General features: G+C 40.0%; 2 protein-coding genes across 13 annotated transcripts; one reads left to right on the forward strand and one right to left on the reverse strand.

Moving 5' to 3' along the window:
- Positions 1-19,859: 19,859 nt before the first annotated feature.
- Positions 19,860-46,803, reverse strand: RMI1 (RecQ mediated genome instability 1). 2 transcript variants are annotated; one of them, XM_033236942.1, is made up of 3 exons: positions 46,483-46,658; positions 24,455-24,543; positions 19,860-22,972 (listed from the first exon to the last, which is right to left on the reverse strand). In XM_033236942.1, the coding sequence occupies exon 3, from the start codon at positions 22,934-22,936 to the stop codon at positions 21,059-21,061; it is 1,878 nt and encodes a 625-aa protein (XP_033092833.1). In that variant the 5' UTR covers positions 22,937-22,972; positions 24,455-24,543; positions 46,483-46,658; the 3' UTR covers positions 19,860-21,058. The 2 variants fall into 2 exon arrangements, with proteins under 2 accessions (XP_033092833.1, XP_033092834.1); XM_033236943.1 differs by having other exon boundaries at positions 19,864-20,003; positions 46,483-46,803.
- HNRNPK (heterogeneous nuclear ribonucleoprotein K) lies at positions 46,592-59,224 on the forward strand. Of its 11 annotated transcripts, none has more exons than XM_033236944.1 (17): positions 46,592-46,871; positions 48,904-48,983; positions 49,086-49,170; positions 49,567-49,664; positions 50,315-50,371; positions 51,878-51,921; positions 52,794-52,866; positions 53,396-53,467; positions 53,970-54,083; positions 54,380-54,508; positions 55,130-55,437; positions 55,572-55,626; positions 55,946-56,029; positions 56,394-56,409; positions 56,487-56,569; positions 56,977-57,146; positions 57,867-59,224. In XM_033236944.1, the coding sequence occupies exons 3-17, from the start codon at positions 49,113-49,115 to the stop codon at positions 57,898-57,900; spliced, it is 1,395 nt and encodes a 464-aa protein (XP_033092835.1). In that variant the 5' UTR covers positions 46,592-46,871; positions 48,904-48,983; positions 49,086-49,112; the 3' UTR covers positions 57,901-59,224. The 11 variants fall into 11 exon arrangements, with proteins under 11 accessions (XP_033092835.1, XP_033092839.1, XP_033092841.1 ...); XM_033236948.1 differs by having other exon boundaries at positions 57,927-59,127; XM_033236945.1 differs by lacking the exon at positions 46,592-46,871 and adding an exon at positions 47,093-47,221 and having other exon boundaries at positions 57,867-59,127.
- Positions 59,225-61,877: the final 2,653 nt, after the last annotated feature.

The raw sequence follows: 61,877 nt of genomic DNA on the forward strand, positions 1-61,877 counted from the left end.
TCACAAAAGATGACATGTTGTAAGATTTCATTCCTACAAAAGGGCTAGAATACTGTGGTGAGCCATGCTGTCACCACTGCACTCTAGCCTGGGTAACCGAGCGAGACCTAGACTCAAAGGAAAAAAAAAAAAAAAACAAGGGCCAAAATAGACAAACATAAAATATATGGAAAGAGCAAGTAGACCAGTGGTTCCCAAGAACTGGCAGGGTAAAGGGAAAGGGAGGACAGGAGCGACTGCTAATGGGCACCAGGTTTCTTTTAGGGTGATAAAAATTTTCTAACATTAGACTATGGTGATGGGTATAAAAATCTGTAAATATAGGCCATATGCGGTGGCTCATGCCTGTAATCCCAGCACTTTAGGAGGCCAAGGTGGGCGGATCACCTGAGGTCAGGAGTTAGAAACCAGCCTGACCAACATGGAGAAACCCTGTCTCTACTAAAAATACAAAATTAGCAGGGTGTGGTGGCGCATGCCTGTAATCCCAGTTACTCACTCAGGAGCCTGAGGCAGGAGAATTGCTTTAACCCGGGAGGCAGAGCTTGCGGTGAGCCGAGATTGCGCCATTGCACTCCAGCGTGGGCAATAACAGCAAAACTCTGTCTCAAAAAAAAAAAAAAAAAAAAATCTGTAAATATACTAAAAACCATTGAATTGTACACATTAAACAGGTGAATTTTGTGACATGTTAATTATATCCCAATAAAGCTACTTTTATTAAGCCATTGAGCAATACATTTAAAACTTGTATATTTAAACCTATGTAAATTACACTTTAAGGTATTGATCAAAAGACATATTATGAACCACTAAAAATAAAGTAAGAAGGTCTAAGTAATATAATCATGGAATTTTATGGAAGGATGAGGTCTTAGAGGTCATCTGGTCCAGTATTTTGACTGAATAAGAAAACTGAAGGTCTGAGAAACATGACTCGTCTGTTCTCGATGGCACAATTGAATAGAAAGTCAAAGACAGGTTATACTAATAAATTTAGAGAAAAAACAAGACGATGAATCACTAGAGTGGATTTCCTGGGATTTATTCCCTGCTCCATCACTGAATAACTTATTTGGTTTAGAGATATCTATTAATATTTAGTTTCCTTGGGCCAATGTTCCCAACTCTGTAAAATAACATGATATAGGATTGTTCTAAAAATTTATTTTATTTTATTTTATTTTGAGACAGAGTCTCGCTCTGTGCCCAGGCTGGAGTACAATGGGCGTGATCTCTGCTCACTGCAAGCTCCGCCACCGGGGTTCACGCCATTCTCCTGCCTCCGCCTCCCGAGTAGCTGGGACTACAGGCGCCCACCACCCCGGCCGGCTAATTTTTTGTATTTTTAGTAGAGACGGGGTTTCACCGTGTTAGCCAGGATGGTCTTGATCTCCTGACCTTGTGATCCGCCCGTCTCGGCCTCCCAAAGTGCTAGGATTACAGGTGTGAGCCACTGTGCCCGGCGGATTGTTCTAAAAATTAAATGAGATTTGTTCGTTTAAGATGATGGAAGAGCTACAAGCTTTTTGTTAGTCCCTCCTGAAACTTTATTAAAATGACAGTAAAAGTTATTTTCAGGGTATAAAAGTGCAATATTGAAGAGAAAGAAAGGAAAGCCATCAGCAAACAAGTGATTTTTATCAAGCTTTTGGAAAACACTGAGTTTGGAGAACTGATCACTGATAAAGCACTGATAAAGAAGGAACCACTACTTAGAAAATGAGTGCATAGCCAGGAGCAGTGCCTATAATTCCAGCTATTTGGAAGGCTAAAGAGGGAGGATCACTTAAGGCCAGAATTCGAGACCAGCCTGGCCAACATGGCAAAAGCCCGTCTCTACTAAAAATACCAAAAAAAAAAAAAAAAAAAAAAATAGCTGGCCGTGGTGTTGCATGCCTGTAAACTCAACTAGTCAGGTGGCTGAGACGGGAGAATTGCTTGAACCCTTGAGATGGAGGTTGCAGTGAGCTGAGATGGCGCCACTGCACTCCAGCCTGAGCAACAGAGCAAGACTTTGTATCAAAAAGAAAAAAATAATAATAATAAAAAGTAGCCAGGCATGGTACCCAGGAGACTGAGGCAGGAGGACCACTTGAGCCCAGGAGTTAGAGGCTGCAATGAGCTACGATCAAACCACTGTACTCCAGCCTGTGTGACTGTGTGTGTAAGTGGAAAAGACTCCCCAGTGGAAGAGCACACCAATCTTACCTGGAGAAACTTCAAATGCTTAGATTCAGAAAATTCAGTTAGGATGGTCAAGAGGAATGAGACCCGGGAACGAAAGCAGGGTTATTATTTAAAGCATGTGCTAAGGTTTGAATGTCCCCGCAAAACGCATGTTGAAATTTAATTGCCCAGCTGGGTGCGGTGGCTCACGCCTGTAATTCTAGCACTTTGAGAGGCTGAGGTAGGTAGATCACTTGAGGTTAGGAGTTCAAGAGCAGCCTGGTCAACACTGGTGAAACCCTGTCTTTACTAAAAATACAAACATTAGCCGGGCATGGTGGTGCATGCCCGTAATCTCAACTTCTCGGGAGGCTGAGGCAGGAGAATTGTTTGAACTCAGAAGGCAGAGGTTGCAGTGAGCCAAGATCATGCCACCGCACTCCAGCTCCAGCCTGGGTGACACAGCAAGACTCTGTCTAAAAAAAAGAGAGAGAGAGAGAGAGAAAGAAATTTAATTGTCCATGTAACAGTATTAAGAGGTGAGATGATTAGGTCATGAGGGCTCCACCTTCATGAATGGACTACTACTATTATCATGGGAGCGAATTTGTTGTCTCAGGAGTAGATTCTTAATTAGAAGGAGGGGGTTTGGCCAGATTTCCTTTCTCTGTCTTGTGTGCTCACTTCTGCCTTCCACCCTTCTGCCGTGGGATGGCCCTCACCAGATGCCAGAGCCAAGTTCTTGGACTCCCTAGCCTCCAGAATTGTGAGATGAATAAACTTCTTTTCTTTACAAATTACCCAGTCTGTGGTATTCTGTTGTATCAATAGAAAATGGACTAAAACAGCCTGAATAATATAGAGTGTATAAAAAGCACCCACTCCACTCCCACAAACCAGTAAGCAAAACATCCATCAAGGTGATTGTTCTCCAGGCAGAAAATAATAGTAATAGGCCGGGCACTGTGGTTCACGCCTATAATCCCAACACTTTGGGAGGCCGAGGCGGGTGGATCACGAGGTCAGGAGATGGAGATCATCCTGGCTAACATGGTGAAACCCCATCTCTACTAAAAATACAAAAAATTAGCCGGGCGTGGTGGCGGGTGCCTTTAGTCCCAGCTACTCTGGAGGCTGAGGCAAGAGAATGGCGTGAATCCAGGAGGCGGAGCTTGCAGTGAGCCGAGACTGCACCACTGCACTCCAGCCGGGGTGACAGAGTGAGACTCCATCTCAAAAAAACAAACAAACAAAAAACCCTGAAAGCGGTTTTCTATAAAGAAGTTTATTGAACCATCTAGGAAGAGAATTAGGGCAGCTAAACGGGGCACTGTTGGCCAAGAAGCCTATTTGAGTATGAAAAGTTCAAAGTCAATCCTTCTATTGTCTCATTCTTTTTTTTTTCTGAGACAGAGTCTCACTCTGTCACCAGGCTGGAGTGCAGTGGTGTGATCTCAACTCACTGCAGCCTCCACCTCCTGGGTTCAAGAGATTCTCCTGCCTCAGCCTCCCGAGTCGATGGGACTACAGACGCGTGCCACAATGCCCAGCTAATTTTTGTATTTTTAGTAGAGACAGGGTTTCATTATGTTGGCCAGGATGGTCTCGATTTCTTGACCTCATGATCCGCTGCCTCGGCCTTCCAAAGTGCTGGGATTACAGGCATGAGCCACTGCACCTAGACTATTGCCTCATTCTTAAAAGTGGATAGATTATTAAAGATTGCCAGACTTTTAAGGAAAATCTGTAATGTGAATGAGAAACACAAAAGAAAAGAGAGGAATGAATTAAGAGAACTAAGATAATTTCATAAGACAATTCATAAAACATAAAAAACTCTTTTAAAAAAAGATTAGGCCAGGCACGGTGGCTCACGTCTGTAATCCCAGCACTTTCGGGGGCCGAGTTGGGCGGATCACCTAAGGTAATCAAGAGTTCAAGACCAGCCTGGTCAACATGGCGAAACCCCATCTCTACTAAAAAAAATACAAAAATTAGCCGGGTGTGGTGGTGTGCACCTGTAATCCCAGCTACTTGGGAGCTGAGGCAGGAGAATTGATTGAATCCGGGAGGCGGAGGTTGCAGTGAGCTGAGATCTCGCCACTAAACTCCAGCCTGGCCACAGTGCATGACTCCACCTCAGAAAAAAAAAAAAAAAAAATTATGTATCCTCAAAAATATACAGAAGATACTACATTTATAAAACAAGAACCAGCTGCTATTAAACTTTTAAATATAATAATTCAATTAAATAACAGAAAGAGTTCTGGGAGATTAACAATTTGATGGCTCAAAAAAAATTACAAGCATAGAGGTTAGAAGGTAAAGTCAAGACAGTCTTTCAGAAAGAAGAAACAAGACAAAAAGGTAGACCAAGAAGAAAGTTAAGGCCAAGCACAGTGGCTCACACCTGTAATACCAGCACTTTGGGAGGCCAAAGTGGGAGATCACTTGAGTCTAGGAGTTAGACCAGCCTGAACAACATAGGGAGACCCCCATCTCTACAAATAATTTAAAAATTAGCCAAGCTTGGTGGCACATGCCTGTAGTCCCAGCTACTTGGGAGGCTGAGGTGGGAGGGTCACTTGAGCCCTGGATGTTGAAGCTGCAGCGAGCTGTGACTGTGCCTCTGCATTCTATCCTGGGCAACAGAGCGAGACCCAGTCTCAAAAAAATAAAAAAGAAGAAAGTTAATACACATGAAGACCAATCCAGAAGCCCAATATTTAACTAAAATGATAATTCAAGAAAAAGAAAATGAAAGGATTTTAAAATTAATAGTACCAGAAAAACTCCCAGAATGATAGACTGGACTTGGGAAGCTGAGGCAGGAGAACTGCTTGAACCTGGGAGGCAGTGGTTGCAGCGAGCTGAGATCGTGCCACCGGACTCCAGCCTGGGCAACAGAGCGAGATTCTATCTCAACTAAATAAATAAAGACACACAAAAAAATGGAAAGATATTCCATTTTCATGGATTGGAAGATTTAATATTGTTAAAATGATAATACTACCCAAAGTAATTTACAGGTTCAATACAATCCCTATCAAAATTATAGTAACTATTCTTCAAAGAAACAAAAAAAAGCAATCCTAAAATTTATGTAGAACCATGAAAGACCCCAAATAGCCAGAGCAATCCTGAGCAACAAGAACAAAGCTGGAGGCATCACACTACCTGGCTTCAAAATATACTACTACAAAGCTACAGTAACCAAATCAGCATTGTACTGGCATACAAACAGACACACAAACAAAAGAAACAAAATCGAGAAACCAGCTATAAATTCACATATTTACTCATTTTCAACAAAGGTGCTAAGAACATATATTGGGGAAAGGATATGTTCTTCAACAAATTGTGCTGGGAAAACTGGATATTCATAAGCAGAAGAATGAAAACAGACCCCTATTTCTCACCATATACAAAAATCAAACCAAAATGGATTAAAGACTTACATCTAGACCGGGCACAGTGGCTTACGCCTGTAATCCCAGCACTTTGGGAGGCCGAGGTGAGCAGATCATGAGGTCAGGAGCTCGAGACCATCCTGGCTAACACGGTGAAACCCCGTCTCTACTAAAAAAAATTACAAAAAATTAGCTGGGAGTGGTGGCAGGCGCCTGTAGTCCCAGCTACCCTGGAGCCTGAAGCAGGCGAATGGCGTGAACCTGGGAGGCGGAGCTTGTAGTGAACCGGGATCACACCACTGCACTCCAGCCTGGGCGACAGAGCAAGACTGTCTCAAAAAAAAAAAAAAAAAAAGACTTAAATCTAAAATTTGAAACTATGAAACTACTAGAAAACACTGGGGAAATACTTCAGGATATTGATCCAGGCAACGATTTTTTGTGTAAACAGGCCTCAGAAGCACAAGTAACAAAAGCAAAAATAGACAAATGGGATTGCATAAAGCTAAAAAGCTTCTGCACAGTAAAAGAAACAGTCAACAAAAAGAAGAAACAACCCACAGAATGAAAGAAAATATTTGCAAACCAGCCATCTGGCAAGGGATTAATAACTAGAATTAATAACAAGAAGCTGAAACAACTCAACAGCAAAAAAAAAAAAAAAAAAAAAATCCATTTTAAAAACAGGCAAAATATCTGAATAAACATTTCACAAAAGATGACACATAAATGGAAAACAAGTGTAAGAAATATGCTCAACATCTAATCATCAGAGAAATGCAAATCAAAACCACAATGAGATACCATCTCACCCCAGCTAAATGGCTTTTATGAAAAAGAAAAAACAGGGAATAACAGATGCTGGCAAGGATGTGGAGAAAGGGGAACCCTCATACACTGTTGGTGGAAATGAAAATTAGTATAGTCACTATGGAAAACACTATGGATGTTCCTCAAAAAACTAAAAATTGAACTGCCATATGATCCAGCAATTTCACTACTGGGTATATATCCTAAAGAAAGAAAAATCAATATATCAAAAAGATATCTACCGTCTCATGTTTATCGCAGCACTATTCACAACAGCCATAATATGGAATCAACTTAACTGTCCATCAGCAGATGAATGGATAAAGAAAATGTGATATATATACACAATGGAATATTAGCCACAAAAAGAATGAAATCACGTCATTTGCACCAACATGGATAGAACTGAAGGTCATTATGTTAAGTGAAACAAGCCAAACACAGAAAGTCAAATATCGCATGTTCTCACTCATATGTGAGAGCTTAAAAAGTGAATCTCATGAAGATAGACAACTAGCTTGGTGGTTACCAGGAATTGGTGGGGCAGGGGGTAACAAAAGACTGATTAATGGGTAAAAATATACTTTTTTTTCCTTCCTTCCTTCCTTCCTTCCTTCCTTCCTTCCTCCCTCCCTCCCTTCCTTCCTCCCTTCCTCCCTTCCTTCCTTTTTTCCTTCCCTCTCTCCCTCCCTCGTTCCTTCCTTCCTTTCTTTCTTTCCTTTCTTTCTGATGGAGTCTCCCTCTTTAGCTCAGGCTGGAATGCAGTGGCGCTGCAATCTTGGCTCACTGCAACCTTCACCTCCCTGGTTCAAGCCATTCTCCTGCCTCAGCCCCCTCAGGTAGCTGGGATTATAGGCATGCATCACCACCAAGGCTACTTCTGTGTTGATGTTTGTTGTTGTTATTTGTTTGCTTGTTTGTTGAGACAGAGTCTCACACTGTCACCCAGTAGAGAAGGTTTTCCCCATGTTGGTCAGGCTGGTCTCAAACTTCTGACCTCATGATTTGCCCGCCTCAGCCTCCCAAAGTGCTGGGATTACAGGTGTGAGCCACAACGCCAGGTCAACTTTGTATTTTTAGTAGCGATAGGGTTTCACCATGTTGGCCAGGCTGGTCTCGAACTCCTGACCTCAGGTGTTCCACCCACCTCCACCTCCCAAAGTTCTGGGATTACAGGTGTGAACCACCATGCCCAGCTGAAATATACAGTTTCATAGAAGAAATAAGACCTAGCGTTTGATAGATTAGTAGAGTGACTGTAGTTTACGATAATTTATTATATATTTCAAACAGGTAGAAGAGAATAATTAGAATGTTTCTAGCAGAAAGAAAAGACAAATATTTAAGGTGATGGATATCTTAATTACACTGATTTGATCTTTACAAATTATCTCAATATACAAAATTGCCACATAAATTCCCAGAATATGTATATTATATATCAAATTTTAAAAAGAAGTTTTCAAACATGCCTTTAGATTTAGATTTGTAAATCTAAAGACTTAGAAAATTTATCTCAAACACCCCATTTTCAGAAAGTTACTTGAGTATGTGCTTCCACAAAATGAAAGCATATGGCCCGGCAGATCACCTGAGGTCATGAGTTGGAGATCAGCTTGGCCAACATGGCGAAACCCTGTCTCTACTAAAAAATGCAAAAATTAGCTGCGCCTATAGTTTTAATAAGAAATCAAAGTGTAAGTTCATCATTTCATGGTTTTGTTTGTTTGTTTGTTTGTTTTTGAGACAGTCTCACTCTGCTGGCCAGGCTGCAGTGACACAATCTCGGCTCACTGCAACCTCTGTCTCCTGGGCTGAAGCAATTCTGCCTTAGCCTCCCATGTACCTGGGATTACGGGTGTGTGCCACCACGCCTAGCTAATTTTTGCATTTTTAGTAGAGACGGGGTTTCACCATGTTGGCCAAGCTGTTCTCAAACTCCTGACCTCAGGTAATCCGCCCACCTTGGCCTCCCAAAGTGTTGGGATTACAGGCATGAGCCACCACGCCCAGCCCATCATTTCATATTTTAATAATAACCAATAAAGAAAACAAAAAAGTTTTGTAATGGATGGAAAGAAGAGATGCAGGAATCGAGTGAGTTAAAACTTTATCAGAGCTAACTTGACAGGTAGAAGTCTAAATAATGGACATTCCATATTATTTAAAGAATGAGGACAATCAGTAGATACACTAAAAACTGACCTTAATAGGCAACAGCGGTCTCCCTTGGGAGCAGAATGGGAGTGGGACATGGGAAACAGTGAAAAAGTCATGATTGCTACTTTTTATCATGGGTCTTTCTATACTATATAATTTCACAATTATGTTTATGTATTGCTTTGATAAAAAGATTTTAACTTTCTAAAGAAACATTCTTTGTAAAGCGTTTAGCACAGTGCCTGACACTCAGCAAGGAGCGCACAGCCTTGGCAAAGATTCTTGGATCCACGTATGGCACAAAAGCTTCAAATTCTACTTTGGTAAAAACAGTAAACAAAGAACACCATTTCTCTACTCACGTCCCACTTCTAGCACCAATTCTAGAATGTTTTTACAACACCAGCAACCAATTCTCTGATTCTCTGGACACAAACTGGGGGTCCAATAATTCAACTCAATACTGAATTCAATTCAATTCAATACTAACTACCCGGAGTTAATGCAGACCCCAGAGGTTAAGAGCTGAGTCTCACAAGACTGCTCCCCACACCCAAGTCCAGGCCACCTGTACTTATGAGCAAATGGGTATAAATCAGGGGTTCCCACAAGCCACTCCTTGGGTTCAATAATTTATTAGAACCTCTTATAAAACTCAGAAAAACAATACTTACATTTACAAGTTTATTATAAAGCAAACAATTCAGTGTAGGAGGTGTCAGAGCTTCCATGCCCTCTCCAGCTGTGCCACCCTCCCAACACTTTGATGTATTCACCTGGAAGCTCATCAGATCTCATTATTCAAGTTTGTACACAGAGGTGAATAGGTGGGGCAGAAAGTTTCCACCTTCTAATTACTTGGACTTTCTGGTGACCAACTTGATCCTGAGGTCTTTTTGGAGCCCCACCCTAAGACACTTCATTAGCATAAACTCAGATGTATTCAAAAGAGGCTCCTTACGAATAAAAAAGGACATTTATGTGAGTTATTTTACAACTCTATTAATTGTAGATAACTGATAGCAATGCAAAACAACTCTTGCCTTGTTCATAGTTTTTTAAAAATTTCGTAGAGACGGGGTCTCACTATGTTGCCCAGGCTGCTCTCGAACTCCTGGCGTCAAGCAATTCTCCTGCCTTAGGCATTTCAAAGTGCTGGGATTATCAATGTGAGCCACTGCACCCGGCCTTCTCTTTGGCTAATGTCTGTAATCTCAATACTTTGGGAGGCCAAGGTGAGAGGATCGCTTTATGACCAGCCTGGCATAGGGAGACCCCATCTCTACAAAAAATAAAAATAAATTAGCCAGGTGTGGTGGTGTGTGCCTGTAGTCCCAGCTACTCAGGAAGCTGAAGTGGGAGGATTGCTTGAGCCCAGGAATTGGAGGCTGCAGTGAGTTATGATTATGAGTTATGATTATGAGTTATGATTATATCACTGCACTCCAGCCTGGGCAACAGAGTGAAATCCCATCTCTAAAAAGTATATTAAATACATAAATTTAATTAATTAAAAAAAGAAGAGAAATAACCCCATATTAGGCTTTTTATCAGCCAGTGTGATGGTATGAAGTAGGATGGAAGTAGTAGCAGGAGAGACAGACACAGAATTTCTAAATGGTTTGTTGGCTCCACTTCATCAGTTAATTCAGAATTGTTGGTATAGACTTGTCTTTACATAACAGATAAAAGTATTTGCCTTTGGTGCTGAGTAGTGCTTTTGATTAGCTAGTGACTATGAATTATAATATTAATTATGTGGAAGAGTTTATGTAGAGTAATGTTATTCTTAATATTTTGAAAGAATTCAGTGGGGATGTCATGAAGGGTGGGAATTCTTGGAAAGTCTTTAAACCACAGATTCTATTAGTTTTTAAATTTTAGAAATATATTAAATCACACACCATAAAAATAACCTTTTAAAGTATACAACTGAGTAGTTTTTTTATACACTCACAAAGTTGTGCAACCATCACCACTATCTAACTCTAGAACACTTAAATCATCCCAAAAAGGAACTCCATATCCATATCCATATCCATTTGCACAGGGGTCCTCAACCCCCAGGTCACAGACCAGTAGCAGTCTGTGGCCTGTTAGGAACCCAGCAGCACAGCAGGAGGTGAAAGGTGGGAGAGCAAGCATTACCACCTGAGCTCCACCTCCTGTCAGATTCGCAGGGGCATTAAATTCTCGTGGGAGCTCAAACCCTATTGTGAACTGTGCATGCAAGGGATCTAGGTTGCATGCTCCTTAGGATAATCTAATTAAAGCCTGATGATCTGGGTGAAACAATTTCATCCCAAAACCATCTGCCCCTCTCCCCAGTCGGCGGAAAAATTGTCTTCCACAAAACTGGTTCCTGGTGGCAAAAGGGTTGAGGACCACTCACCATTCATCCCCATGCCTTCTGCTCCCCTGTCCCTGGCAACCACCAATCTGCTTTCTGTCTCTATGAATGTAACTATTGTGGATATTTCGAGTTAATCTTATACTAGTGATTAACACAGTGATTAACTATTCTGGATATTTCTAGTTGAATTATACACTATGTGGTATTTTCTGTTGCTTCTTTCACTTAGAATGTTTTCAAGATCCATCTGTGTTGTAGCATGTATCAGTATTTCATTTTCTTATGGCTGAATAATATTCCATTGTATGTATATACCTAAATTTATCCATTCATCAGCTAGACATTTAGATCGTTTCCTTTCCATGTTTTGGCAATTATGAATAAAACTGCTATGAACATTCACATACAAGTTATTGTGTGAGCATACCCTTTCGATTCTTTTAGGTAAGAATGAAATTGCTGGATCACGTGATAACTCTGTTTAACTTTTTGAGGAACTGCCACACTATTTTCCAAAGTGGCTGTACCATTTCACATTCCCATCAGCATTATATGAGGGTCCCAATTTTTCCACATCCTCATCATAATTGTCATCGTCTTCTTTTCAATGATAGCCATCCTAGTGAATATGAAGTAGTATCCCATTACGGCTTTTCCCTAACGACATTTCCCTAACGACCAATAATCCTCAGCGTCTATTCATGTGCTTACCAGCCATTTGTGTATCTTTGAAGATATAGCTATTCAAATACTTTGCCCACTTTTTAATTGAGCTATTTGTCCTCTTTTTTTTTTTCAAATGGAGTCTCGTTCTATCCCCCAGGCTGGAGTGCAGTGGCGCGATCTCCGCTCACTGCAAGCTCCGCCTCCCGGGTTCACGCCCTTCTCCTTCTCCTGCCTCAGCCTCCCAAGTAGCTGGGACTACAGGTGCCGGCCACCACGACCGGCTAATTTTTCGTATTTTTAGTAGAGACGGGGTTTCACCGTGTTAGCCAGGATGGTCTCCATCTCCTGACCTCATGATCCACCCGCCTCGGCCTCCCACAGTGCTGGGATTACAGGCGTGAGCACCGCACTCGGCCTATTTGTCTTTTTATTCCTGAGGTGTAGAATTTTTTTCTATTCTGGATACAAATCCCTTATCATATACATGATTTGCAAATATATTCTTCCATTCTGAGAGCATTGTCATTTCATTTTCTTGATACTGCCCTTTGATCACAATTTTAAAAAATTTTGATGATCTCCAATTTGTTTTTCTTTGATTGCTTGTGCTATACATGTTATACCTAAGAAACCATTGCGTCATCCATAGTCACAGATTCACATCTATTTTCTTGTAAAGAGTTTTACAGTTATAGTTCTTACATTTAGGTCTTTATTCCATTTTTAGCTTATTTTTGTATATAGTATGAGATATAAATTCAACTTCATTCCTCTGCATGTGGTTACCCAGTTGTCTCAAATAACTTCAGCTCTTTATGTTTTCCTTCCTTCTTTGTGCTTAATTTGCAGTTTTTATAACTTACTGGGATAAATGCTCAGCTTATTGATGTTTACCCTTTATTGTTTTCTAATACATTAAGATACAAAGTTCCCTCTAAGGACAACTTCAGTGATACTCCATAAATTTTGATGTTTTATTATTATAATTAAAATATTTTCTAATTTTCATTGTGTTTTTTTCCTTAACCCAAAGTTCCTTTGGAGTATGTTTTATAGTTTCTAATTATGTGGTGCAAAAATAATTGTGGTTTCTGCATTGTTGGAATTTGCCATTTGATACTGGAATAGATCTTAAATAAATGTGGCTATGTTATATATCATTTTACTGGACATTTTTTGCTTTTTTTTGGCTAATGACTTATTAATTGCTGTTTATGTTGACTTTAAACTATGGAAATGATGTCAGACAAAAAGCAAATTCGAGTGATTTTCTTATCTGAGTTCAAAATGGGTTGTAAAGCACCAGAGACAACTTGCAACATTAACAACACATTTGGCCCTGGAACCGCTAATGAATGTACAGTGCAGTGGTGGTTCAAGACGTTTCGCAAAGGAGATGAGAGCCTTAAAGATGAGAAGCATAGTGGCCGGCTATCAGAAGTTGACAACGACCAACTGAGAGCAATCATGGAAGCCGATCCTCTTATAACTACATGAGAAGCTGCCAAATAACTCAACGTCAACCATTCTACAGTCATTTGGCATTTGAGGCAAATTGGAAAGGTGAAAAACTTGATAAGTAGGTACCTCATGAACTGAGCAAAAATTTTTTAAAAATCATAATTTTGAAGTGTCTTCTCTTATTCTACACAACAAACCATTTCTCCATTGGGTTGTGATGTACCACAAGAAGTGGATTTTATACAGGAACCAGCGATGACCAGCTCAGTGGTTGGACAGAGAAGAAGTTCCAAAGTACTTCCCAAAGCCAAAGTAGCAACAAAAACTGGTCATGGACACTGTTAGGTGGCCTGCTGCCAGTCTGATTCACTAGTTTCTGAACCCCAGCAAAACCCTTCCATCTGAGAAGTATGCTCAGCAAATCAATGAGATGCACCGAAAACTGCAATGCCTGTAGCCAGCAATGGTCAACAGGAAGTGCCCAATTCTTCTCCACAACAATGCCCAACCATACATTGCACAACCAATGCTACAAAAATTGAACAAATTAGGCTACAAAGTTTTGCTTCTTCCTTCATATTCACCTGATCTCTCACCAACCGACTACCACCTCTTCAAGCATCTCGACAACTTTTTGCAGGGAAAACTCTTCCACTCTCCCAGTAGGATGCAGAAAATGCTTTCCAAGAGTTTGTTGAATCCTGAAGTACAGATTTTTATGCTACCGGGATAAACAAACTTATTTCTCGTTGGCAAAAATGTGTTGATTGTAGTGGTTCCTATTTTGATCAATAAAGATGTGTTTGAGCCTAGTTATGATAATTTAAATTTGTCTTAAACCACAATTACTTTTGTACCAACCTATTAAATATATGAAATGTCTAACCATTTCTTCTGGCTTACTTTAATTATGATCAGAGAATATACTCTGTATTGTTATAATCTTTTGAATCTTACTTAGACTTGTATTATGGTATAGCAGATGGTCAGTTTTTGTAAATGTTCCACACGTATATTAAAAATGTGTACTATAGGGCTGGGTGCGGTGGCTAACGCCTGTAATACCAGCACTTTGGAAGGCCGAGGTGGGTGGATCACCTGGGGTCAGGAATTTGAGACTAGCCTGACCAACATGGTGAAACCCCATCTCCACTAAAAACACAAAAATTAGCTGGATGTGGTGGCAGGCACCTGTAATCCCAGCTACTCAGGAGGCTGAGGCAGGACAATCGCTTGAACCTGGGAAGCAGAGGTTGCAGTGAGCCAAGATTGTGCCATTGCACTCTAGCCTGGGCAACAGAGACTCTTGTCTCAGAAAAAAAAAAAGAACTATGCATTTGTTTTCTATGAATGTTGACTAGGTCAACTTTAATTGTATTTTCTGTATCTCTGCCAACATTTTTGATTGAGTGTGTAATCTTCCTTTATGGTTGTGGATTTTTTATTTCTCTTTATAATTCTCTGGTAAATTTAGAAGATATTGTTGAATTATGTAAGTCTAGAATTGTTAAACCTTCCTTGTGAATTAGCCCTTTTATCATTAGCAACTGTTTCTCTTTACTAAGTCTTTTGACTGAAATTCTAGTTTGATATTACGATAGCCACAGCAGCTTTCTTTTGGTTGTTTAGACATCTTTTTATAACATTTCCCTTTCTTCTTTCTCTATCTTTGCATTTTATGCATCTTATAATTTGGCTGTATTATTATCGTTTCTCTTTTACTAGAGGATTTAGCCTATTTACATGTAATGCAATTTCTAATAGATTTGGATTTAAACTTACCACCTCACCAATTGCTTTTCTCCATATGCCACTCTTTCTTTGTTATTTCCTTTCCTGCATTCCTTTGGGTTGAGTGCAATTTTTTCTACATTATCATGTTTTTGTCCCATTAGCTTGGTAGCAATATTTTAAGATCTTAAAAATCTTTTAGAGTGGTTACCCTGAGTATTATAAAACCAACTTTGAATATTTGAGCTTAATGTATCTGTAGGCCAGGGTGGAAAATGAAAAATAAAAATTTTAAAAAAGAAAAAAGTTTAATATAAAACTATAGCTTAATATTTTCTCAGAAAACAAGGCCATTAAAACATTTTAACTTGATTTATCCCTCTCCCAAGTTACATGCTTTTTTTTTCTTTTTTAAATTCAGATTCTCACTCTGTCACCCAGGCTGGGCTGCAGTGGTGTGTGGCTCACTGCAACCTCCACCTCCTGAGTTCAAGCAATCCTCATGCCTCAAGCCTCCCAAGTAGCTGGGATTACTGGCATGCACCACCATACCCAGTTGATTTTTGTATTTTAGTAGAGACAGGGTTTCACCATGTTGGCCAGGCTGGTCTGGAACTCCTGGCCTCAAGCAATCTGCCCACCTTGGTTTCCCAAAGTGCTAGGATTACAGGTGTGAGCCCCTGAGCCCGGCCTGTTTTAAAATCACTATTCATTTATACTGGGTGCAGTGACTCATGCCTGTAATCCCAGTAACTTGGGAGGCTGAGGCAGGAGGATCACTCCAGGTCAGTTCATTATCAGCCTGGGCAATATAGTGAGACCTTGTCTCTATAATTTTTTTTTTTTTTAACTTAGCTAGGTATGGTGTTTCGCACCTGTAGTCCCACCTACTGAGGAGGCTGAAGCAGGATTTTTTGAACCCAAGAGTTCAAAGCTGCAGTGAGACATGATCATATCACTGTACTCCAGCCTGAGTGACAGAGTAAAACCCTGACTCCAAAAATAAGAAAAGCAAAATCACTATGCATTTAATTCATATATTTACCCTCTTAATTCATATTCCTTCTTGCATCTCCAAGCTTCTATCTGATAATGTTCTCCCTCTGCTTAAGGACAATTTTTGTGTGTGTGCAGGATTTGTTAGGGGGAAATTCTCATTTTTCATGTGAAATGTTTTGGGGTTTTTTTTGCTTTTTGTTTTTTGAGACAGAGTCTCACTCTGTTGCCCAGGCTGAGTGCAGTGACACGATCTCAGCCAACTGCAACTTCTGCCTCCCAGGTTCAAGCATTTCTCCTGCCTCAGCTTCCCGAGTATCCCAAGTAGCTGGGATGACATGTGCACACCACCACATCCAACTAATTTTTGTATCTTTAGTAGAGACACGGTTTCACCATGTTGGCCAGGCGGGTCACAAACTCCTGACCTCAAGTGATCCATGGGCCTCAGTCTCCCAAAGTGTTGGGATTACAGGCGTGAGTCAGCACACCTGGCGGAAGCGTTCTTAATTTTTCCTATTGCACCCTATTTTTAAGGACAGTTTTGCTTATTATAGACTCCAGGTTGGCAGTTATGTCATCACTTTGAAAATGTCATTCCATTATCTTCTGATTCCCATTGTTTGTATAGAGAAGTCAGTTGTCATGTTGGTCCTTAGAAGGTAATATACCTTATTTTTGTCACTGCTGTACATTTTTTCTTTACTTTTCAACTGTATTAGTAATTATTTGTATGTGTATTTTTTAAATTTATTTTGCCTGAGGTTTGCAGAACTTTTAAAATCTATAGCTTGAAGATCTTCATGAGTTTTATGAAATTCTTAAGCATTAACTCCAAATATTCTCTACTTTGCTCTTTCTAGAACTCCAGTTGCTTAATGTTAGCCCTTCTGTTACACTGCTTTCTGGTTCTTTTCCATCCTTTTGTCTCTGCATGTATCATTCAGAATTTTTTTCTTCTGACCCAACTTATTTCACTATTTATCCTCAGCTTTGTTTCATCTGGTTTGAAATTCATTCATCAAAAAAAATTTTTTTTAGCTGGGGGGACAGAGTTTTGCTCTTGTTGCCCAGGCTGGAGTGCAATGCCATGATCTCAGCTCACCACAAACTCCACCTCCTGGGTTCAAGTGATTCTCCTGCCTCAGCCTTCCAAGTAGCTGGGATTATAGGCATGCACCACCACCCCTGGCTAATTCTGTATTTTTAGTAGAAACGGGATTTCTCCATGTTGGTCAGGCTGGTCTTGAACTCCCGACTTCAGGTGATCCGCCTGCCTTGGCCTCCCAAAGTGCTGGGATTACAGGCATGAGCCACCACACCCAGCCTCATCAAATTCTTAATTCTAGCTCTTGCTTTGTTGTTGTTGTTGTTAGAATTTCCATTTAGGCTAGGCACAGTGGCTCACACTGTAGTCCCAGCACTTTGGGAGGCCAAGGTAGGTGGATTGCTTCAGCTCAGGAGTTTGAGACCAGCCTAGGTAGAAATGGCAAAATCCCATCTCTACTAAAAACACGAAAAAATTATCTGGGCCTGGTGGCGCATGCCTATAGTCCCAGCTGCCCAGAGACCATGGTAGGAGGATCGTTTGAGCCCAGGAGGTCGAGGTTGCAGTGAGCCACGATTGCACCACTGCACTCCAGCCTGGGTGAAAAAGTGAGACCCTGTTTCAAAAAAAAAAAAAATTTAGTTTTTCAGTTCCCAGTTAACTAAAACTTTCAATCTTATCTTTTTTCAAGCATATTACATTGTTATTTTTAAGTCTAAAAATAGCTGAATGTCTGAGAGCTTCATGTGGTGCCTACTAACTCCAGAATTGGGTAGACTAATCCACCAAGTCACAAGCAGTACTGGACCCAGGGCAGGAGCCAACCAGTAAGACTTAAGAATGAACAAGCAAAAAACATATATGGTCAACCCTCACACCCATGGATTCAACCAGCCATGGATCAGAAATATTCAAAATAAAAATGCATCTGTACTGAAAGTGTACAGACTTTTTTTCCTTGTCATTATTCTCTAAACAATACAACAACTATTTACCTAGCAGTTACATTGTATTAAGCACTTTAGGAGGCAGAGGTAGGACAATTGCTTGAGGACAGGAGTTGGAGACCAGCCTGGCCAACATGGCGAGACACTATCTCTACAAAAAAAGTGTAATTAGCTGGGCATGGTGGCATACACCTGTGGCCCCAGCTACTCGGCAGGTTGACGCAAGAGGATCACTTGAGCCCAGGAGGTCAAGGCTGAAGTAAGCAGTAATTGTGTCACTGCACTCCAGCCAGGGCGACAGAACAAGACCCTGTCTCAAAAAAAAAAAAAAAAAAAAAATTATAAGTAACCTAGAAATTAAATTATTTAAAGTATATGGGAGTATGTGAATAAGTTATATGCAAATAAGGTACCATTTTATATCAGAACCTTGAGCATCTGGATGTTGGTATCCGTGGAAGGTTCTGAAACCAATCCCCCATGGATACCAAAGGATAACTGTACTCTGAAAGCAGAGTCACTCCCAAGAGAAAGAGAGAACTCATCTGATTATGCTTGGTTTTTTCTTCCCATTTGCTACTGCCAGGAACTCTTAGGATCATTCTTGTTTGTGTTCAGTTGTTAGTCTGGAGATTATCGTGCAGGTAACTTTTAAGTGTCTGGTTAGCCCCACATAAGCACAGACCTACGGCTACAAATTCCCAGGGAAAAGAACATCTTTTCCCCCACCCAACCAGAATTTAAACCAAGTCATCCAAGTTTTTTCAGTCACTCTTTACTACAGGCCAGATTTTTCTAATCTATTCTTTCACTAAAGAGGGCAGCTCTTTGAGATGCTGTGTATGCATAGGCGTCAGGGCTTTAAGTACCATGCTATTGGAATGGATGACAGGAAATCACAAAATATATTAGGCAACAGAAGATGATCAGACTTGATGAAATACTTACTGGAGCAACAAGGTAAACCCCTCAACCACACTGTTAAGCAGCTTATATTCCAACAGAACAATGGTTCTCAATTGGGAGCATCTCCAGCTCCAGGGAATATCTGGCAATGTCTGGAAAGATTTTTGGTTATCACAACTGGAAGGATGCTGCTCACATCCAGTGGGCAGAGGCCAAAGGTGTTGCTAAATATCCTACAACGCACACAGGACAGCCCCGTAAGACTTATCCTACCAAAAAGGTAGCAGTAGAATAACAGAGAAACAAGCACAGTAAAAACATACATATTAGTCTGTACAATGTACAGGAGAGCATGTAAGTGGGCAGGGGAATTCATGAAACACTGTAACAGGCAGCTAAAGCTTAAACTGAATTGGAAATGATTTAGGAAGACAGGGGGATGAGGCACTATAAGCATGAGTATGAAAGTAAGAGGTATATTCTTCCACATGTTTAGTGTACTACAAATAACTTGGAACCCCTAAAACTCAGGGGCAAAGAGTAATGGGGCAAGATAAGGCTAAAAAAGAAGTCAGGGGCCAGATCATGAAAGGCCTTACATACTCAGTGAGGAGTTTGGACTTCACCCTGTAAGCAATGGGGTGGAAGGAGGTTGGTATTAAAGGTTAATGAAGAGAAAACAAGAAGAAATTTATTTTCGAAAGATCACTCTGGTAACATTATGGAGCATGGTTTGAGGGCAAAATAAGATAAAAGACCAATTAGCAAACCACTGCAATAATCCAGGCCAGAGGAGACTAGAAACAGAATCAACGCACCAAGAACTAATATAGTAGCATAGACTGATAAAAAGTACGATAGCCAGTCTTTAATGACAATATGAAAAGAAGTTCTAATCCCAATTTTCAAGGCCCATTCACAGAGATAAAGAGTCTAAGAGCAGAGCATTTAATGAAAAGATAATGAAAGAAAAGGCTATCCCATTCAGATCACTTATTAAAAAGCTATGCAAGTATACAGACAAGATTATTACTAGGGCACATGTCAGCAATATCTGTGTCCTGATGCTTTGAACCCTGATACAACAATGGCAATATTTTAAAAATCTTTCTCTTCTATTCTATTATCATATTTTCATACATGTATTTATCTTATTTCCTGATATTTCCTGTTACATTGTTTTCAATAAAATAAAACACCACTGTATTTTGTTACTTAAGGATTTGTTTAATGTTTTAAAACTCAAAGAACTTTAAATTATTTTAAGACAAAAGATTACTAAAAACAACATTACCTTTCAAATACAACTTTATAACAGCACAGTGGAAGAATGGTAAACAGCCCCTCTTTAAAAAATAAAAAAAAAATCAGCACTTAAAACCAAAGGAAGGCTTATATGTACAGCTAATTTAGAAAGGTAACAATGACACCTAAAGACAAGGATAAATGCCTTATTTTAATCCAATAAATGTCCTACCTACTGGATCTTGATAATGATGTTTTCAATATGCCATTTAAAATAAACTATCCTTGAAAATAAAGTTTTAAATCATTCAATATAATCTATGAAATGGCATCTAATTAACTAGATTACCTTAAATATACCAAATATTATAATCAGCAAAATAAAAACCAGTAAATCAATTTGCATCTGAAAGTCTGATGTTCTGATCTACTGGATTTAATTTTTTTTCCCCTAAGATTAACAATATAAACAAATCTTTTGGGTACTCAACATACTATTGACAAGCTCAGGCATGTTCAGGGTGGTATGGCCATAGACAACATATTAGAAGGAAAATTATCTCTTTATAATTATTAACTTTCAACAATATGACTCACCACTGAACACCAGTACGATACTTCAGCAATCATCTTATGTGACAAGTGGAAAACAAATTTCTCAACAATAGTGGGTCACCATATTCCTCCATCTAACAGTTACTTTTTAAAAAATTAACCTTTGGAGGCCAAGACAGGAGGACTGAGAGGCCAGGAGTTCGAGACCAACCTGGGCAACACAGCAAAACTCTGTCCCTACAAAGTAATAATAATAATAAATTATCTGGGCGTGGTGGTACATGCCTACAGTTCCAGCAACTCAAGAAGCTAAGGCAGGAGGATTGCTTGCACTCAGGAGGTCAATGCAATAACTATGATCATGCCACTGCACTCTAGCCTGGGCAACAGAGCAAGACCCTGTCTTTAAAAAAAAAAAAAAAAAAGATTAACTTATTTTAAAAAGCTACACATATAACAAACATGATTAAACACTTTAAAATTAAACTGAAATAAGTTATGAAATTTCATTTTTCCTTTTTACACAAAGTTGCACAAGTAAAATTGTGAACAAATTCTAAATATTTCCTTGTTGTTTTTAATTGTTCCTATTTTAGTTAAATTATTTATTTAACCGCTTCTTTAGATTCTCAAGGTGTTCCATATTAACATTTTGTAATGCCAGTACCATTGCTTTAGACAAGGAAGGATTAAATGAAATAGTCATTAGACAGCACAAATCTATTAGATCTCTCTGACATTTCTGCAAACCTTCCAGGAACTTTTGGTATTGAAGAGGATCCTTTTTTAACTGTTTCATTTCTGGTACTGAGAACCCTATCAGGCTAGTAAGTATTTCATCCACGAAGTCTACATCTAGATACGCAGTACCATCAGACACCTTTGCAGTTATACTCCAAATGCCACCAGAACTTGAGAGATTTCCAGTTAAGGTTACAATAAATGCTTTCACTTTCACTGTTGTAACTTCCTTTGGTTTGCTGGCCAGTAGAACAGACAAATAGATAAAGGGTGGAGAATACAAATCCATGGCAATAGAAAAATTAATGCTATTCTCTGGTGATCTTAAAGAACAAGTCTGTAAATGATGATCATTTTCATTAGAAATTTGTGAACTCCTTTTCTGTACATAGTTGACCACCTCTCTATCTAATATTTTACTACTTAAGGAATGTCCATCTGAACTGCTGGTTTGTTTTATGTTATTATCTGTCTCTAAGTTCTTTTCTTTATTTGTAAAATCATGGGCTAAGGGTACATTACGATGAACTGAAAAAATACTCCCGTTTTGGTCTCTAACAGATGGACAACCAAATGATTTGTCTTCATTAGTCATTTGTTCAGATACATTTTTTTCACTCCAATTATTGTTTCCATTTTTGCAAGTCAAAGAAAAATTATTCATAGTATTAGGATTATGTGAAAATCTCTCTATACTTCCATCGGCATTTCTGTTAAAAGTCAATGGCTGCAATTCTTTAGTTTCCATCTGTTCTTTCTGGACAGTTTCTTCTAAAAGCAAGGCCTCCTCCAATGAAAAGTCATCTAATTCCCCATCCATGAAATGCATAGATAGGTTTGATGGTTCCTCTTTTGGTCTTTGAGAAATAACAAATTCTGGCTCAAAACTTGACTGTCTTGTGGGAATGGTATTTGAGGAACTACCCGTGGTGAAACATCTTTTTAAGGAAGTGTCATTATTTGCTGTAAGCTCATCATTTTCATCAAGACTTGCCAAGAGTTCTTCATCAGAAGGACCTAATGTAGGATCTAGAACATCTGTAACTCTGGGAATGTTTTCGTTAGAATTGTTTGGTATGACTGAAAGTACAGGATCAGGTTCCCCTATTAATCTTGCAAGTACTTTTTCTTGGGCATATTCTTCTAAAAGAGCATCTACTTCACCTCCTAACACTTTCACATTTTCTGGTTTCAGTAAGAGAACACCAAGACGGAAAGATATATTTCCATAAATCAAAATTTTTGTACCCGGAGGAAGATCACTATGAAGAATTGGAATAGGCTGATATTCCATTCCCTGTATTTGTACAATTCCATCAGTTAGCTGCAGCATCAACATTCGTGAAGGCTTTGCTTCCCAAGGTTTTGGGGTTACTTGTGTTTCAGCTGTAACTAGATCATTTGTTGTATTCTTTCCTCTCAACTTCTGGATCTGGCAATACGCAGGCTGACTTACATCAACCAAGGAATTGATCTGCAGAGCATAAAATCCATTTAGTTCTCCTTTTGGAATTTCTAAAATGCCATCAGGTAAAAGAGGATGCTCCAAATCCCTCAGATCAGTAAGGAGCCACTGCTCAAACACTTGTTTATTCACTTGGGCCTGACTCAAGTTAACATTATTATTTTCTTCTTGAATCCAGTTAATACAAGCTTCCAACCACATCGGAGGTACTTTAACATGCCATGTAGCTAAAAGCCAGATTTCAGCTCTTAATGCAATACTAGTCACATTCATTTCTTTTAAATAAAAGAAATAATATGCATCTATTACCTGAAAACAACAAACAAAAAAATTAGGTAATTCAGTATATTTGAATACAGCTTCTGTAATTCTCTACAATGTACAGACAGGCACACCCTTTAGATTTTTCACTCTTCAGCATCTTAAAAATCTTTTTTACATGGTCAAAATTCAAACACTACACATAATCAGATGGTATAATGAGAAAATCAAAAGGTTTGAGACAGTTATACCTAGGTTTGAAAGCTGGCTCTGTCAAGTTACAAGTTATGTGACCTAATATAAAATTCTGAACTTCTGTAACCAGTTTTTTCCTGTATAAAATGTCAACACTACCATCTATCTTATAAGACTGTTAACAGGATCACATGAATTATATTTGTAAAGCATAATGTCAGACCTATGAAGGATACTCAGTAAACAGTAGTTACAGTAGCCTCCCTTATCTGTGGGGAATATGCTCCAATAGCCCCAGTGGATGTCTGGAACTCTAAATATTACCAAACTTAATATATACTATTTTTTTAAATCCAATTTCCAACCAGCTACTAAGTGACTAAAGGGTAGGTAACATAAACAGCATAGATATGCTGGACAAAGGGATGATTGAAGTCCAGGGTATGAGTTCATCACACTATTTGGAACAGCACTAAATTTAAAACTTATGAATTATTTCTAGAATTTTCCACTAAATATTTTCAGACCTTGGTTGACTGCAGATAACTGAAACCATGAAAAGCAAAACCACGGAGAAAGGGAGACTAGTATATAATATATTATAATTGATCTAATAATCAGATTGTAATCATTTAAAATTTAGTTAAGAAACAATGTTCACTAATATTCTTCATGTACGTATAATAGTTCTAATTTAACTCTATTAAAACATACCACTGTGTTTGTCCATTTAGCACTTGAATATGTGGTCTAAAGATAGAATTATTATTATTATTATTATTATTATTTTGAGACAGAGTCTCGCTCAAGTCACCCAGGCTGGAGTGCAGTGGCCCGATCTCGGCTCACTGCAAGCTCCGCCTCCCAGGTTCACGCCATTCTCCTGCCTCAGCCTACCAAGTAGCTGGGACTACAGGCGCCCGCCGCCACGCCTGGCTAATGTTTTGCATTTTTAGTAGAGACGGGGTTTCACCATGTTAGCCAGGATGGTCTCGATCTCCTGACCTCGTGATCCGCCCGCCTCGGCCTCCCAAAGTGCTGGGATTACAGGCATGAGCCACCGCACCCGGCCAAGATAGAATTATAACAAATAACAGTAGACTGAGCTGATAGATGTAAAGCATCTTATTTGTTGGGCTAAATATTTCCAAAAGTTGTGCCAGGCAAATATATTAATATTTAACTTCTGATTTTCTCAGTATGATAAAGCAGTAGCAAAACAATAAAGCCTAATCAATCATGTGTTCACAAAAGTATACTTTGTTCCTTTTACAGATGAAGATACTTATGAAGTAGAATATATTAAAGTTTTACCATGTCCATAAGAAAACTTACCACTTGGAACAGCAGCACAGGATTTGACGACAGAATTTGGAACTGGTTGTTAGTGGATTACTTGAAACCTCTACTGCTCAGAAATGGCCCTGGGAGATAAGACAAGAAGCAGTAAGAGTTGTAAGATGAAGTTGTACAAAAACTGGACTATTTTCTTAAGTGTAAGAGTTTGATGGTATGGCTCATGGGGATCAGAAACAAGTGACCATGAGACAGTTACACTCTCTCTAGGTCTGTTTCCTTTTCTATATACTTACCTCATAGGCTTACTGTGAAAATTAAAGAAGATAGGAGGTATAGTATTTGATGTTAAGAGTACATCTCTGGTGCTAGACTTATAAACTCTTACTTATAAACTCTGTGACTCTAAACAAGTTACTCAACTTCATGATATCCTACTTATCCTTATCTAATTTGTAAAACAAGAGTAACAGGATTTTCCTCACGGGCTTGTTATTAAGATTAGATTAATATGGAAAAAGCAGCACCTGGCACATAGCAAGAACTCAGTAAATGTATACTATTAGACTTATAGTGCTTACTACAGCAACTGACAAAAAGCAGCCACTTAAAAACTATATTTATTGTTATTTTATTTTATTTTATTTCTTTGAGACAGAGCATTGCTCCGTCGCCCAGAGTGGACTGCAGTGGCGCGATCTCGGCTCACTGCAACCCCTGCCTCCTGGGTTCAAGCGATTCTCCTGCCTCAGCATCCCCAGTAGCTGGGACTACAGGTGTGCGCCATCACACCTGGCTAATTTCCGTATTTTTAGTAGAAACAGGGTTTCACCATGTTGGCCAGGCTGGTCTCAAACTCCTGACCTCAATTGATCTGGTCGCCTCAGCCTCCCAAAGTGCTGGGATTACAGGTGTGAGCCACCGTGCCCGGCCATTATTTTAGACTGAACGACCAATTCCTACATTGGATAAGTCCTACACTGCTCTGAAATTGGTGGAATGAGATTTTTTTGTAGGTTCTCAAGAAAATAATATATACCTACCTGAGATTTTAGGGGTTTAAACCCTGAAAATGCTAATACAGCTCACCTTAAGCTACTGCTATAACAAAACTATTTTACATTGCATCCCCAAAAACAGCTGAAAGAAATGCAGCACGTGCCTGAGAAATGGAAGGAACTAAAATTTCAGTTTAATGCTGATTCTAATGCTAGTGGTTGAACATCTTTTCACATTTCTCAGTGACATAGACTCCTTATCACTGCCTCCAAACAATTTCTCCTCTTTTGTTCTATACTTCTGTTCTAACACATAGTAAATGTATGTAAGTGCTTGCTACCATTAATATTTTTTAAATATCCCATAAAAGAAGACATAGAAGCACATAGTTCTCAGGAACCTATAAACAGTAGGTACATTATTAATTTAATTTAATGGATGATGAAAATTTAAAGGACATGGGGAAGTTAAGGTCACAATTAGATAACTGATTAATCTTTATATTAAAGAAAATGAGAGGATAAACTTTTTAAACTATATGTAAAAAACAATGTAAAAATTCAAAAGTAGGAAAAGTCTTTACCCATTGTGACGAAGATAAACTATGCAGGTCAAATCAGCAGGTCTCCTTAACAAAGAAACCAAATCTCCATGCCAGCCCTCTGATTTACCAAATGGAAATACTTCCTATCTTGGCTGGGCATGGTAGCTCACGCCTGTAAACCCAGCACTCTGGAAGGCCAAGGTGGGAAGATCACTTGAGCCCAGGAGTTCAAGACCAGCCTGGGCAACAAAGCAAGATCCCATCTTTAATTTTTTTTTTTTTTTTTAATTAGCTGAGCATGGTGGTGCATGCCTGTAGTCCCAGCTACTAGGGAGACTGAAGTGGGAGGACTGCTTGAGCCCAGAGGTTGAAGCTACAGTAAGCTATGACTGCACCACTGCACTCCACCTGGGTGTCAGAGCAAGATTCTGCCTCTCAAAAAAAAAAAAAAAAAAAAAAATACTCCCTATCTTATTAAGAAAAGCAAAGTATAGGTGATATGGTTTGGGTCTGTGGCCCCACCCAAATCCCCAGTGTTGGAGGTAGGACCTGGTGGGAGGTGACTGAATTATGGGGGTGGATTTCCCCCTCCGTGCTGCTCTCATGATAGTGAGTGCTCCTGAGATCTGGTTGTTCAAAAATGTGTGTGGCACAAAGGAGGAGGAGAAGCCCCTGTGCCAGTTTTCCATATGACACCGTCCTCCCGGTAGGTGCAGAGCCCTTCTCACTCCTCCCTGACCCTCCCTGTTACACAGCCCACCAGGGTCCAGGGAGGCATTTGTTCTTGCTTTAAGTCAGGAATAACAAATAACTTTTTTTTTTTTCCCAATTAAGGGAAAAAAAGGGCCGGACACAGTAGCTCATGCCTGTAATCCCAGCACTTTGGGAGGCCAAGGCAGACGGATCACCTGAGGTTGGGAGTTCAAGACCAGCCTAACCAACATGGAGAAACCCTGTCTCTACTAAAAATATAAAGTTAGCCAGGTGTGGTGGCACATGCCTGTAATCTCAGCTACTCAGGAGGCTGAGGCAGGAGAATCGCCTGAACCTGTGAGGTAGAGGTTGTGGTGAGCTGAGATTGTGCCATTGCACTCCAGCCTGGGCAACAAGAGCGAAATTTCATCTCAAAAAACAAAGGTGGGGGGGGGATGGGAACCGCCCTCTACCTTTAAAACCACCCAGAGCCCTGCAAAAAAAAGCGGGGGGGAAAACCCACCCACCTCTATCTTTAAAACCACCCAGAGTCCTGCATCCCACCCCATGTCCTATGTTGTTGCTAATGACAATATGATGCTTACTCTGTTATTCAAAAACTATTTTTATGTAATTAATGTATGCTTTCTTGTTTCTAAATGCCTGATTTAAAAAAAAAAAAAAAAAGCGTGTGGCACCTTCTCCCTCTCTGCCCTCCCTTTGCTCTGGGCCCCGTAAGATGCACCTGCTCCCCCTTCACTTTCGCCATGATTTTAAGTTTCCTGAGGCCTCCCCAGCCTGGTTCCTATACAGCCTGCAGAACCATGAGCCAATTTAAACCTCTTTTCTTTATAAATTACCCAGTCTCGGTATTTCTTTACAGCAGAACGAGAACGAACTAATATAATAGGATATACAGTATGCTAACTTTTGTATACAAAACAAAGGAAAATAAGCACATTATTACCTATATTAACATAAAGTACCTCTAGAAGGATATACAAGAAACTAGATAAAACTTTAAATATTTAGCTACACTCAATAAGAGTGTAAGTAAGATCTTTGTGGTTGACAAATTTAGAGTGGTTAAGTGGGCACTAAAGCCATGCAGCCCCCAGGAAAAGGGCTTTTAACTAAAAACAGTGTAGCTAAAGCTGCAACTCTCCAGAAGTCCAGCATGCCATGCATGGAACAGAAGACCAGAAACAGACTTCTTGCTGGAACTGGGCCAAAAAAAGTTCCACCCAACAGAGCTACCCTGAGAATAGACACTGGGCCTGCATAACACATATAACACATGTAGTGTGGTCCAGAACTAGGCTATTCCCAAAGTAAAAACCCAAATTCCTAATGAAACAGCTGACCTAGAGCTATGTCAGCCAGAGGGGCAGGTGGAGTAAACTCCAAAGCCACACAAAAGGGGTAAAACACACACAGGAAAAAACAATCCAACCTGAGCCCACAAACCAAAATTATAATATACTTTAGGAAAATTACTACCAATAAGCAGACATAGCAAATAGAATTTACACCTGAAGACATTTTTTTAAATGAAGAATCTTAATTTTTTTTTATCGCTTTGAGCATACTAAATATACTTAAGTGGGACTAACATCCTAAAAGAAGAATAGAAGATAATTAAATTATCACAGGCATTTATAAAACGAATCTACTGTAAATCTTGGAAATAGAAAATGGTCTTTAAAATTAAAATCAATAGATGGGATAAACATCCGGCTAACAACAAATGAAGAGATAACTCATGTATTAGAAATTACCTAGAACACAGTATAAAGATTAAGATATTACACAATGAGGAAAAAAGAACTAAGAAGTAGGGAACGTAGGTTCCAACAGTGAAATAATTGCAATTTCAGAAGGAAAAAATAGAAGAGGTGAAGGAAATTTTTTAAAAAAAATAATGGTTGAGGCCGGGCGCAGTGGCTCAAGCCTGTAATCCCACCACTTTGGGAGGCCGAGACGGGCGGATCACGAGGTCAGGAGATCGAGACCATCCTGGCTAACATGGTGAAACTCCGTCTCTACTAAAAATACAAAAAATTAGCCGGGCGAGCGCCTGTAGTCCCAGCTACTCAGGAGGCTGAGGCAGGAGAATGGCGTGAACCCGGGAGGCGGAGCTTGCAGTGAGCTGAGATCCGGCCACTGCACTCCAGCCCAGGCGACAGAGCAAGACTCCGTCTCAAAAAAAAAAAATAAAAAAAAAATAATGGTTGAGGCCGGGCGTGATGGCTCATGCCTGTAATCCCAGCATTTTGGGAGGCCAAGGCAGATGCATCACAAGGTCAGGAGTTTAAGACCCCCAGCCAACATGGTGAAACCCTGTCTCTACTCAAAATACAAACATCAGCTGGGCATGGTGGCACGCACCTGTAATCCCAGCTACTCAGGAGGCTGAGGTAGGAGAATGGCTTGAACCCGGGAGGCAAAGGTTGTGATGAGCCGAGATCTCGCCACTGCACTCCAGCCTGGGTGATACAGTGAGACTTCATCTCAAAATAAATAAATAAATAATGGTTGAAGTTTTTCCGAGATATTATTTTCTAGGTTGAAAAAACTCTCTACTGCTAATCAATATTTAAATCTACACTTATACACAGTAATATGGCAAAATACAAAACATTAAGGATAAAGAAAAGTATCAAAAGACCTAACAAGTTGGATCTAAAATATAACAAAAATGTGGGAGCTAGACATGGTGGCTTATGCCTGTAATCACAACACTAGGGAGGCCTAGGTGGGCAGATTGCTTGAGCTCAGGAGTTCAAGACCAGCCTGGGCAACATGACAAAACCCCGTCTCCACAAAACATACAAAAATCAGCCAGGTGTGGTGTCACCTTCTGGTGGTCCCAGTCACTTGGGAGGCTGAGGTGGGAGGATCACTTGATCCCAGGAGGTATTGTGTCAAATAATCTTTGACAATGGTGCCAAGACTCCATGATGGAAAAACGATCCTCTCTTCAGCAAATGGTGTTGAGAAAACTGGACATGCCCATGCAAAAGATTAAAGATGGACTTTATCTCACACCATATACAAAAACTAACTCAAAATCGATTACAGGTACAAAGGTAGCACCTGAAACTATAAAACTCCTAGAAGCAAACATAGGGAAAAAGCTTCATGACATTGAAATGGGCTATGATTTCTTGGATATGACACCAAAAGTACAGGTAACAAAAGCAAAAATAGGCAAATAGGACTACATCAAACTGAAAAACTTGTGTGCACCAAACGACACAATCAACAGAGTAAAAAGACAATCCACGGAACGGGAGAAAATATTTGCAAACCACATATCAGGTAAGGGGTTATTACCCAGAATAGGTAAAGAACTTCTCAACAACAAAAAATAATTCAATTTGAAATGGGCAAACAGCTTAAATAGACATTTCTCCAAAGATATACAATGAGCCGGTAACAGTGGCTCACACTTGTAATCCCAGCATTTTGGGAGGCCAAGGCAGATGCATCACAAGGTCAGGAGTTTAAGACCCCCAGCCAACATGGTGAAACCCTGTCTCTACTCAAAATACAAACATCAGCTGGGCATGGTGGCACGCACCTGTAATCCCAGCTACTCAGGAGGCTGAGGTAGGAGAATGGCTTGAACCCGGGAGGCAAAGGTTGTGATGAGCCGAGATCTCGCCACTGCACTCCAGCCTGGGTGATACAGTGAGACTTCATCTCAAAATAAATAAATAAATAATGGTTGAAGTTTTTCCGAGATATTATTTTCTAGGTTGAAAAAACTCTCTACTGCTAATCAATATTTAAATCTACACTTATACACAGTAATATGGCAAAATACAAAACATTAAGGATAAAGAAAAGTATCAAAAGACCTAACAAGTTGGATCTAAAATATAACAAAAATGTGGGAGCTAGACATGGTGGCTTATGCCTGTAATCACAACACTAGGGAGGCCTAGGTGGGCAGATTGCTTGAGCTCAGGAGTTCAAGACCAGCCTGGGCAACATGACAAAACCCCGTCTCCACAAAACATACAAAAATCAGCCAGGTGTGGTGTCACCTTCTGGTGGTCCCAGTCACTTGGGAGGCTGAGGTGGGAGGATCACTTGATCCCAGGAGGTATTGTGTCAAATAATCTTTGACAATGGTGCCAAGACTCCATGATGGAAAAACGATCCTCTCTTCAGCAAATGGTGTTGAGAAAACTGGACATGCCCATGCAAAAGATTAAAGATGGACTTTATCTCACACCATATACAAAAACTAACTCAAAATCGATTACAGGTACAAAGGTAGCACCTGAAACTATAAAACTCCTAGAAGCAAACATAGGGAAAAAGCTTCATGACATTGAAATGGGCTATGATTTCTTGGATATGACACCAAAAGTACAGGTAACAAAAGCAAAAATAGGCAAATAGGACTACATCAAACTGAAAAACTTGTGTGCACCAAACGACACAATCAACAGAGTAAAAAGACAATCCACGGAACGGGAGAAAATATTTGCAAACCACATATCAGGTAAGGGGTTATTACCCAGAATAGGTAAAGAACTTCTCAACAACAAAAAATAATTCAATTTGAAATGGGCAAACAGCTTGAATAGACATTTCTCCAAAGATATACAATGAGCCGGTAACAGTGGCTCACACTTGTAATCCCAGCATTTTGGGGGGCAGAGGCAGGTGGATCACTTGAGCCTAAGAGTTCAAGACCAGCCTGGACAACATGGTGAAACCCCACCTCTACGAAAAAATACAAAAATTAGCGGGGCATGGTGGCGCACGCCTGTAGTCCCAGCTACTCATGAGGCTGAGGTAAGAGGACTGCTTGAGGTCAAGGCTGCAGCGAGCCATAAGCGTGCGACTGCACCCCAGTCTGGGCAACAAAGCAAGACCCTATCTTTAAAAAAAAAAAAAAAAGCCGGGCGCGGTGGCTCAAGCCTGTAATCCCAGCACTTTGGGAGGCCGAGACGGGCGGATCACGAGGTCAGGAGATCGAGACCATCCTGGCTAACACAGTGAAACCCCGTCTCTACTAAAAAATACAAAAAACTAGCTGGGCATGGTGGCGGGCGCCTGTAGTCCCAGCTACTCGGGAGGCTGAGGCAGGAGAATGGCGTAAACCCGGGAGGTGGAGCTTGCAGTGAGCTGAGGTCCGGCCACTGCACTCCAGCCTGGGCGACACAGCGAGACTCCGTCTCAAAAAAAAAAAAAAAAAAAAAGATATACAATGGTCAACAAGCATATAAAAAGATGCTCAACATCACTAATCATAAAAGAAATAAAAATCAAAACCACAATGAAATCTCACCCTCATACCTGTTAGAATTGCCAATATCAAAAAAACCAGAAAATAACAAGTATTGGAGAGGATGTGGGAAAACCGAAACCCCTGTGCACTGTTAGTACAACTGTAAAATGGTGAAGCTACTATGGAAAACAGTATAGAGCTTCCTCAAAAAATTAAAACTAGAAGTACCATATGATCCCACTTCTAGGTGTATATCCAAATGAACTGAAAACAGAATCTTGAAGAGATATCCGCACAATCCACGTTCATTGCAGCATTGCTAACATTAAGCATATAGAAACAACCGAAATGTCCACTGATAGATGGATACAGAAAACACAACATATACATACCATGGAATGTTCAGTATTATAAAAGAAGTAAATCCTATCATATGCCACAGCATAAATTAACCTTGAGGACATTATGCTAAGTAAAATAAGCCAATCAGAAAAGGACAAATACTTCATGATTCCACTTATATGAGGTACCTAAAGTAATCAAGCACATGGAAACGGAAAGTGGAACAGTGGTTGTCAAGTGTTGTGGGGAGGGAGAAATGGGGAGCTGTCACTAAATGGGTAGTTTCAGTAATGCAAGGTGAAAAACTTCTAGATAACTATTGAACAACAATATGCACATAATTAACAATGCCATAAAATGTACTTAGAATTTGTTAAGAGGGTATTTTTTTTTTTTTAGGCTACTCAAGTAAGGCAGTGGAAATGGAGAAGGAACAAAGAACTCTGTAATTGGTTGTAAATATCACTGCAACCAGACCAGTGGGTAAATTTATTTGATGTGCTTTTTACTACAATTTTAAAAAGAGAAAAAGAGAGAAAAAAGGAATAAAAGTACCCCTATTTGCCGATGACATGAATATTGATGAAGAAAATGCCAAAGAATCAACAGAAAAGCTCTATCACCTGAGTTAGCAAGATCCAGGATATAAGGCCAATATATAGCACAAAAGCCAATTTTACTTTTATATAGTTGATCCTCATTCACAGATTCCTAATTTGCCTACTCACTAAAATGTATTTGTAATCCCAAAATCAATATTTACTGCACTCTCATGGTCATTCATGAACATGTGCAGTGCAGTGAAAAATTTGAGTCATCCAACATACACATTCACAGCTGAAGTCAAAAGTGATATACTATGCCTTTTTAGTTCAGGTCTCATATAATAAACAAGTCTCCTTTTAGTGCTCTACTTAGTGCCATGTTTTTGTGCTTTTTTTTGTTTTTTTCCCAGTAATTTTGATGTTTAAAATGGTCCCCTGGCACAGTGCTCAAGTGCTACCTAGTGTACCTAAGCACAAGAAAGCTATGATCTGCCTTGTGGAGAAAATACATATTTTCGATAAGCTTATTCAGGCATGAGTTATAGCACTATTGGCTGTGTAAGTTCAATGTTAATGATTCAATAATAGATATTAAATGAGGTGTCTTCAAACCTTCAAATAAGGTTACCAACTGTACAAGCAATGGACAAAACAGTACATTTTATAATGGCACCTACCTAAAAGGCAAACACTATGCTGAAAACTATAAATTACAGATTAAAGAAATTAAAAACAACCTAAGCAAATGGAGAGATATGGATGTGTTCATGGATTGGAAGACTTTATCTGGTTAAGGTTTCAGTTCTTTCCAAATTCTTCTATAGATTCAATACAATTCCATTCAAATCCCCAGCAATCTTTTTATAAAAAATGACAAGCTGATTCTAAAATTTATATGGAAAGGCAAAGGAACTAGAATTGCCAAGACAATTTTGAAAAAGAAAAACAAAGTTGGAAGATTCACACTAACATCAAGACTTCATAGAAAGCTACAATAATCAACAGTGAGATGTTGACAAAATGATTAACATACTGGAAAATAGGAAGAGAAGACAGTCTACAAATAGACACACATATATATGATCAATTGATTTTCCACAAAGATGTAAAAGTAATTCAACAAAAACAGGATAGCCATTTGAACACACGGCACTGAAACAACTGGATATCCATATGCAAAAAACTATGAGCCTCAACCAACACCTCAAACTATGTATAAAAATTAATTCAAAATGGATCACACAGCTAAATGTAAAAACTAAAACTACAAAATATGTATAAGAAAAGTTTGCAGAAAAATCTTTGTGACCTTGGTTTCCTAAGTTTTCTTAGAAAAATGACACCAGGGTTGGACATGGTGGCTCACGCCTATAATCCTAGCACTTTGGGAGGCCAAGGTGGGAGCATCACTTGAGGACAGCAGTTCAAGACCAACCTGGGCAACAGAGCAAGACCCCACTTCCACAAAAAAATTTTAAAACAAGCTAGGGTGTGGTAGCACACATTTGTAGCTCCAGTAACTTGGGAGGCTAAGATGGGAGGATTGCTTGAGCCCAGGAGGTTGAGGCTGTAGTCAGCCATGTTTGTGCCGCAGTACCCTACCCTGGACACAAAGTGAGAATGTGTCTCTAAAAAATATTAATTAAGGCCAGGCGCGGTGGCTCACGCCTGTAATCCCAGCACTTTGGGAGGCCGAGGCGGGCGGATCACGAGGTCAGGAGATGGAGACCATCCTGGCTAACACAATGAAACCCTGTCTCTACTCTACTAAAAATACAAAAAAATTAGCTGGGCGTGGTGGCGGGCACCTGTAGTCCCAGCTGCTGGGGAAGCTGAGGCAGGAGAATGGCGTGAACCCAGGAGGCGGAGCTTGCAGTGAGCCGAGACTGCACCACTGCACTCCAGCCTGGGTGATAGAGTGAGACTGTCTCAAAAAAAAAAAAAAAAAATATATATATATATATATATACACACACACACACATAAAAATTTTTTTAAATGACATCAAAAGCATGATACATAAAAGATTTTAAAACATCTGCTCTATGAAAGACACTGTTAGGAATATAAAAAGACAAGACACACACACATGCATATCAGTCTAGAAGAAACATCTAATTGACAAAAGAAATATCTTAATATCCAAAGAATTTTTAAAATTCAGTAAGAAAACAGATATTGTCTGGGCACAGTGGCTCATGCCTACATTCTCAGCACTTCGGGAGGCCAAGGCAGGTGGATCACCTGAGGCTGGGAGTTAGACACCAGCCTGAGCAACATGGAGAAATCGATCACCTGAGGCTGGGAGTTAGACACCAGCCTGAGCAACATGGAGAAATCCCGTCTCTACTAAATATACAAAATTAGTTGGGCATGGTGGCGTATGCCTGTAGTCCCAGCTACTCTGGAGGCTGAGGCAAGATAATTGCTTGAACCCAGGAGGCAGAGGTTGTGGTGAGCCGAGATAGTGCCATTGCATGCCAGCCTGGGCAACAAGAGCAAAACTCCATCTCAAAAAAAGAAAGAAAGAAAGAAAGAAAACAAATATTAAAATGAGCAAAATACTTTTTATTGATACATAATAATGTACATATATATGGAGTACATGTGCTATTCCAATACATGCATACAGTGTGTAATGATCAAATCAGGGTAATTAGGATATCTACCACTTCAAACATTTATCATTTCTTTCTGTTGAGAACATTCCAAACCTTCTCTTCTATTTTGAAAGAAATACTAAATTATTGTTAACTATAGCCACAATGCAGTGCTATCAAACACTAGTACTTATTCCTTCTAATTGTATTTTTTTTTTTTTTAAGACAGCGTCTAGCTCTGTCGCCCAGGCTGGAGTGCAGTGGCACTCTCTCAGCTCACTGCAACCTCTGCCTCCTGAGTTCAAATGGTTCTCCTGCCTCAGCCTCTCAAGTAGCTGGGACTATAGTCACGTACCACCACGCCTGACTAATTTTTGTATTTTTAGTAGAGACGGGGTTTTACTATGTTAGACAGGCTGGTCTTGAACTCCTGACCTCATGATCTGCCAGCTTCAGCCTCCCAAAATGCTGGGATTACAGGCATAAGCCACTGTGCCTGGCCTCTAACTGTATTTTTATATCCATTAACCAGTCTATCTTCATACCTTTTGCCCTCCCTATCCTTCCCAGCCTCTGGTAACCATTGTTCTACTCTCTACCTTCCCAAGATCAACTTTTTTTAGATCCCACATGAGTTAGAACATGCAATATGTGTCTGTGCTTGGCTTATTTCACTGAACATAATGTTCTCCAGTTACATCCATGTTGCTGCAAATGATAGGATATCATTCTTTTTTATGACTGAATAATATTCCATTGTATATATACCACATTTTCTTTATCCATTCATCTGCTGATGGATTCAGGCTTTTCCATATCATGGAAACTGTAAATAGTACTGTAATGAACACTGGAATGCAGATATCTCTTCAATACATTCATTTCCTTTTAGTTTATACCTTACAGTGAAATTGCTGGATCATATGGTAGATCTATTTTTATTTTTTATTTTTTTTGAGACGGAGTCTCGCTCTGTCGCCCAGGCTGGAGTGTAGTGGCTGGATCTCAGCTCACTGCAAGCTCTGCCTCCCGGGTTTACACCATTCTCCTGCCTCAGCCTCCGGAGTAGCTGGGACTACAGGCGTCCGCCACCTCGCCCGGCTAGATTTTTGTATTTTTTAGTAGAGACGGGGTTTCACCGTGTTAGCCAGGATGGTCTTGATCTCCTGACCTTGTGATCCGCCCGTCTCGGCCTCCCAAAGTGCTGGGATTACAGGCTTGAGCCACCGCGCCCGGCCTTATTTTTATTCTTTTGAGGAACCTCTATACTGTTTTTTACAGAGGCTATACTAATTTATATTCCCAATTAAACTGTCCTACCATTCCCCTTTCTCTCTATCCTCACAAGCATCTTTTTGTTTTTTTGTCTTTTTGATAGCAATTTTAACTGGGGTGCGATGAAATCTCATTGTGGTTTGATTTGCATTTCCCTGATTCACGATGTTGAATATTTTTTTCATGTACCTGTTGGCCACCTGCACATCTTCTTTTGTGAAATTCCTATTCAGATCATTTGCCCATTTTAAAAATCAGATTTTTGGCTTTTTGCTATTGTTTCAGCTCCTTATATATTCTTGTTATTAATCCCTTGTCAGATGGGTATTTTGCAAATATTTTCTCTGATTCAATAGGTTGTCTCTTTACTCTGTTGGTTATTTCCTTTGCTGTACAGAAGCTTTTTAGCTTAATATAATTCCATCTGTCGATTTTTGCTTTTATTGCCTGTGCTTTTTTTTTTTTTTAAGAGATGGCGTCTCTCACTCTATCACCCAGACTGGAGTGCAATGGCTCAATCTCAGCTCATTGCAAGCTCCGCCTCCCGAGTTCATGCCATTCTCCTGCCTCAGCCTCCCAAGTAGCTGGGACTACAGGCGCCCGCCACCACGCCCGGCTAATTTTTGTAGTTTTAGTAGAGGCGGGGTTTCACTGTGTTAGCCAGGATGGTCTCGATCTCCTGACCTCGTGATCTGCCTGCCTCAGTCTCCCAAAGTGCTGGGATTACAGGCTTGAGTCATCGTGCCCGGCTGCCTGTGCTTTTAAGTTTTTACCCCAAAAAAGTCTTTGCCCAGAACACTGTCCTGAAGCATTTCCACAATGTTTTTGCCTAGTAGTTTCATAGTTTCAGGTCTTACATTTAAGTATTTAATCCACAAAATGAGAAAGATTTGAAAGGATACTTCAGTCCAGGCATAGTGGCTCACACCTATAAGCCTGGCACTTTGGGAGACCAAGGCAGGAGGATCACTTGAGCCCAGGAATTAAAGACCAGCCTGGACAACATATTGAGATCTTGTCTCTACAAAAATATAAACAAAATTAGGTGGGCATGGTGGCATGTGCCAGTGGTCTCAACTACTCAGGAGGTTGAGATGGGAGGATCACTTGAGCCTGGGAGGTCGAGGCTGCAGTAAGCCAAGGTCACATCACTGCATTCAGCCTGGGTAACAGAGCAAGACCGTGTCTCAACAAAAAAAACAAACAGAAGGCAAAAAGAAAAACGATATGGATACTTCACCAAAGAAAATATGCAGATGGCAAATAAACACAGGAAAACATGTTCAATATTATTAGACATTAGGGAAATGCAAAATTAAAATCAAAGGTGATATCACTACACACGTAAAATAAAAAATAACGGCCGGGCGCAGTGGCTCAAGCCTGCAATCCCACCACTTTGGGAGGCCGAGACAGGCGGATCACAAGGTCAGGAGATGGAGACCATCCTGGCTAACCTGGTGAAACCCCATCTCTACTAAAAAGTACAAAAAATTTGCCAGGCGAGGTGGCGGGCGCCTGTAGTCCCAGCTACTCGGGAGGCTGAGGCAGAAGAATGGCGTAAACCCGGGAGGCGGAGCTTGCAGTGAGCTGAGATCCGGCCACTGCACTGCAGCCTGGGCGAAAGACTGAGACTCCGTCTCAAAAAAAAATAAAATAAAATAAAAAATAACTGACAATACCAACTACTAGAATTCTCATTGCTAGTGAGAATGCATAATGGCACAGCCACTATGGAAAAGAGCTTGGCAGGTTTCTACAAAGGAAAACAGTTGGGCCAGGTGCAGTGGCTGATGCCTGTAATCCCAGCACTTTGAGAGGCTGAGGAGGACAGACTGCTTGAGCCTGGGAGTTCGACACCTGCCTGAGCAACACAGCAAAACCCTGTCTCTACCAAAAATGCGAAAATTAGCCAGACATCGTGGTGCATGCCTGTAGTCCCAGCTACTCAGAAGCCCAAGGGAGGAGGATCACCTGAGCCCAGGAGGACAAGGCTGCAGTGAGCTGTGATCATACCTCTGCTCTCCAGCCTGGGCGATAGAGCAAGACCCTGTCTCAAAACAAAATAAAACAAAACAAAAGGAGAACAGTTTAGCATTTTCTTAGAAATCAAAACATACACTTACCATATAACCCAGCAATGCAACTGCAAGGTATTTACTCAAGAGAGTAAATACTTTTGACATCCATTAAAATCCTGTATATGGCCAGGTGTGGTGGCACACACCCGTAATCCCAACACTTGGGGAAACTAAGGTGGGAGGGTCACTTGAGGCCAGGAGTTTAAAATCAGCCTGGGCAATACGGCAAGACTCTATCTCTCACAAAAAATTAAAAAACTGAATATGGTGGCGCATGCCTGTAGTCCTAGCTCCCTGGGAGGCAGAGGTAGGAGGATCACTTGAGCCCAGGAGGTTGAGGCTGCAGTGAGTCATGTCTGCACTACTGCACTCCAGCCTGAGTGACAGACTGAGACTCTGTCTCAAAAAAAAACCCACCCACATGTCCTTAATTTGGTCAATTGATAAACTGATAATATCCATACAATGGAATACTATTTAATAATAAAAATAAACTATGGACACAAGGAATGATATGTATGAATGTCAAATTCAGTATAAGTGAAGGAATAATTCCATTTATATGACATTCAGGAAAAACTCAACACTATACAAACAGAAAACAGTTCAGTGGTTGCCAAAGGCTGGAAATGTGGAAAGAGGTTGACAACAAGGGGCAAAAGAAAATTTTGGGGGTGATGGAACTGTTCTATAACATGACAATAGTGGTGGTGGTTGGTGGTTACACGACTGTATCTGTTTATCAAAACTCAGAACTATACACCAAAAAATATGAATTTTACTGAAGGTAAATTATACTCCAATTAAAAAACTGAAGGTAAACACCAAAAGAATAGAAATATACCAACTTTCAAACTAGCTGAGGAAAACAAAGAATAAAGAAAACAATCTAACAGAAGGCATAAAAGGAGCAGAAAAATGATAAAAATAAAAACAATAGGCCGGGCGCGGTGGCTCAAGCCTGTAATCCCAGCACTTTGGGAGGCCGAGACGGGCGGATCACGAGGTCAGGAGATCGAGACCATCCTGGCTAACACAGTGAAACCCCATCTCTACTAAAAATACAAAAACTAGCCGGGCGAGGTGGCGGGCGCCTGTAGTCCCAGCTACTCCGGAGGCTGAGGCAGGAGAATGGCGTAAACCCGGGAGGCGGAGCTTGCAGTGAGCTGAGATCCCGCCACTGCACTGCACTCCAGCCTGGGTGACAGAGCAAGACTCCGTCTCAAAAAAAATAAATAAATAAATAAAATAAAATAAAATAAAAACAATAAGGGGGCAGGCCGGGCGCGGCGGTTCAAGCCTGTAATCCCAGCACTTTGGGAGGCCGAGGTGGGTGGATCACCTGAGGTCAGGAGTGTGAGTCAACATGGTGAAACCCCATCTCTACTAAAAATACAGAAATTAGCTGGGTGTGGTGGTGCATGCTTGTAATCCCAGCTACTCAGGAGGCTGAGGCGGAAAATCACTTGAATCCAGAAGGCAGAGGTTGCAGTGAGCCAAGATCGCACCACTGCACTACAGCCTGGGTGACGGAGTGAGACTCCATCTCAAACAAACAAACAAACAAACAAATAAATAAATAAAATCATGGCTCTTAGTTGCACCAATTCAATAAGGTGCCTATTTCCTCCAGTAAAATTTAAGTAACACGGTGCTGGCAAACAGACCTAGTATAATTTTCAAAGGTGTTGTAAAAATGTGATGACAGACATTAGATTAGGTAAACTGAAATGAGGACAGTGTCCTTTCAGTTGACTTTGAAACTTCAAAAGAAATGAATCAGTAAGAAAAGAAGAAAGATTGATTGGTTATGAACTGAAAAGGTCAAGGCTGGACAGAAAATGAACAAGAATGAATTTCAGAGATATTAATCCTCTATTTCCCACCAGGTACAGATGTATAAACAGAGAATTGAAGACTTTGCTGAAAATAAATTAAAACCTATTTTGTAAGACTTTAAAAATTTGTTAAAGGTATCAATAAAAAATGTACTTCTACATCTACAATGTTATCTAAACCTCAAAACAGTAGTTTTTTGATAGAGTATTATCTATTTGACAATGATGAAACTGAGACATGAAGATTAAGGCATAAAAATCATATCCAGGCCGGGCGTGGTGGCTCAAGCCTGTAATCCCAGCACTTTGGGAGGCCGAGACGGGCGGATCACGAGGTCAGGAGATCGAGACCATCCTGGCTAACATAGTGAAACCCCGTCTCTACTAAAAATACAAAAAATTAGCCGGGCGAGGTGGCGGGCGCCTGTAGTCCCAGCTACTTGGGAGACTGAGGCAGGAGAATGGCATGAACCCGGAGGCGGAGCTTGCAGTGCGCTGAGATCTGGCCACTGCACTCCAGCCCGGGCGACAGAGCGAGACTCCGTCTCAAAAAAAAAAAAAAAAAAAAAAAAAAAAAAAAAAAAATCATATCCAAAAGCAGACCCAGAACTAAAACATAAATTCTGCTAATCTCCATTCCTATTTTTCTGTCAACTTAAGTGGAAAGAGGAAGTAAAACCAGTCCCTCAATTCAAAACCCACTTATGTATAAAATTCACATATAAACGGCCACTCTATAAGAGTGGTTTGTTGGTACAATAACGAACAAACTTCTCAGGTCTCACGTAAAAAACAAGTTCATCTAATGTTTTCTAAATTGTTTCATTTACAAAATCAAATGAAAGAAAAACTTAAAAATATCACCTACACCTACTATATTTATCTTTGTGATAGCTTCGACATAGTGCTGCAGTTAAGTACTACTTTTCCTTTTGCTATAACTCTACTAACATAGCACATCATTTTTACATTTTTTGAATATTACAAACTGATATGCTAAGGCTTATGCATCAGTTTATTTTTTAATTCATTTTTTTAAATTCCAAACTTGCTCTTCCTTGTATGTGCTATTTTTTTGTTTGTTTGTTTTTGAGACGGAGTCTCACTCTGTCACCCAGGCTGGAGTGCAGTGGCACAATCTCGGCTCACGGCACACTCCGCCTCCCCGATTTCCGCCATTCTTCTGCTGCCTCAGCCTCCCGAGTAACTGGGACTACAGGCACCCGCCACCACGCCCGGCTAATTTTTTAGTAGAGATTGGGTTTCACCGTGTTAGCTAGATGGTCTCAATCTCCTGACCTCGTGATCTGCCCGCCTGGGCGTCCCAAAGTGCTGGGGATTACAGGCGTGAGCCACCGCGCCCGGTTGTATGTGCTATTGAACACCGCAAGTGGCAAAACTCCTTTCAGCCAGAAGTTGGGATAAATTCTGAAAAACACTGCTCAGTGAACCCCAACAACTAAACTGTTCCATTAAACGTGTGTCAGTCCTAATTAATAACTCTAAGTACTACTCTCAACTTCTGAAGCCGACATACTATAAATTTACAGTAATGTTATCATAACTAGGCAAACAAAAAAAATTCCAGTGACTGAACACCCAAAAGATAACCAAGACACCTGTAAAACACAAGCAAATGTGATAAGAGATACTTAACACTGTATGAGCATTCCAATACAACTATTCTCAAATATTTTATCAAAAAGTCAAGAACTTCAGGAGAAAAAAAATAACTGCTAATGTACATCTGTTACACAGATTTCTTCACTTAACAGTAAAGTAGAAAGTAGGATTGATCTAGGATACTGATACAATTCCTACAATTGCATGTCTTAATTATAATAAAAAAAGATGTATAACATGTTATTTTTCCTACAGAAAAGCTTATTAAAATGTTTAATCAAATGGAAAAATATTAAGTAAGATCTATATTATAAAGTTTAGACTGAATATTAATAATTGAGATCTTTAATAATTTGGTAAATTATATTAATGGCATCTAGTCCTTCAGAAAATTCCTAAGGTTTTCATCCTTCCTTTGCTTAGGAAATTGGGTAACCATAGTCACAAGCAGGTAGAAGCAGCTCAGAGGCGGAGATTAGCAAGGGCAGCACAAATTCCCGTGTGCTAATGTACAAAGAACAGCTCCTGATCCTAAAGAACTCCACTGTCCAAGAAAATAATAATAAATTTGGAAAAAATGTCTTTTAAATTATACATTAAGATATGTTCGGGTCGGGCGTGGTGGCTCATGCCTGTAATCCTAGCATTTTGGGAGGCTGAGGCGGGTGGATCATCTGAGGTCAGGAGTTCAAGACCAGCCTGACCAACATGGAGAAGCCCCGTCTCTCCTAAAAATACAAAAAAATTAGCCAAGCCTGGTGGCGCATGCCTGTAATCCCAGCTACTTGGGAGGCTGAGACAGGAGAATCGTCTGAACCCAGGAAGCAGAGGGTGCAGTGAGCCGAGATTGTGCCATTGCACTTCAGTCTGGGTGACAAGAACGAAACTTTGTTTCAAAAAATTAAATAAATAAATAATAAAAAAGATGTTCAAAGCTGGTAATCCCAGCAGTATGGGAGGCGAAGGCGGATGGATCACCTGAGGTCAGGAGTTCCAGATCAGCCTGACCAACATGGAGAAACCTCGTCTCTACTAAAAATACAAAAAAATCAGCCGAGCGTAGTGGCGCATGCCTGTAATCCCAGCTACTAGGAAGGCTGAGGCAGGAGAATCGTTTGAACCCAGGAGGCAGAGGTTGCAGTGAGCCAAGATTGCACCACTGCACTCCAGCCTAGGCAAGAAGAGTGAAACTCCGGTCTCAGGAAAAAAAAAAAAAAGTATGTCCATACCATATTATCCACTTCTTTTACTTTCCAGAATAAAGGACACAATCATAAATAAGGACCAAAAAAAAGCCATATATTTAAGGAGACAATATCCTAAGTACTGTGATTTGACCTTTACAAATTAAGTGAATATATGTAATATATTATCACATATACCCCAAAACTATGCACAACTTTTTTGCATCAATAACTAACAAAATAAAGACAAAGATTTATGTGGCAGAGTGGTTACCAGTGAGTTTTTATAATTTGAAAAAAACAAACAAAATGTTCAAAATGGGAAAAAAGTTAAATATATTTCACCGCCACCATGAAATGAAAAGCTATGAAATCTTTAAAGAAACCATTTTTAAGAATAATTTAATGACACAGAAATACATTTATTTACATTTTCTGGGGGAAAAGAACACATATAAAATTACGTACAGCTTAATCCCCATTAATTTTATAATCAGAAAAAAACATTTTTAAGAAAGATGATTAGCATTGCGTGAATGACAAACTTGGCTGATCACACTAATCTACATTCTAGATCTGGACTGCCAGGAACTAAACAAAAGAGAATAAAGTGGGAAAATTTTATCACCTACCACGAAGGTCTAGGCATATTTGATTTCCAGATTAATTTTCAGTCAGCCTCATATATTCCAATCTTTTTTTTTTAATAAAAAGTGAGGCAGGAGTGTCATCCTTTTGGACATTACATGTGCCATTGCGACAACAGCTGAGACTTAAAAGCACTAACAAATATTTAAATCTACTCCACATTTCCATTATCTTCATCTAAACAATAAAGGTAAGTCTACATTTTAATTCATTGAGGATGAGTTCAAGGTAATCCTGGAATTTTTGAGAAGATACTCCAAAAATTAGGGAGGAAACATTTATACTGTGTATGACTGAAATTAGAAGTAATCAGAGATTTTTGTGGATCCTCCATAACTTAAGGTAGGGAAAAGACAGAAAAGAGAATCTGGAACCCAGTTTTGCTATGTGACCTTGGATATGTTTCTTAGCTTCTTAGTATTAGTTCGTTCATCCATAAAACAAAGATAACTAACAACTTAAAGAACTCTAAAAAGTATTAAACTGCCAGCACAAGGTTTAGCACACAGTGGGGAACTCAAGAAACAGTAGTTACAAATATTATTTTAAACAATAATCCAGCTGGATAGTGTACAATCTCAATTGTATTAGCCCATCTAAAGTAAATCTCACATCTAAGTAACATTGGGTCTAAATTCACTGAGTCCAAAATGATCACTACACCATTACACCATAGAACCAATTACACAAAACTGGAGTCAATGAATTTATGGTAAGTTCTTGAATGAACACAGGTATAAAATTAGTGGGTTGAAAAATCTTAATTTCAAACAGAATAAAAGGATGGAGAAAAAACAGACTTTCCTGTTATTTAAAGAGCAAACCTAAAAATTAAAAGAAGTAAAGAGGAAATCAAATGGGGGAAAAACAGCAACCATCCCACAATGGCATCTAGAGGGGATGAATAATTTACACCAGTCGGGGTCCGGTCTGGACAATGAAATTGGGAGGAAGAAGTTCTTATATAGGGCTGCTTACTTGTGATTCCCACTCATCACTGCTTATCAAGAAAATGATGACTGCAACAAACATACTAACTTTAAAGTACAGCATCATTATTACCGTACCGCTATTTGTGCATATTAGTGTCAATTACATGTCTCAGATTTTCAATGACAAACTCAATTAAATGTTGCAAATCCTAACTGGCGGATTAAATCTCTATAATCCAAGTATCCCCAGCCCCTACATAATCTCATCAACGTCGAATATTTAATATAACTCTGAACTTTGTGTTTTAGAGCTGAAATGTGAGTTAAGTTTTACCTACCCAACAAGATTATACACTCTTCATGGTGGGGACCATTTTAAAAATTATATTGCCACTTAAAGAGAACTTTTATAAACTCCACAATCCCGGACATTATGTTCTAACAGTATGTGTTAACGTATCCTCCCAGAATGTAAATAACGGTGTTTATCACGAAATCCTCAGTGTGCCTTAACAAGTTTTCCTCTAATCAGGCAAGTAAAAGATGCTGGGTGGATGCAATCATGGCCATTTAAAAGAATGCTGGTATACATATTTTGCAAATTACCCAAGAAGGAAACATAACAGGAATGAATCAGCACAAATTCATCACCACTAAAATATATATGAATGTATTCGGTCAATGGTGGATTTCGCTTCATGTGCAGATTATAACATCTTTATGCTTCAAAATGAGTTTGGGATTGTGGGCGGAGGCCGGAAGGTTGACGAGTAAGAATGTGGAAAGCGGGTACTACCAGGGCTGGAGATTTCCCAGGGTTGTCACCGATTGAAAGTGACCTTATGTGCCTTAACAAAGGAAGTCATGAAAGGTTGGCACAGGGGCCTTAGAAATAAGGAACCGAATACAATGCAAGTGTGAACTGAACCCGCTAGAACAGGAGCACGTTTGAGGGCGAGGGTTTTGGGGTTTTTATCTGTTTTCATCACTGCCACAACAAGACAGGCGATTTGAATGGAACGTGGAGGTCTACAACGTCTTTAGCGATATGCATTCATCTTAGGAGACGAGTGCGATATTTACTGTCTAAAAATTTTATCGGAATAAACTACAGCGACGACACTACAAAATACTTCCATCTCAGGCGCCATTACCCAAGAGGAAAGTCTCATCAGAACGGAGAGCCCTGTGAAACCGCCTGTGCCCTTCTCGGCGAGAAGTTCTCCAGGACTCTCAGGCTCGCCCCGCGTTTCCCCGGCTCCCGCCCCAGCGCAAGGCGGGCCGAGAACCGCCAGCTGCGCCTCCGGGCCCAGCCTTGGCTGACTGAGGCCCCGGACCGTTACAAACAGCGGGTTTCCGAAGCGTGGGCCGGGAACTGCGGACGCAGGAGGCCCGCACTTACCGCGGCGCAGCTAGTCCCGCAGCCCACAGCTCACAGCCCGGGGTGGGGTAAGGGGCTTCGGGCGCAAGTGTGGGCTGCGGAAACAGGGGCATAAGTCTGGGCCAAGCACCGACCTGGGCGTCCCGCATTTCCCTCGCGCAACAGCGGTCCCTGGGCCGCGCAACTGTAAGGACAGGAACCGCCGCAGCACTCTCCCAGATCCCTTTTTGCCTCTTCCCGCCCGATTTGCAGCGCGCTCGCGCCCCTCCTCCAACCCCAAAGGACTCCTTGGGGCCTGGAAAACGCCCCTTCCCCGGCCCCTCCCTGTGCGCGTGAACTAGGCAGTTGTTAGACCTCGCGAGAGGTTCACCCCCTAGTCGCTCCTCCCCCCAGCTAGTGAGTGCGCGAACGAGAAAGGAGGAGGGCGCTCCAGGCGACAGCATTGCAGACGCCATTATCCTCTGTTTCTCTGCTGCACCGACCTCGACGTCTTGCCTGTGTCCCACTTGTTCGCGGCCTATAGGTAATTGGAGTTATTGGAGCTTGGGTATTGCTGATTCGGGCATGGGCTTGGCCTCCCTGAAAGGCTGCGTTGACTTTTCCCAAGCCCGGGTTTTTCTCGAGCCCTCAGTGGCCTCACAGCCCGAAGGGAGGCGCTGGCGGGAGGCGGGGTTGTCGCCTCCCCCGTTGCCTTGATTGACGTGGCCTCGGGCCAATTGCTTTGCCCTCGCACCATCGCCGAAGCCCTGGCAGCCAATAGGGCGCGACGGCGGGGAGGACGCGAGAAGGCGGGGGAGGGGAGCCTGCGCTCGTTTTCTGTCTAGCTCCGACCGGCTGAGGCGGCGCGGCGGCGAGAGACGGCGGCCTCGCGCGGTGAGAAGCCGGGTTGGGGGAGCGGCTCGTGGAGGTGAGGGTCGGAGCCCAGTTTTTCGGCTTGAGGGAGGCGTTCTGGGGGCCGCCTTGGTGTTTGGCCGCTTCTCCGAGTGGGAACGTTGCCCGGTGTCCCCTCCCCCACCTCCGCCATTTCCCTGAGTGTGTATCCGCAGTCCGCGTTGTGGTCTTACAGACCTCGGGGATTCGTGAGGCATGTGCCTTTAGAGTGAGCTGGAGCTTTGTGGCACTGGGAACTAGGAACCTCGTGGAGGAAAGGAGCCCGGCTGGGGGAGAAGGTCGCGCCGCCGCTCTCTTTGTGTGAGCCCCGCCTCACCTTGGGTCTCCCGGCCCGGGGTCGGAGCTGGAGCGGCGGGGATGGAACAGTCAGGGCTGCCTCGGTGGCTTTGTCTCGGGCGATGGGGGGAGGATGCGGGGGATGAGACCTCGGGACCGCGTGGTGGGTGGGGGAGGGGGTCGGCGCTCGGCTCCGCCTAGTAGCACGTAGTCGCCATTACGCGGGCCGCCATTTCCTGTCGGATCCGGGTGAGGAGAGGTGGCGGCGCTTCTGCTATCGACTCTCGCTTTTTCCAGTCCTGTTCCCCGGCTGTTTCCGATCCCGGTATCGGGAGGCGGGGAGGGGAGGGCGCGTTGGCGCTCGGCCAGTCGAGCACATACTTAGCGGATTTTCGGGGTCTGGGGACTAGTGACTGCAGGACCCGAAGGGTGAACAGCACGCGGCAGCATTATTCTTATAGATAAGCCTTGCTATTTTTGCTTAAACTTTCTTGTCCGAATTTCTCCCACCCCACCTCAGAAATGGAGTGCTGGGCCAGGAGAATGTCGTTTCAGTTAGTCGTTAGAAGAGCAATAAGTCTACCAACGGTATGGGAGAATGGGAGGCATAAAAGTGCCTCGATTGTTGGCTCTTTGCTGTCTAGCCAACCTTCTAGTAGACGCCGCTTGTCAACTCCTAGTCCCGACAAGAGGGAAGCTTAAAAAGGCTGTTTGCAGGCCTGTCGACCGTTCTGGCGCGTAGACACTTTAGTTTTCATATTACAGGCGTAATTGTCGGGTTGTACTCTCTCAAGCCTAATTTAAAATAGTCCGCTAGTGACTGTTAGTTTTCAAGGGCTCCATTAGCTTCGCTGATTTATAGACTAGTAGTGTGATAGTTTGGATCTGGTCCTGTATTAGATTTTTGGATTTATCCCTCCGGTAGATTGTTGATGGATGTGTTCGCAGTGGCGATCTTGTCTTGATCTTGTCACATAAGATCGCTTCAAGCATGAGTCGAAAGAAATAGAAAAGCAATTAGAAGTTTTAGTATTAAATTAGTTTTTCCAGTGATAAGATGCATTGTAACTTTTCATAAATGTATGCTTTGTGGATGACGTTTATCTTTTCAGGCTTTTGTGAACGTGCTGTATAAAACAATTCATTGCTGTATTGGGAGTTAATTCAGTGGCTAAAAAGTTATTGTTCTAACTTAGCAAAAAATCAAACCAGGCTCCCTTGAATTTTGTTTTTTTTTTTGGCAGTCATTTGAATTGTGAAACCCTAAAATTATTCAAATTTTAGAAACAGCTAGTTTTTTGGGTTCAAATCAGTGTTGACTGATCAGAAACAAATATTTAGTAATAGGAATAAATAAAAGCAAAACTGATTTCTGTTGGTTCTTATAGGCTACTGCAGCACTGGGGTGTCAGTTGTTGGTCCGACCCAGAACGCTTCAGTTGTGCTCTGCAAGGATATATAATAATTGGTACGTTCTAGATGCAGTGTGTTTTGTTTTTTGTTTTTTGTTTTTTTTTTACAGCTTGCTTTCCAATAAGCCAAATGTACTAGCTTCTTTATTTTTCAACAGATTGGTGTGCCCATTTAATAAAAGAATATGGAAACTGAACAGCCAGAAGAAACCTTCCCTAACACTGAAACCAATGGTGAATTTGGTGAGAATAAATTTTAATTTTAACAGTATTTTTTTATTCTGTTAATTATTGCCTAGAAGTGTGGGGTGAAATTTTGGTATTTCTGTTTATGTAGATAATTTTAATTCAGTGATTTATCAGTTACATATTAGCTTTTATTTATGAAGTAGAAGTAACTGATTTGCATATAAAAATTTTTTCCTTGCATTTTGGGATTTCAAGGCCTTTGAAGTAATTTGTCACAGTATTTTGTGTTTGGTGCATTTTACTAGATGGAAGCATAAGGTTAAAGTCTATAGCAATGCCTTTGGCCTTTCTAAAACATGTCTAAGATTAGCAACAAGTCTCTTGAAACAGAATGGAGTTGCTTTGGAGACTTCGCTGCTTTCTTTGAAATCTGAACTGTTAATTTTTAAGGTAAACGCCCTGCAGAAGATATGGAAGAGGAACAAGCATTTAAAAGATCGAGAAACACTGATGAGATGGTTGAATTACGCATTCTGCTTCAGAGCAAGGTATGAATTTTATTCTTGAAAATTTGAAGGGGGTTCATACTCAAGTGGAAATTAAGATAAGATCTGGTTTGGCTTTCTAGAAAGTCAAAAGTTTTACAGGTTGAAGAATATAAAACATTTTGTTTGTGGTTCTTTCTAAACAGACTTGAAGGCTCTGGTGGTTTTGTTATTCCACTTATAATTAAGATTAAAGCCTTTGCTGTAGTGAACCACAACTACAGGTCAAGCTAGGAGGAGGGTGTGATTCTTAAAGTATTAATAGATTAAATCTTAATTATGTGTGGACTCCTTAGGAAACTGCTTGGTTGGCAGTTTATTGTTTTATCATGGGTCACAATATGAAGGTACCTACTAATACTAAATTAATTGATTTATTTTACCAAAAGGTGCTATAAAATCTGTGCTTAGTTTTATTTTATACTTGGTGTATTTCTGATGTTGAGTACTCCAAACTATTTAGTTCTCAAAGCACTTAGAATTATATTTTGGTTTTTGATTTGTTTTTGGCCTGGTCGTTTTTACATCCCCAGGTAGATTTTTATTCTTATAACAAACAGGTTAGAGGATTTTTTAGCAAAACCTAAGAGTATAGGTAGACATTAATTTTAGGGAAAGGCAAAATAATTTTTTTGTCTTTGTATATTCTCCAGAATGCTGGGGCAGTGATTGGAAAAGGAGGCAAGAATATTAAGGCTCTCCGTACAGACGTAAGTATTAAGAGATTAAACTACTACACGAGCAGCTTTCAGTTTATATGTCTATAGAAATTTAAAGATTTACATCCTAGAAATCATTTCATAGTTTAGCTACAAGACATTTGTAACAATTTATTATTACAGAATTGATTTCGAAGTTATCCATTCCTGTTTTAACAAAAGCCCAGATTGAGCAGGGTTGGGGGGGTGGTTTCTATTAAACCTCTTCACATTTTAATAAGAGTCCACCAAATTATTCACTTCATCAAGCAAGATAACATCTTAATTAGAAATAGCAACAAAGTGTAAAAGTCCTTGATTGCACCATTTCCTGTGTGTGAATCAATTACAGTATTCCTGAAAACCATTGCAGGTGGCTGGTTAAATCCAGAAAAATTTTTTTTGTTTTCTTTGGGAAGAAAAATGTCCATCTGTTCTTTGACAGCTTGCACATGGAGCACAAAGAATTTAATGTTGAGGTTGCATGATTTTAAATATGGGTAAAGAATAGAGTAGGCACTTAATCTTAAAATTGGGAAACTGTTCGTCAATGCCTATGATTTGTTTGAGTCTTCATTTTACAGTGGGTTGGTTGACTCTTGTGATTAGACACATTAAATGTTGGAAGTGCCAGAAGTGAGCACGTTTATAGGACTTGGCTACACCAAAATTTCTAAATTTTTTTTCTCATAGTGTACACATTTCTTAATGTTTTTCTTGCTAAAAATGAGGCAAATAACTTTGTGTCGAGTACTTATTTGACAGTATTTCATTTCTCTCTTGGTCGCAGATCTTTGTATGTTCCTCTTGATTACTGTAAACTGAACTTGAAAATTTGTTTAAAATTTTACAAACTTGCCTGTTAGGATCTAGGAATGCGTTTTAAAACCTCCAGACAACCAAACCAGTCTTATTAGTTAGGGTTTTTGGTGGTGTGGGAATTTTTGTTTTGTCTTTTATAAAACCTCTCTCCTCTTAATCCAGATGTTCTGTATAATTATCTGGGTTATTAATTTCCCCGTTTCCTCAAGAATTTCAGTAAACTTTGAGTCAGGTTTTGTGTCTACCCTCATGAGCCAGCCTGCTACTGAAACATCGTTTGTTTTTCTTAAAAAAATAAAAAAGGCTAGAACCATCATTTGAGGTCCTTAATGTTAGTTAAGCCACAGTCAGATTTAGAGAAGTCCATTATTGTGTTAGTCTTCAGAACAACTTAAGCTTGTTTCATTAATTGAGAGTATGAGTATAGTTTGTATTAAATTAAAATTTATTGCTTTTCCCCCTTTTCCCTCTCCTTGTTTTTTTGGCCATATATCTCCGTTGCCCATGTACTGGATCGACTTACCCCTGCGTTGCCCACCATGACGTTGGCCCATCCGCCCCTGAACGCCCATGTGAAAACCCTGGTTGGCTATGCCCAAAAATGTGCTCGTTGCCAAACGGGTACCATACTTGACAACTTCTGATTGAATGCCCATGCCCAATGCCAACATCCACGAACGCCAATGACCAATGCAGTACAATGCCAGTGTTTCAGTCCCAGACAGCAGTGGCCCCGAGCGGTATGTCCCAACAGTTTATGCCTCACTGCCTGATTAGAAAGAGAGAAATGTATTTTATTACCTGCCTTTTATATAATTAAATAGTATCCCCTTTAGACGGTGTATTGTTTTTCAAGTTTCTGTCTTATTTTCCCCATTAAGTCTTTTTGTCACTGAACTTTTACCGTGAGTTGCCCACCCAAACGATCCACTAATTTTATTTCGATGGAAGGAGCACAGCTTCAAGTGTTGCATATTTGCCGCATTGTAAATCAAATTGTTACCAAAATAGTCTCTCGCTCTGTCTTTGTGGCCCACCTTGCTTCCCAACATTGCCTGTTCATAATTTTTTCTGATGAAATGCTAACTCTGGTTCACTTTCCTTCACTTCTCATTTGTGTTGTCTTTGTTTTGTCTTGCATTTGTATTTGTTTTCTTGCAGAGCCCATTAGTGATCTAATTTCTAACTGGTATTCATAACCTTACTCCAGATACAATGTTCACCACTCGCATATTCCCCCACTTTGCCTAAGAGAAGGTGTGCCAGTTTTACCAATGTAACAGCGAGGGTATCCTTAACTTAGTGGTGGCGGGGAACATAAATATTCAACTCTGCTTCAGTTCTGGTCAGTTTATTGCCCACTTAATCTGAGCCCTTCCAAAAGCCCATTCTCTCTGTCTCTCTGCAAGTCTCCTAATATTGTTATCATGTCTGTATTGGGTATAAAACAAAATGCATGTGAGAAATCTATAAATAGGCTACTTTAAATGGGGAATATTAAATAATTGTATGTTACATCTCTGTAAAAGTTTGTATGACTTGGTGACAAACACAAAACTCATTTTTCTTTTCCGCCTTTTTTGTATTATCTGGTATTTGTGGTGTTTGACAGCATATTGAGTATCAGTGCTGATATTGAAACAATTGGAGAAATTCTGAAGAAAATCATCCCTACCTTGGAAGAGGTAGGCTCATTATTTTTTTTAAATATATTTCACAATATGAGGGGGGAATGTTTAAAGTGTATTGTATTGGGGTATGATGGGGGAGGTGGAAAGACAATGGATATAACAGTTTGCAGCAGTATGTTAACGTACTACATAATTTTGTACATACATAATTTGTTTTTTTAAAAAAAACAAAAAACAGGCTGACCACTCCTGGAGTAAATGTGAACTTATCTGTGGTCATGTGCTTTCATGGGTTTAGTATGTATTTTATGGGCTTTAGTTTTAGAAAAGAGATTTTTTAGAGTATTTGTGGGAATATGTTGAAAAGGAGAATTATTTAGATTTGGGATTTTACGACTACGTAATTCACTTAGGTATATAGAGGAAAGTATTTTATGTTTTATATCATCTTAATGTTGAGTAAAGCAGTTTCTCATTTAATAATATAGGTTTAAAATATGTTGTAGTAGCTTTACCAATATATGCGACAATAGCCTGATCACGCTAGACACTTAACCTATTACTCTTATTTTTCTACTTTCAGGGCCTGCAGTTGCCATCACCCACTGCAACCAGCCAGCTCCCGCTCGAATCTGATGCTGTGGAATGCTTAAATGTATGTCATAGTGCCATTGAACCCCACTGAAGTATGGAGCCTGGCCCATAGGATCGATTATATTTTTAACATAGTGTGCTTTTCCCATCTCTATAGAAAAAGGCTTAAAAACATGATACATGAATGGTCTTACAACTCACTGTTGACCCTGCTCCATGCTGCAGTGGGAATTAACTACATTTGCAAAGTGCTTTGCAGTCATTTTTATTATGGTGTTATTTGAATGTTAATAATAATTTTGTGGTAACAGCGACATGCTAAATGGCTGCAGTGTGGGTATGGTGTTGCAGGACCTGAAAATAAAATAGTTTTTTAAGGTGGTGCAGAATGTCCTTTTTGGGCCTGGCTATTGAGGATAATAAGCACATAACTGGTAAAGTTATTGAAATATAAATTCAGGTTGCTCACTGCAACAGTATATTATTGTTATGCTTATAGCAGATAAGTGTGTATTGGGGAATTGTTGATTTGAGACTAAAATTTTATAACTCTCCCTCCACAGTACCAACACTATAAAGGAAGTGACTTTGACTGCGAGTTGAGGCTGTTGATTCATCAGAGTCTAGCAGGAGGAATTATTGGGGTCAAAGGTGCTAAAATCAAAGAACTTCGAGAGGTAAAAAAAAAAAAATTCTGCCATATTCCTTGCTGGAAAGTAAATTTTCATATAGACTTGTTTCTTTGAGCTTCTCTCACTTCCCTTCTGAGTTCCCTCCGAAGATTGCTTATCACAAATGACAAAAAATGTCTGGCATTGCTATTACTTTGTCAAAATTTTTATACTATTGCAAAGTCGTGCGATAATGAGGTTTTTATATTATGGGGGGATAATTGTTGAATTCAAATGCAATTTTCACTGAACCTACGAAAGCTAATTTTCTTCTAATTTTTTTTTTTATGATCTTACTACAGAACACTCAAACCACCATCAAGCTTTTCCAGGAATGCTGTCCTCATTCCACTGACAGAGTTGTTCTTATTGGAGGAAAACCCGATAGGGTTGTAGAATGCATAAAGATCATCCTTGATCTTATATCTGAGGTACTTCTGAACACGTTTCTTTACATGTGGTTTTATGAAACAAAGTGATAACCTGCAAAAGTAGCTTCAGATCATTTAGTGTAATAGTCTTTATTTGCCCTTCCTTAGCAATTTTCTATCACCTGGCTTCAGGTGGAGAGTGGTAATTTTGTTGGTGGTATTTCTAGAGCCCTTGATCCTTCGAATGAATTTCCTAGAGTGTTGCTTGTGTCTTTGTAACTACGCTGCAGGGCTGCAGGGCTTCCTATCTCAGGTGCCTCAGTATGGATTACAGGCTTGCCAAGATACTGATCTCTTCAGCCCTTGTTGTGAAATGTGCATTGTAGTTTGTTATGTGTAAAATGGGAGGGCTTTGTGGTTTCTTATGGTCTTAAGTGTAAGAGCAAGCTGTTACTTCTCCCTGCACAGGCAATAGAACTCACTTACGTTTAGCACTTGCCAAAAGTATTGGATTTCTTGGGAATCTTTACTTTGCTACTGTTAGTGTTGACGTAATTCCTGTTTCTGCCTCTAGTACCTCCTGATGGGGGAATGACTTGTATTTTGTTGATGATAGAAGGGTTGGTATGAAGCGGGGCTCTTTTTCTTCAGTCTGTAAGTTTGTTCTATCTCTGTTTTTAGTCTCCCATCAAAGGACGTGCACAGCCTTATGATCCAAATTTTTACGATGAAACCTATGATTATGGTGGTTTTACAATGATGTTTGATGACCGCCGTGGACGCCCAGTGGGATTTCCAATGCGAGGAAGAGGTGGTTTTGACAGAATGCCTCCTGGTCGGGGTGGGCGTCCCATGCCTCCATCTAGAAGAGATTATGATGATATGAGTCCTCGTCGAGGACCGCCTCCCCCTCCTCCTGGACGAGGCGGCCGGGGTGGTAGCAGAGCTCGGAATCTTCCTCTTCCTCCACCACCACCACCTAGAGGGGGGTAAGTTTTTGTTTTTTTCATCTATGAATTGTTAACCTACAAGAGGCTGCGCTTAGTGATACACAAGGTAGACTTTGATTTGATATGTGTGGCATGTAAACAAGTTTAGATTACAACAAGTACTATGCTTGCAGAGACCTCATGGCCTATGACAGAAGAGGGAGACCTGGAGACCGTTACGACGGCATGGTAAGAACTTTGGTTTATTACCAGTGTTCTGTGTATGTGAGGGTTGTAACAATATAGTTCACATTTTGTTGAAGGTTATAGTAATTAAAAAGCTTTTCTTACAAGTACATTTTGTTTGAATTACTAGTTAAATCATTACTTCTGTTATTTGCTGCTAGAGGATTACGACTTTACTGAGCTTTGTTCCCCTCAATTACATAATTGCTGCCTATATATGTACCCTCTTTTGTTTTAATGTAACATGCAAATTAGGCATATAAAAACAGCTCTATAACAAAATACAGTGCCGGGTTCATGTTAATATTTTTATTGCTAACAGGTTGGTTTCAGTGCTGATGAAACTTGGGACTCTGCAATAGATACATGGAGCCCATCGGAATGGCAGATGGCTTATGAACCACAGGTTGAGTATCATGGTTGTTCGTGTGTATATCAGTGATAATTTAAGATGTTTACCTGCTCTCCAGTAAGTTTTTTATTCCCCAGAGGATACTTACTGAAACTAGGATACGGGATGACTTTGGTTTCCTGAATAGAGGGATTTTATGAGTATTAAAATACTTGAATAGTGAAGCTGGGTGCAGTGGTGCTCACTCAACCCCAACTACAAAAAAGTCTGAGGCAGGAGGATCACTTCATCCCAAGAGTTTGAGACCAGCCTGGGCAACATAGCAAGACTCCATTTTTATTGAATGAATTTTTTTTAAAAGTACAGGTAGTAATTACAACAGCAAAGTAATTTTCTATTTTTTTCTTTCTGTTTTTAGGGTGGCTCCGGATATGGTAAGTTTTCTCCTTTGTGAAATCAAACATTAATTTCATACTTTTTAAATGAACTTATTGCTCATTATTTAAATCAGATTATTCCTATGCAGGGGGTCGTGGCTCATATGGTGATCTTGGTGGACCTATTATTACTACACAAGTAACTATTCCCAAAGATGTAAGTATCTTTAACACTATGAGGAACATTTTATCACTTTTATGATTATTCCTCCTTTCTGTTTATTTTTTAAGTCAGAAGGTTTTAACAAAAATACACATTTAGGTATGAGGTTATGTTCATAGGCTTTAGTGAGCTGGGTTTTCTGCTGTTTGAGCCTTGTCAAGTGATCAGTGCTGTTAATAAAAATAGTTGAGGGTTTTGAGCCCTTAATTAGCTAATTAAGGATAACATTAGTAAGTGTGACATAAATGCATTGTAACTCAAACTTGGACAGGTTTAGGGAGCATTAGATAATCAGTTAACCAAGAGTCTGAATGAATTAATACACTTCATGCTCCTTGAAAATACAGGTAGTAAATGGTAAAAGTATATCGTAAACACATACTTTTAAAAAATCTTTTCAGTTGGCTGGATCTATTATTGGCAAAGGTGGTCAGCGGATTAAACAAATCCGTCATGAGTCGGGAGCTTCGATCAAAATTGATGAGCCTTTAGAAGGATCCGAAGATCGGATCATTACCATTACAGGAACACAGGACCAGATACAGAATGCACAGTATTTGCTGCAGAACAGGTCAGTTTAAGTTTAGCTTTGTGTTAGCTTATACATACTAAAACCTTTAAAGAGCTTTTCTTCTCAATTGATTTTTTTCTTTTAGAAGCCATGGTGTCTCAACCTTTTGGGGACCTAACTTCTAAACATTCTAATAGTTTGCCTTGAATTTTCTTCTGCTTTCTTACTAAAAACGAAGACATTCAATACTAATCTTGCTGGAAGAAGCCTTAACCAAGCAAACTTCTCATTTCTCTGGTGAAAACTGCTGCCAAAACCACTTGTTACAAAATTGTACAGAGCCTGTAGAAAATATAGAAGATTCATTGGATGTTGGCCTAGTTCTGTGTGGAAGACTAGTGATTTTGTTGTTTTTAGATAACTAAATCGACAACAAATCACAGTCTGCCATATGGCACAGGCCATGCCTCTACAGGACAAATGATTGGTGCTGTAAAATGCAGCATTTCACACCTTACTAGCATTCTTTGTCTTTTCTACCAAATATTAACAACTTTCAATTCCGTTTTCTTAATTCTGTTCTTCTAATGTCTATTTACTGCTCATCGTTTTTCTTGACATTTAACATTGCTTAATTTGTAATTGCTTACGGTTTTTGAACTCTTCTAATTGTAATGGACATGTTGGTCATTTTAATTTAGCATTGAAATTGTCTTGATGTTGATTAAGATGTTACGAGCAAAAATTCTAATTCGCACTTTTTTTTCTTTTCTTTTATAGTGTGAAGCAGTATGCAGATGTTGAAGGATTCTAATGCAAGATATTTTTTCTTTTTTATAGTGTGAAGCAGTATTCTGGAAAGTTTTTCTAAGACTAGTGAAGAACTGAAGGAGTCCTGCATCTTTTTTTTTTTATCTGCTTCTGTTTAAAAAGCCAACATTCCTCTGCTTCATAGGTGTTCTGCATTTGAGGTGTAGTGAAATCTTTGCTGTTCACCAGATGTAATGTTTTAGTTCCTTACAAACAGGGTTGGGGGGGGGAAGGGCGTGCAAAAACTAACATTGAAATTTTGAAACAGCAGCAGAGTGAGTGGATTTTATTTTTTGTTATTGTTGGTGGTTTAAAAAAATTCCCCCCATGTAATTGTGAACACCTTGCTTTGTGGTCACTGTAACATTTGGGGGGTGGGACAGGGAGGAAAAGTAACAATAGTCCACATGTCCCTGGCATCTGTTCAGAGCAGTGTGCAGAATGTAATGCTCTTTTGTAAGAAACGTTTTATGATTTTTAAAATAAATTTAGTGAACCTATTTTTGGTGGTCATTTTTTTTTTAAGACAGTCATTTTAAAATGGTGGCTGAATTTCCCAACCCACCCCCAAACTAAACACTAAGTTTGATTTTCAGCTCCTCTGTTGGACATATAAGTGCATCTCTTGTTGGACATAGGCAAAATAACTTGGCAAACTTAGTTCTGGTGATTTCTTGATGGTTTGGAAGTCTATTGCTGGGAAGAAATTCCATCATACATATATTCATGCTTATAATAAGCTGGGGATTTTTTGTTTTTGCAAATGCTTGCCCCTACTTTTCAACATTTTCTATGTTAGTAGTTGTGAAGAACTAAGGTGGGGAGCAGTACTACAAGTTGAGTAATGGTATTAGTATATACCAGAATTCTGATTGGCAGCAAGTTTTATTAATCAGAATAACACTTGGTTATGGAAGTGACTAATGCTGAAAAAATTGATTATTTTTATTAGATAATTTCTCACCTATAGACTTAAACTGTCAACTTGCTCTAGTGTCTTATTAGTTAAACTTTGTAAAATATATATATACTTGTTTTTCCATTGTATGCAAATTGAAAGAAAAAGATGTACCATTTCTCTGTTGTATGTTGGATTATGTAGGAAATGTTTGTGTACAATTCAAAAAAAAAAAAGATGAAAAAAGTTCCTGTGGATGTTTTGTGTAGTATCTTGGCATTTGTATTGATAGTTAAAATTCACTTCCAAATAAATAAAACACCCATGATGCTAGATTTGATGTGTGCCCAATTTGAACAAGGGTTGATTGACACCTGTAAAATTTGTTGAAACGTTCCTCTTAAAAGGAAATACAGTAATCTTATATATATATATTTTTGTGTGAAGTGTTTTTCTAGCATTCATAAGTGAAAGGTGGCAGGGGTGGTAGATGCAAAGTTCGGTAGTTGGGCTCATAATTTATTAAAGTGGTAATTTAGCAAAATGAGAGCCTAGTCATCAGTGTTTTTTTTTTTTTTTTCCTTATAGTCAGAGCTTTCCTCATTACCTATGAGAAATTTTGAATGAGTTACTTTGTTCCTTTCTCTAAAATAGCTTTTGTTTGATGTTTGAGAAGATAAAAAAAAAACAAGAATATCAGAGACAATGTAAAATAACTGTAGAGTATGATTCCTAGCTCATATTCCTGAAATACTGCTTATTAACCTCCAACTGACCAGAGAGCTTGAAAACTGTTTTTTGTTTTGAGACAGAGTCTTGCTCTTCTTCTCAGGCTTGAGTGCAGTAGCATGATCTTGGCTCACTGTAACCTCCATCTTACGGGCACAAGCAGTCCTCCTGTCTCAGAACATGAACAACTGTATAGAAAAGGAGTCAGGAATGTAATTATTGAATTTAAGAGGCTTGTGTATAATAAAAGAATATCAATTGGGCACAGAATAATGCCTTTTAAGGGAATTAGTTGAGTGACATTTAGTTTGGGGAGGGGCATAGAGTGTTCTTTTGATTAACGAAGAACATGAAGTAAATGTCAAAATAATCACTTAAAACTAGTGAATGCTACCTGTGGTATGGTTTCCCAAGTGTGGGTGAGTTGGGGTTGCTTAGGGTGAAATGAGCCCTTACCCCTAAAGAAAAATTTATAAGGACATTTTAGTCAAATTGTTACTCCTACTGGAGGAAAGCATCCTTGGAGAGAACACTGGCTTTCAAAGCTTTTATCTGGTATCTGTAAATGAGTTATGTAACACATGGACTATTAGCTGAAAATGTTTTCACTTTTGCGTTTTACAATAATTTCGGACCTTAAACATATTCTACTGAACACTTAATGGATTGATTATCTGGCGTTGATATCTTAGATACATAGCTTTGGGAGGAAGAGGAGTGTTTTGCAAGGCCACTACTGTTGATTGGTAAATGGTATTTAAAATTTGGGTGAGAACTGGGACAGGTTGGGAGAATTTTCACAAAGGGTGGGAAAAGTGAACATAATATAAGCTCTTTAATTAAATGGAATATTGAGCCAATTTTGTAAGAAGTACTGGTACATAACGCCGACTTAGTTTCAAAAATTTAGCATAATTTTTGAAAGTTAATTACCAAAATGCCAACAGATGGAAACCAAGTTGCACTAGTTATCTCAATAATTTAAAACCTTTCTCTACTATTAATGAATTCAAATTTTGTTTGCTTTTAATTATGTTCTATTGTACCAAGGCAATATAATGTAAAATACTAAATCTGATCACTGATACCATTCAGATAGCAAAGAAAATCAAGAAACCAAACAGCAAAGTTTTTAAAAACCCTTTCATTGGTTTTAAGTTTTTTTGTTTTTCCATGTGAATTAGGTAATGAATTGCTTCAGATTGCTGTGATTCGAAGTAAGTTTAATCAGCTCCATGCAGTGGCTCATACTTGTAACCTCAACATTTTGGGGGCCAAGGTGGACAGATGGCTTGAGCCCGAGAGTTTGAGACAGCCTGGGCAACATGGTGAAACCCCATTGCTGCAGAAAATTAGCCAAGCATGGTGGCGCACACCTGTAGTCCCAGTTAGGAGGCTTGAGGTGGGAGTATCGCCTGAGCCTGGGAAGTGGAGGCTGCAGTTAGCCTTGATGGCGCTACTGCACTACAGCCTGGGTGACAGACCCTGTCTCAGTCCAGTAAGTATGTTAAAGGGAACCAAAAAAGGGAGAAGTACTTTTTTTTTTTTTTTTTTTAAGATGGTCTGGCTGTGTCACCCAGGCTAGAGTGCAGTGGTGCTATCTTGGCTCCTGGCTCAGGCCGTCCCCAGTGACCTTCCTATAGTTCAGCCTGGGGCAAGACCAGTGGGAGATGATTAATGAGAGAGCAGATGCTCCAGATGGGTTGAAAAGGATGGCAAAAGCACAAAAACAAGGCACTAGCGTCGCTTCTAATTTGAAACCCTGCAAAGTGTTTTATGACCACATGGGATAGAAAGCACAGAAGACAGATACACAATGTTTTGCACAGAGATGATCTGAGATTACAGACGCAAAAATCCACAGAGTTTTCTTTGATTCCCAGGTGTCATAAGAGGGACATCACTTGAGAGCCATTGGGGCTTGTGATGGGGTCATTATGGTGAGGGATATGGTTACTGCATAGCAGCAGCTCTAAGATAGAGACCAGCTAGTGGCTGGATGGAGATGGCAGAATAGCAAAAGATTTGCAGTACCAGTGAGAGCCAAGGCCAGATAGTCAAGGATAGACCACTGAATTGAGTGCCATTTACACTAGGTTTGGTCATTCAGTAGTAGCTTTGGTGAGGGCAGAAGCCAAAATTCAGATACCTGACAGACTATATCTCAACTAGAGATCAGAGACTGCTGACAAAGACCTGTTTCTCTCAGGAAAAACACCTGTACCCTAAATCAAAATAACATCTAAACCTCCCTTTGTACCCAGAAGTGGAGGCAAAGAAAGACCTTGGAGAGAAAACAAATGGCCCTAAAAAGGGGTTGACCTTTAACTATTTCCCATAAGTGAGACTTTACA

This window comes from Trachypithecus francoisi, unplaced genomic scaffold (assembly GCF_009764315.1).
Source record: "Trachypithecus francoisi isolate TF-2019V2 unplaced genomic scaffold, Tfra_2.0 Lachesis_group16, whole genome shotgun sequence".
In the NCBI taxonomy this organism is placed as follows: Eukaryota; Metazoa; Chordata; class Mammalia; order Primates; family Cercopithecidae; genus Trachypithecus; species Trachypithecus francoisi.

Excerpts from the sequence above, each read along its gene's own strand:
- RMI1 (XM_033236942.1), bottom strand. The coding sequence starts at position 22,936 with ATGAATGTGACTAGTATTGCATTAAGAGCTGAAATCTGGCTTTTAGCT.
- HNRNPK (XM_033236944.1), top strand. The coding sequence starts at position 49,113 with ATGGAAACTGAACAGCCAGAAGAAACCTTCCCTAACACTGAAACCAAT. Across the intron at positions 54,084-54,379 it reads AAATCAAAGAACTTCGAGAG|AACACTCAAACCACCATCAA; the intron begins GTAAAAAAAAAA and ends ATCTTACTACAG. Across the intron at positions 55,627-55,945 it reads GAGACCGTTACGACGGCATG|GTTGGTTTCAGTGCTGATGA; the intron begins GTAAGAACTTTG and ends TATTGCTAACAG.